Raw genomic sequence first — 72,089 nt, forward strand, 5'->3', positions numbered from 1 at the left:
TCACTTGCAATAGACAAAGAGTGCGATGCATACTGAAAAGCCCTTCCGTAGGGTGCAATGAGCGAGAGCAGACAAATGGAAAGGGCATTTTTCTAGGTGGAAACCCAGAGAATCTTCTAGAAACTACTCATATGACACTTGCCTCTCTGAATTCACCCAAGGAAGAGTAAGAGATCATGAAATCTCCAAGTGGAACCAATAACTATCAGTGAAACGACACTAATCAAAATCCTAGAAGCTAACTCACCCCCCCTACAAATATCTATATATGGATCCCTCATCCTAGAGATCCGAAGGTTGGAATTTTGTATTTTGTAAGGAAGTGCAGTTGGCTTCTCTGTGAAGCATTATATTGTTGGGTGATCTATCTTTTCATGAGGTGAAGAGGGCTTTCATGCTAGGAGGATGGCACTGGATCAGACAGCTAGGTTGTAATCCTCTCTTCTACTACTTCTATCAATAAATCTATTTGAGTTTTCCTCCATATACTTGTATATTTTTGAATCTTGTATTTGTGTATGCATTTGTATGGTTAATGCACATATAATCCTATATTTTTTATGGTTATAGATCTCTATGCTTTGATGGTATTTTTCTGCTTTAACTCTACATGTGTTCTTTGAAGCGGGACAAGTGAGAAAGGAGTGGCGAAAGCTCTATTAAAGGAGAGAGGAAACATGCAAGGAGCCAAGTGAAAGACTGAGGTTGGTACTCTCTGCTTCTCTCTCATCTATCTCTCATGAAGGAAAACACAAGTAACTTTGGTTTGTTTGTTTCTAAGATAGCTACCTGTCTTAGTGGGACTAGCAGCTCTGAGTGGACACTAGTTTTCCCATAAACAATAATTGTAACACATTTATTCTCACATGATATCTCTGTAAAACTTAAACATGTGTAGAATAAAAATAATGAATGAAACACATGAAAATGTATAGAAGAAAATGAGACTGTATGATACCAAATTCAGAATCCTTTATTTTATTATCAGTGATTTAGAAACAGTGTGTACATCAATGCTTTACAAAATTTCTTATGGAAAGGTACCACCTTTAATAACACATAGAAGAGAGTTATTTATACAAGTTTAGATAGTAAAAAAAATCTCCTAAACTGATTACAAAATAGCTTGAAAGAAGATAGGAAAAGAAAAACTGATACATGATGTCTCCCTATTAAATAGGAAGTTGTTGATGACTATTCTTTCAGAATTTGTTGTTGTTGTCTTCTTGTTGAGATGGAAAGTTAATCAATTGTTTCACACAATTGTTCCCACCTATTCTCACTTGGTATCTCGAGATTTACCATTCTTCTAAATATCTCATCAACTTTGGTATACCTCTCAAAATTGGGTTTAGTGAGAAAAAGGTGTCCAACTTCATATTTTATTGTGAGGTCAAAGCTCAAGGCTTCCAAAAACTCTTTACCAGTAATATTTCTTTTTATCCCTACAAATTGGTTGTTGTCTGTTACAATAGTATATAGTCTTTCACATTGATACTCTGATCTTACTATCTGATCATTCAATGACACTATCTCTGGTAACCCTTTCTTATGCAACATACTAAATTTAGAGTGAAACCTTCTAACTGTAGTGTTCAAAGCTTCACATTTTGTTTTCAGCTAAGTTAATAGATTCTTCTTCATCAGGACTTTCTTAATTTCCAAAATAATAGTTGTCCTATACGAAATGTTCATCTCTTGTAACTGATGCCTCATTTTAGAGTTTAGTACTCTGATCATCCTTGATGCTTCTTTGGGTTTTGTGCCTAGTGCTACTTTTGGATCTCTATCTCTACCCTACATCTGTTGATCAATTCTTGCTGTTTAAAAATGATTTGTATGGATAGCCATACTTTTGTTATGGAGCGGCTAATATCTAAATAGATGTCTTCTTTGGCTTGGGCCAAAGTTTCTACCATTAGAATATTACTTTCTAACTATTTAACCTTGAGCTCTAACCTGTGTGACGTTTGCATTTCTTCTACATACAAGGTATCATTATTTACCTTATGTGACTCCAGGGTTTGAAACTTCTAGAGTAACTTCTCATTTTGTTGTTTATGTGCTTGTAGCTCCTGTGATAACCTTGTTGTTTCACTTGTCACTGAAGATGAAGCAATGTTAGTAGGAGATGAGCTTAGATATGCACCTATGATTGGAATTGCTATCACTGAGGTCACAGCAAGTTGTGCTCCTTCTTTTTCCTTGAGCAGTTGTTCTATATGCTCCTCCATTTTCTTGATCTGTATGTTTTGCTCAATGATGAGCTTCAACATTTCCTCCATGTGTTGTTCATTTTTTTCCATTTCTTTGGTCTGTGGATCCTTACTTGAAAGCAGTTTCAACTATTTCTTCAAGTTGTAATCTCTACATTCTTCATTTGCAGTATTTCTTTAATTTCTTTACAGTCCTGGGGATCATATCCAATCATGATAATATATTCTAGAGACTTTAATTTGTTATCTTTAGACAAGGATGACAGTTTTTCGATCTTAAGCTGTGATTACACATTTGGAAAGGAAAATTTGAGCTTGTAAATAGACATGGAAGTTGTAGTCATTGTTGAAAATAACATCTCACCTGATTGTCTATGAAAATCCATTTGATCAATAGGATGTATCTGATTTACATCAAATGAAAATATGGTCCTCTTGTAGTCTACTATGGATATGGGAAATGGAATTTGAGCCTGCAAAAGTTCAATTTCATCCTTCCTCTTTCACTATCAAAGGCAAAGAGAAGTCTATGCTAAGAAGTGGATGTTTGTTTCCAAAATTGACTTTATACTTGTGATTTAAGAATTTCATTATTTTACTTGGTTTCCAAAAATGTTAAGAAGATAGTAGTATCTCCTGCTGAGCTAGTCTCAGTTGACTGAATAATCTCCATAGGTTCAGTTGAAGAAGTAGAAGGAGGCTTGGGATCAGTGGTCCCTGCTAATGAAACATCTTCCAATTCTCTAAGATCAATTATTTCTAGTGGCTTGCTTCCTAATGACATTAATAGTCTAGTTTTCAACTTCTTTTGTAAGATATAGTACTCTTTACCTGATTCTATAGTTGAATCAGTTTCATGTCTGGCTCTTTTATGGTTTTGAGCCTTGGGGTTCCGAAACACTATGGGTGCGCCACGTCACAAAAAGGGGCAGCCATTAAAACTACTTTTCAGACCCCCTCCCCCTCACGTTAACGAGAAACGATTATAGGGGGACCAGAAAGCTTCCTCTGTCACTGATCTAGGTGGAGCGAATGATCTCTGTTGAAAAGTGTCCGATGATTATCAGTGCCCAATATGATGTTTTTTCATTTCTGCTGATACGAAAAAAGTATATGATATGACTTATTTTGGAATGTCATCAAATTGTATTACAATAATTAAATCCATTAATCTAAACAACATTTTTAAAGGCACATTTTGAGCTAGCAACCTTAATTTTATTTTCTAAAGAAAATAATTTTCTTTTATTGCTTATTTAACATTTTCATTTTGCCTTCCTTTTTAGATCAACTACCCTATCATTTTATTTGATATGGACCTGAAATAATAATCACTCCTAACATTTCTATTTTCTATTTTGTTTTTGGTCCATATCCTAACTCATCATTTTTTTTTGTGGCATTTTGATTTTTTCATCTAATAACTAACTTATCAAAAAAAAGAATGTTACAACGTCGGCTCCAACTAGGGATTTATTTCTCCTATAGAATGCAGAGAACTTGCAAATCTATGTGCCTTCTCCTCGAGCTATGGAGTCTTAGCTATAAAAATCACACTGACAGTTGAAAAAGTAAAATAAACCAGACTTTTTACAATGATGGTAGTAAAATCTACTTCAACTTCTCAATACTGAATGTAATGCTTCAGAAATCTTCCATTAACAAGATATGTGGAATATTTTCCTTCTAGATTTTGTAACACAAAAGTGTTGTTTCCTTTTACTTCAGCAATAGCTAGAGGTCCAAACCATAGGTTGTCAAACTTCCCATGTTTTCCTTTGTCTTCTCTTCTGGAGTCCCATCTTAGAACTAGATCTCCCTCCTTGAAGTTCCTTTCCTTGGCTCTTTTGTCAAATAGGCTCTTCATTTTATTTTGATATTTTTTCAATTTGTATTGAACTTCATCTCTGTTCTCATTTAGTTCAATGATTTGATTTATCCTCCTTAAAAAATCATCAGGTTCATCAGTTGAATCCTGCAGAAACTTTAAAACAGGGAGGGCCAAATTGGTAGGGAAAATTGCATCTTTCCCATAAACTATCTAGAAAGGAGACTTTTAGTAGATCTCATTGGAGTAATCCTATTTGCCCAGACTGCATAAATTAAATGAGTGTCCCAACTCTTTTTATGATCTACTAAAGTTTTTCTGATAACCTTTACTAGACTTTTATTAGATGATTCTGCAAGACCATTGCCTTGAGGATAATATGGAGTTGAATGGTGTAATAAAATATGATATTTCTGGCAAAACTCAATCATTTTAACACTGGAAAATGTTGTGGCATTGTTAGTAACAATCTCGGTTTGCAACCAAACCTAGATAAAATGTTCTCTTCAATGAATTTGATTACTACTGAATCAGTAGCATTTCTTACTAGAATTGATTCCACCCATTTAGTAAAGTAATATGTTGCAGTGAGGATCCATCTATGTTGATTTCTTGAATTAGGATGAATCTCTCCACTAAAATCTAATCCCCATTAGAGAAAAGCTATTGAGACTATTGTTGGGATAAGTGGAAGGGCTGCTAGTTTTTTCTTACCAGCAAAAATCTGACAAGAGACACAACTTCTAACCTTTTCCCCTACTTGTAAGAACAATGTGGGCCAATAAAATCCTGCCCTTAATATATTATATGTTGTTTCTCTCCAAGCATAATGTCCTCCACAAAATCCTCCATGAAATTGATCAATGATCTCTTCAGTCCCTGATTCTGTTAAACCTAATAACAAGATATTGAGTGAGTCTTTCAAGTACAGATTTGCATTTATGATGCAGTATTTGAGTGCTTTCAATTTGAGAGTTTTACATTGGCTTTTGGAGAATGATGAAGGACATTCAAAATGGATCAAGAAATTTATGATATCTTGATACCAATTTGATAAAAGAAATTTCTCATCAATGTGTATACAGAAAGTTTTGAATTTGAAGGTAAATGTTCTTGTGGATTCTTTTCTTTAGGATGCTGGGAAGGTTCTTGTGGATTCTTCTCATTTGAATTTTGGGAAGGTTCTTGTGGATTCTCCCTTGGTATTCCGAAAATAGATTTGATGCCTAGCACTTTACAGTTGGATTAAGCTAGAACCTTCGCTAATCCTTGACCCTTTACTAGCTTTGTGGTTTTGATAGTTAGATAATACTCCAAAATTTGGGTGATCCATCTACCTCTACTCCCATCAATATCTGGTTAAGTGAGAACAATTTTAACAACATTGTTGGGAACATAGGCTATAATGGTTGAATGTAAAACATACATCCTAAAAGATTTCAAGGATTGGACTAGAGCATAAGCCTACTTCTTAGTTATTTCATATTTGAGCTTAGCATCTCTCATAACTTTGCTAAAAAATTCTATAGGTTGGTCATGGGAATCTTCATTCTTTTGTAGTAAAACGTCAACAAGGGTTGTTTCAAAGGCAAAAGAAAAGATACTTAATGGTTTGGTATAATCAGTACTGGCCAAGGTTGGAGCTTCAGAGATAGATTTCTTAATTTGATCAAATGCATGTCTAGAAGAGACAGTCCATTTAACGTCATGACCCTTCTTAAGAATATCATTTATATCTTTGATAATTTCAGCATAATTAGGTATGAATCTTCTTAAAAAGTTGATTTTAACAAGAAAAGAATAAAATTCCTTTTTATTTCTTGGTAATGACAATATTTGAATGGCTAATACTCTGTTTGGATCAATAACCACTCCATCTTCAGAAATTATATGGCCAAGCAATTTCCCTTTTGTGATAGAAAATAGAGACTTCTTTGGATTCAATGATATTCCAAATTTCGTGAATCTTTCAAAAACCTTCATCAAGTGATTTAAATGTTTTTTATCAGAATTAGAAAAGATTGTAAGGTCATCAAGATAAATAAAAAAAAAATTATTTACCTGGCCTACAAAATCTATATCCATAGCTCTTTGTAATTTAGCTCATGCATTTTCCAAACCAAAAAGCATCCTTGCATACACGAAAGTACCCCAAGGTGTTGTGAAGGTAGTCTTTTCCCTATCCTCTTTGTCAACCATAATCTTATTATAACTAGAAAAACCATCTAACATAGAAATCATGTTAGCTCCAGAAACTTGTTGAAGTAACTGATCCATTTTAGGTAATGGATAGTTATCCTTTAATGATGCTTTATTTAAGTTTCTAAAATTAGACTAGAGTCTAATTTCACCATTCTTTTTCCTGACAGGTACCAGGTTGGAAATCCAATTAGAATATCTTAGTGGAAGAATAATCTATGGATCTAACATTTTCTTAAGCTCTTTCTAAATAGTTGGTAGAAGAACTAGATTAATTCTCCCGAGTTTTTGTTGGTAGGGTTTAGCTTTAGTTTTCAGTGGGATCTTATGTTCAATGAGGGATGTATCATAAGCTTTAAGATCAGCATAAGACCAAGCAAAAACATCTTTGTATTTTTTAAGTAACTTAAGATATTCATTTTCAACTTTTGGGCATAAATTTTGAGATTTGCAACAAGAAATGCTAAAAATAGCACTACTATAAATAGCCGGGCTATAAATAGCAGTTCAACCATTGTGGATCTTAGCAATAATAGGTGAAAAGTGAAAGTGCTAAAAATAGCTTTTCTAAAAATAGCATTTCAGAATCCCTTCTTATTTTAGTCAATCCATGGACTAAATATAGGAAGTAAAATTTGAATTTGATGTTAACAACTATTTGTAAATTGATTAATTAATTCATCTTGAGTTAATTAGTTAAGGAATTATGAACATGAAGTCTATGTGAGGACATGCAACAATTTCTCCTTTGATTGAGGGATTTATCCATCAGTTAAAGAGATAAGGATGAGTTGTAATATCGAGTTGTAATTAGTTGGCTTAGTTAACTGAGTCAAGTCCAGTTAGATTAATTTAACAATTTGTTAAATTAATGAGAGTTCAGTTAGTTAATGCTTTCTTGCATGTAACTATTGTATTTCAGATAACTAAAGATTCACTCATGGATAACTCATGCATGTCAGTTCAGACAGAGATTCAGTTGAGATCAAATGGAGGTACTGTGTACTATCAATTGCAAGAATATTCTATTGTTAATATTCCTTGAATGCAGAAAGAATAGTATTCCTTAAGGATTGCGCAGTTGGATCAGAGGTTACAATGAGTGTTATGAGGCCAATTCACACATGTGATATCATTGGACCCCAATCAAAACTATGCAAGGAAATAGGAGGTTTGAAGGGCTTGAGGAAGATATATTCTATGTCTATTGAGTTTGTGAGTAGTATTGTTTGATTGTAGAGAAAGCATGATAGCTTGAGAGCTGATTTTTTTTGTAACTGGAACAAGATTTCCACTTGTATGATAATACAGAGTTGGGGTTTTAGGTTGGTTCTTTCCCCAGTGATATATCTTCTGTGTTATGGTTGATTACTTCTCATTCTCAGTTTGAGTTGTTCTTGGTTGATGTTACTCATGTTTGATTAAGCTTCCGCTAAATTGGCTGTAGAAGTAGATCAAGTGTTTTGCTTTAGTACATTGCATTACCAGGTGATCTACAATGGGAATTTCTACATGGTATCAGAGCAAAGGTGATCAAGGAAGAACAATATACAAGTAAGAGAAGTTCGAAGTTTGGTTTCTGAATATTGGATTGAGTTCTTATCACATCTATTTCACCGATGGAATTTAGTGGTTTGAGACTCGAATATGTCCTTGATGGCAGTTCAAATTATATAGCCTTGAAGGATTGCATGGAAGCAGTATTAGAAGATAATGTCTAAAGGACTTCATTGATCAATAAGTCCAGAAGCCAATTGATGCCTCTCAACTGGTGGAATGGAAAAAGTGTGTGGCTAGAGAAAGGAGAATCATCCTAGAGGGAGTTCGAGATCACATTTTCTTGAGCCTCCATGGGAAGGAGACATCATTTTCGATGTGGAAAACATTGAAAGATATTTATTAGAATAGCAACGATCAGAGGAAGCTGGAGCTGAAAGATAAACTTCGAAAGATCAAGTGAGAAAAGGGTGACACAATCTCTACATTCCTGAACAATCTCACCACCTACGGGGATGAGCTTGGAAGCATAGGGATCGTGACAGCTAATGATGACATGGTGAGTCTTGCACTCCTTGGTCTTCCTAAGAGCTAGCATAGCTACTAGGACTCTGTTAATGGAAGAGAGAAACTACCAGATTGGGAATGACTTTGGTCAGAACTGATGTAGGAGGAGATAAGGTGTAACACCAGGGATGGATCTTCATCAAAACAAGATGATGAAGAAAATCTAGCTTCAGCAAGTAAAGCTAAGAAAGGGAAAGGGAAGGTGTCCCAATCCAAATCTTCTCAGGGTGGGAACAAGGTTGACATGTCGAAAGTGTGATTCTTTCACTGTCATGAAGTGGACCATTATGCAATGAATTGTCCACAAAAGAAGTCCAAGAAGGGTTCCTCCAAGGGATATGATGGTGATGCATTAGCCTCACAATTTGAGCTAGATTTCTTACCTATCACATGCATGGTTTCATCCATGGTGGGATGTTTGGTACCTCGACAGTGGAGCTTCTTTCCACATGTCGGGTGACAAGAATCTTTTCACTACATTGGAGGAGAAGGATCTCTAGATGCAGATCGAGATGGGCGATGATGGAAAGTATTGTGTCTCAAATGAAGGTAAAGTTGTGTTTTAGAGGGAGCGTGGTGCTCCTCTCACCCTATCTACTATTAAGTATGTACCAGGTTTGAAAAAGAATCTTGTGTTTGTAGCTATGCTAGAAGATAAAGGCTATGATGTAGTCTTTAGTAAAGGAAAAGTTTTCCTCAAGCATATCGGCACTGGACAGACCAAGTGAATTTGGATTTCACTAAAGAATCTCTACAAGCTGGAGGTAGATGACTATGCTGCACTGAGTTCTAAAGCAGAGGTGGTGCAAAGCCAAGATGTTGGCAAGCTGTGGCATGGAAGACTGGGCCACTTGCATCACGGGGCCTTGAATATCATGCAACAAATTTCTACCAGCTTACCCAAGGGAAAACTAGAGGAAACAGATACATGCAAAGGATGCACCCTGGGTAAGTATGCAAAAGCTTCCTTTTGGGATCAGGATAGTATAGTTGGAGCAATCTTGGAGCGATTTCACATCCACAATGATTTTTCTCATAGATGTTGGATCTACTTTATGCAAAAGAAGGATAAAACCTTCTTAAGGTTTTGTGATTTTAAAGCCTTGGAAGAGAAAGAATCTGGAAAGAAAGTAAAAGCCTTGCATAACGACAATGGTAGAGAGTATGCTTCCCAGTAGTTCAATGCGGCAGAAGGAATTAAACGGGAACTGACGGCACTTCATAACCCACAACAGAATGGGGTGGCTGAAAGGAAGAACAGATCTATTGTGGGAGCAACTCGAGCGATGTTGCATGAACAAAGGCTAACACTTCATCTGTGGGCTGAGGCATGCAATATAGTAGTGTACCTTCAGATTAGAAGTCCTCATCGTATTTTGGGGATGAACACACCTATGGAGGCTTTTTTGGGGAAGCGACCAGATGTGAGTCACTTCTGCATCTTTGGATCACCAGTTTTCTGTCATGTGACCAAAGATGCTCCGAAGAAGCTAGACACAACAACTGTGTTGGGGATGCTTGTGGGGTACACAGATACATCCCACAACTATCATGTGTTTCTGCCTACAAGTTAGAGGACCGTAGTGTGCAGGGATCTAAAGTTTGACGATCAAAGAGCCATGCGAGTGTCACTCGATAGGGAGCTCAAGTGGCATGGTGTGAGGAACTTTTAGTTCCAAAGGAGGAGGAGCCTCTTGATGATGTGGATTAGCCACATGTAGAGGATCCAGTAGTGGAGACCACCACTCCTAGAGAGTCTTCCAAATACGAGCGGAAACACTCACGAGAAGCTAACAGATTGATGCTAGATGCAAGAGAGAATGTGGGGTAGCCATCCTCTCATCGCAAATAGAGGAGATCTCCTGAGAGATACACTGGCTACATGGCCCTGGTTGGGGAGTGTGTAGTGACCGAACCTTCCTCTTTTTAGGAGGTAGTGCAGCAACCAGTCTGGGTTGATGCAATGGTAGAAGAGTACGATTCTATCATATGGAATAGTGTGTGGGATGTTGTCCCTAGACCTAGGGACAATTCAATGGTTAGTTCCCAATGGCTTTACAAGGTAAAGTAGGCAGCTGATGGCAGTGTTGAGAAACACAAGGCAAGGTTTGTTGCCCAAGGTTTCTCATAGGTTGAGGGGATCGACTATGATGAGACCTTTGCTCCCATAGCAAGGTACTCATCTATCAAATTGATGCTAGGTCTATCAGCTCAGATGGGTTGGAAGATCCATCAGATGGATGTGAAGATGATGTTCCTCAATGGAAAGATTGAGGAAGAGGTATACATTGAGCAGCCCGAAAGATTTGAGACCTTCAATCGCAAGTCGCATGTTTGTCGACTCAATCGAGCATTATATGGGCTAAAGCAAGGACCCTGTGCTTGGTATACCAGGATCAACAGCCATTTCACTGGGTTGGGCTTCACCAAGAGTGAAGCAGATGCAAAACTTTACCACATCATGGTAGAAGGTAAGCCATTGATTATTTTACTTTATTTCGATGATCTGATTTTGATAGGTGATGATTAGTTGATCAAATCTTGCAAGGAGGACCTTGAAAGAGAGTTTGAGATGAAGGACATGGACCTCATGCACTACTTTCTAGGCATGGAAGTGTGGCAGAAAGATGGGGAAGTATCTATGTCTCAAGGCAAGTATGCCAATGAGATACTCAGGCGCTTTCACATGGAGAAGTGCAAACCCATGCAGACTCCTCTAGCTAGGAACTAGAGGAAGGAGGATACTACTTCAAGTGAGGTAGTAGCTGCTATTGTTTATTGACAGCTGGTGGATTCACTCATGTATCTGGTGAACACATGACCCAACTTATGCTTTACGGTGAACCAACTGAGTCAAGCTATGGTTCAGCCTACCAAGCTATTTTGGAAGGCAGCGAAGCATGTGTTGAGATATCTCAGAGGCACTACATAGTATGGATTATGGTATAGATGGATAGAGGGAGTGAAGCTACAAGGCTTCACGGATGCGGATTGGGCTGGTAATCCATCAAACCGGAAGAGAACTTCTGGAGGAATCTTCAACCTTTGTTCAGCTATAGTTTCTTGGTATAGCAGGAAATAAAGACCAGTTGCACTTAGCTCAGTAGAGGCTGAATACATGGCTGCCAGTCAGGCAGCATGCGAGGCCATTTGGATGTGGAAGATTCTAGTGGGATTGTTTGCTCAGATGATGGATCCTATAGTGATATACTGTGATAATCAGAGTTGCATAAAATCTCTGAGAATCCAGTGTTTCATGGCAAGTCCAAGCATATAGATATCCGTTACCATCATCTACGAGATTGTGTGGTCAAGAGGATCATGATGTTGTAGTATGTTTCGACCGAGAAGCAAGATGTAGATATTTTGACTAAGGCATTGTCAAAATGCAGGTTCAAGTTCCATAGAGACAGGATTAGGGTTACTGATAATCCCTTTCTTGTTGAGAGGGAGTTTTGATATTTGCAAAAAGAAATGATAAAAATAAAAAATGCTAAAAATAGCACAGCTATAAATAGCTGGGCTATAAATATCAATTCAGCCATTATGGATCTTAGCAACAATGGGTGAAAAGTGAAAGTGCTAAAAATAGCTTTTCTAAAAATAGCATTTCGGGATCCCTTCTTATTTTAGTCAGTCCCCGGACTAAACATAGAAAGTAAAATTTGAATTTCATGTTAACAACTGTTTTTAAATTGATTAATTAATTTGTCTTGAGTTAATTAGTTAAGGAATTATGAACATGAAGTCTATGTGAGGACATGAAATAGTTTCTCATTTGATTGAGGGATTTATCCATCAGTTAAAGAGATAAGGATGAATTGTAATATTGAGTTGTAATTAGTTGGCTCAGTTAATTGAGTCAAGTCAAATTATATTAATTTAACAGTTTGTTAAATTAATGAGAGTTCAATTAGTAATGCTTGCATGTATGTAACTACTGTATTTTAGATAAATGAAGATTCACTCATGGATAACTCATGCATGTTAGTTCAGTCAGAGACCCAGTTGAGATCAGATGAAGGGACAATGTACTATCAATTGTAATAATATTCTATTATGAATATTCATTGCATGCAGAAGGAATAATATTCCTTAAATATTGCGTAGTTGGATCAGAGGTTACAATGAGTGTGATGAGGCCAATTCACACATGTGATATCATTAGACCCCAATCAAAACTACGCAAGGAAATAGGAGGCTTGGAGGGCTTGAGGAATATGTATTCTATGTCTATTGAGTCTCTGAGCAATGTTGTTTGATTACAGAGAGAGCAGGATAGTTTGAGAGCTGATTCTTTTTGTAACTTGAACAAGATTTCCACTTGTATGATAATACAAAGTTGGGTTTTTAGGCTGGCGCTTTCCCCAATGATATATCTTCTGTGTTATGGTTGATTACTTCTCATTCTTAGTTATATTTGTTCTTGGTTGATGTTTCTCATGTTTGATTAAGCATCCGCTAAATTGGTTGTAGAAGTAGATCAAGTGTTTTGCTTTAGTACATTGCATTACCAGGTGATCTACAGTGGGAATTTCTACACTAAAGGTGTAGAGATTTTTATATTTTTCACTTGTTCTTGGGTTCCAATATTTATTTCTTCTATGTCATCTTCAGGAGAAATGGATGGAGGGTTTCGAGGGACATCATTATAATCTAATAATTTTTATAAAGGAATTAACCCTTTAGGAATGAAGTTGTTAGATAATTTTATGATGTCATGATCTGCAATCTTGGAGTTTAATTTTGGATCATCAACAACTTGAGGATTGAGCATCTCAAGAGTGTCTTCATCAATTTGTAGAAGAGAAAATTCACCTACAAGTTGAATGAAAGATTTTAGTTGTTCATCATTCTAAAAAACGTACCAATGCTTTTGGTTATCTGGTATAGATGGCCTGTATTTGACCTAGATTTGGTATAACACTTGTGTCTGATCACTAATCTTAAATGATCTTGCAGAGACAACTAAAGAATTTGCGTGTATGTTTTCATTTCTAGGGACATAATTTATGTTCAAGGCATCAAATAAATTTTCAATGAAATCCCAAACCTCATTTCGATAAGACCTAAGCCTAGGGTGATTTGTTCGGAAAATATTTCTAACTTTACATACAATGAGTTCAAAGTCAATGGAAACACTTAGGTTGTGTACCTTTAAACTCTTGGCTAACTATAGTCCTAAAAGGAAAGCCTCATATTCTGCTACATTGTTGGTAAATTTAAAATCAAGTTTACATGATTGTGTAATGTTTTCCTTTCTTGGTGAGATTAGTACTACCCCACGAGTGCTTCACTCAATGAACCTCTGACATATCATGTGAATTTGTGGTATATTAAAAAATACCCTTAATTTGACTACATATTGGAAAATACCTCTAACAATCACAATATTTAACCCCCTACTCATACAAAAACAATACACCTTCCCAATTTCAGTACCCCTACTTTCACTAGATATTATAGGTATCCATTTTTTCATTAACATTTTTTATACCCCTTTATATTTTTTCATTAACTTTGGCCTCCAATTTTTATACCTACCAATATTAAAACCCTCTACCCCCTATATATCCCCCAATATATTCTGCCATTTTTTCCTCAATAAATATCCCCGAATATGAACCCACGTGGTATGATATTGCCCCCCTAGCAAAGCCCCTGGTTACTATCCCAACCCTTACTCCATCCTTTATACAAGAACCATCAAAGAACATCTTCCATACATTTGTCTGATTTGATATAGGGTTTTCAATTACATCTTCAATTTTTACTTGAGATTCATGTATTTTATTTGAAGAGAGTTGAAAACAACCAAAATCTTGATCAATAGCATAGATGGTGTGGTTATTTGGTTGATCTATTTTTCATACAGTGTGCACAAATCTAACCTCTCTATACAACCTAAGTTGTTCTTCCCCATAAACTGGAATAGTGGCATAAGACATGTCCATCTAAAGAGTTCCCCCTAATTTTGCACAACAAGACCTTGAAAGGAGCATTCCAAATTTGGGAGGGATGTCAATGACAACAATATCTAAAACCATGCTCTTTAATGGGATTTGGGAAAGAGTGACTACTAAATGCTTAATCAATCCTAGACAAGGTACCCTTTTGGAATCAAAGGTATACAAATCATGATAGGATCTAGTTATGTCAAGATTTAAATGAACCATGACGCTTTTTGGCATGAGATTATGTGATGCTCCAAAACCAAGCATATAGTTTTATATCATGGAGTCATTTGTATTTGGTGTCACATAGAAAGGGGGTACTATTTCATCTATCATATCTAAGCTAGGACCAAAGACAATTGCTGGTTTTCCATATTCAAGGCTAATAACATGACTTTCAGCATCAACAGAAGTGTTTTGTATTTATTTGGAAACTTGATTTTTATACCGAGGGTTTTTCAAAAGTTCTAAAAGTGGTATAGGTATCTTAAATCTTTCTAACTCATTGTCAACATTAAATGTAGTTAAGATAGACTTTTCAACTTGAGATGTATCATTTGCTGATTTAATGGTCGAATAGTAGTTGTCTGGGTTTCAATAGCTTTGGTATGAAGTTCAATTGTTGGAGGTTCCTTAGGAGGTCTTCCAGGGCCAGGTCTAGGTCTAAGATCATATCTTTTGTTCAGCTCTGCAATTATGTATTAAGAGAAGGCATGGTATTTGGAAACCTATGAGGATTCTTGAGCTTCTTGAACTTGCTTATTTTGTGAAAGAGGAATAATAGCGGTCTGACTAGAAGAGGTATCCATATTGTTAATGTCTTTAGTGATAGTCATGGTATTATCATCAAGATGTTGATCATCAATAAAGGAGTTGGAACCTGATAATCATTACTGGGCCTTTGAAGAATGTGTAATTGTGGATTTCTTTTGTATTGACCTTGGTTTTGACTTTGAGGTCGAGTGACCATTTGTTGAACTGTTTTGGGTTGAGTCTCAATCTTGGAAATTCTATTGGATATATTTCTAAGAAGTGAAGTGATCTCATCTATTTTAGATTCAATTTTAGTCTTTGAATAAGTAGATGCCTCTTGACTAGATTTAAGCTTTTTTTGGTCCTTTTCCTCTTTAGCTTTTAAAATGGTTGAGGCAGCCCTGTTTGCTTCCACTTCTATAGCATTATTTTGCATGTATTCAAGAGTCCTAGAAGTTATTTCTCTTAACAGCACAACAAAATAATCTTCAAAGGCTTTCGAAAACCTAGATTTGGCTGCTGCTACAGGGGGTTTGCAATTAGGGGGCATCTTATGATAAAGTTTGTTGAACCTTTTAATAAAATCAGATACATGTTCACCAAGGTTTCTTTTAAGTTCTTCAAATTCAGTCAAAAATTAAAGAGCATTTCTCTTCACACTCCATTGGTTTTTGAATATATTTGTTAACTCCTCCCAAGACCTAATGGAATTTCAAGTAACCACCTAAACTAGGTTCTCACATTTCCCTCAAGAGATTGGAAAAAAAACCTCATATAAACAATTTTTTTTTCTATGTTCATATTGTCTGCAAAATCTAGAAATTCTTGAAGATGGTCTTCAACTGAGGAACCAGTTTCTCCATTATACCTAGGAAGATGTTTTAAATATCTAGGAAGGAATGCATTGAGGTTTTGAGGTAAAACTAAAGCTACATATCTAGCCTGTACAATAGTTTGGAATTCCATAGTAGAAGATGGTGTATGATATGTTTGTGTAGATGTTGAAGAAGAAGAAGAGGAAGATGGTGATAAATAAGGTGTATATCTATGTGGAGGTGAGAAAGGAGGATATGAAGAAGGAGGATATCTCCTATATGACTTTAAGGGAGACTTAATAACTAACTTCTGGTCCTATGACTGAGTACCCTATTTAGTTTCAAAGAGTAGATTTGAGTATATAAAGAAGGTCCCTTCAGGTTGTCCAGAAGCAGAAGGAAATGAATATGTAGTGGGGGATATGAAGTCTGTAGGTTTGTATTCAGGTAAATGAACACCCAAGTCAGACTCAGATCTAAGTGATACTATTGGTAGTGGGGATTCTTGACATGTTTCAAGTGAGTGAATGAGGAAATATTATTTGAAATAAACTCCCCTATGTAAAGTTCAGAAACCCTAGGTGATAATTGTATCCAATTTGGATTGGATGGAATGTTGCTATAGGGATCAAATGATAATATATATTCAAACTGCAAGCCTAAAGAATAAGAAAATGGTTGAAGTCTTCTTTTGGAATTGGCCCTTCTCACAAGTTTTTCTGGATCTGACAGAGGACTAACTGTGTCAAATTCAGAATGAGATATAGTGTGCTTAAAAGGTGCCAGTTTGGCACAATGGAGTCGCCAAGTGAAGAATTTTGACCTATCTGTACCTTTAGTCACCTTTAAAGGAATAGGATCTATATCGTTGTCCCAAGAAAACTAATAAAATTCGAGTCCCCGACAACGATGCTAGATTGATGTTGTTCCTCTGATATGATAATGGTCAACTGATCATGTGAGAGCATCTAAGATATTTGTTTTGGGGAATTTGGTTTTGGTTTTTATGGAGGATCAATACATAGAAAAAACTATAAGAATGATGTATTAACTCTTTTAGATATTGCTAATAAATAACCGAAGGGATGCTATTTAACTTCGCACGATGATTTGAATTTATAAGGTGTGCAGAAGGAATAGTAAGGAGATATGATTAATTTAGATTTCAGACAGAAAGATATATCATCATAAGTGGGAAAACCTTTGTCCAATTTTCAAAAGTTAAATAAAATATGCTTAAAATTACATATGATGCTGGAAATTTTATGATTTAGAGGGAGCCTTTCAGATAGACAATCTAATATCTCAATCTCTTTATGATAATAACTTCAGAAGGAATTTTAAGTATAACTGTAACACATTTATTCTCCCTTGATATCTCTGTAAAACTTAAACGTATGCAGAATAAACATAATGAATGAAACACATGAAAACTTACAGAAGAAAACGACACTATATGATACCAAATTCAAAATCCTTTGTTTTATTATCAGTGATTTAGAAGCAGATTGTACATCAATGCTTTACAAAATTTCTTATGGAAAGATACCACGTTTAATAAATCATAGAAGAGAGTTATTTATACAAGTTTAGATAGTAAACAAAATATCCTAAACTGATTACAAAATAGCTTGAAAGAATATAGGAAAAGAAAAAATGTTGCATGATGTGTCCCTATTAGATAGGAAGTTGTTGATGACCATTCCTTCAAAATCTGTTGTTGTTGTCTTCTTGTTGGGTTGGAAAGTTAATCAATTGTTTCACAAAATTGATCCCACCTCTTCTCACTTGGTATCTCGAGATTTACCATTCTTCTAAATATCTCATCATTTTCGGCATATCTCTCAAAATTTGGTTTAGTGAGAAAAAGGTGTCCAACGTCATATTTTATTGTGAGGTGAGAGATCAAGGCTTCCAAAAACTCTTTTCCAGTAATCTATCTTTTTATCCCTGCAAATTGACTATTGTTTGTTGTAATAGTATATAGTCTTTCACTGTAATCCTCCAATTTTACTAGCTGGTCATTTGATGACACTATCTTTGGTAACCCTTTCTTATGCAACATACTGAATGTAGAATGAAACCTTATAATTGTAGTGTTCAAAGCTTCACATTCTGTTTTCAATTGAGTTAATATATTCTTCTTCATTAGGACTTTCTTAATTTCCAAAATAATAGTAGTCCTATTTGGAATGTTCATCTCTTGTAACTATTGCCTAGTTTTAGAGTTTAGTACTCTGATCATCATTGATGCTTCTTTAGGTTTTGTGCCTAATGCTGCTTTCTGGGTCTCTATCTCTACCCTACATCTGGCAATCAATTCTTGTTGTTAAAAAATGATTTGTATGGATGGCCATACTTCTGTTATGGAGTGGCTAATATCTAACCATATGTCTTCTTTGGCTTGGGCCAAAGTGTTTTCCATTAGAGTCTTACTTTCTACCTGTTTAACCTCGAGCTCTAACCTATGTGACTTTTGCATTTCCTCTACATACAAGGTATCATTATTTACCTTATGTGACTCTAGGGTTTGGAACTTCTGGAGTAACTTCTCATTTTGTTGTTTATGTGCTTATAGGTAGCTCCTGTGATAACCTTGTTGTTTCACCTGTCACTGAAGATGAAGCAATGTCAGTAGGAGATGAGCTTAGATCTACACCTGTCATTGGAATCATTGTCACTAAGGTCACATCAAGTTGTGCTGCCTCCTTTTCCTTGAGCATTTGTTCTATCTGCTCCATTTTCTTGATCTGAATGTTTTTCTCAATGATGAGCTTCAACATCTCCTCTCTATGCTGTTCATTTTCTGCCATTTCTTTGGTCTATGGATCTTTAGTTGAAGGTAGTTTCAACTGTTTCTTCAACCTTGTAATCTCTATATTCTTTTGTTGTAGTATTTATTTAATTGCTTTACAATCCTAGGGATCATATCCAATCTTGATAATAATATCTTCTAGAGACTTTAATTTGTTATCTTTAGACAAGGATGACATTTTTTTGATCTTAAGCTGTGATCGCACATTTAACAAGGCAGTTTTGAGCTTGGAAAGAGACATGGCAGTTGTAGTCATTATTGAAAATAACATCTCACCTAATTACCTATGAAAATCCATTTGATCAATAAGATGTATCTGATTTACATCAAATGAAAATATGGTATTCTTGTAGTCTAGTGTGGATTTGGGAAATGGAATTTGAGCCTACAAAAATTCAATTTGCATCCTTCCTCTTTCACTATCAAAGGAAAAGAGAAGTATATGCTGAGAAGTGGATGTCTGTTTCCAAAATTGAATGTATACTTGTGATTTAAGACTTTCATTATATTGCTTAATTTCCAAAAATGTTGAGAAGATATTAGTATCTCCTATTGAGTTGGTCTCATTTGAGTGGATAATCTCCATAGGTTCAATTGAAGGAGTTGAAGAAGTAGAAGGAGGCTTGGTCTCAGTGGTCCCTGCTAATGAAACATCTTCCAATTCTCCAAGATCAATTATTTCTATTGGCTTGCTTCCTGATGACATTGATAGTCCAATTTTCAACTTATTTTGTAAGATATAGTACTCTTTACTTGATTATGTAGCTGACTAAGTTTCCTCTGACTCTTTTATGCTAAGTACTCTGAGTAGCTGGAGTATTTACCTGCAAAGTATAAGTAATATGTTCATCTGCTTCTGTGGGAGTTCCTTCGGACCACTGCTCCTGGTTCATGAACTTCTCCAATTCTGGCCTGGGAGTATGGTTGTAAGGTGTTGCGCTCAACTGCACTCTTAGAGCTGAAATGATCCGAAAAGGATCATAAGGTCAAGTGAAGCTTGGATGGAGGTTCATGTTCTTTAATAATATGTCTGCCTTTGTACCTGCAGACCTAGTGTTACAAATGAAGGTCCCTACCTTGGCCTTGAGTTTGAACTATGACTTCTTCTTGCTCGAGAGAAAATGGAGTTCATCCATATTTATCATCTCCCTAAGGTATTCCAGTGAGAAAATCTTCATTGGCACATACTTAGGCAATTTGTATGGATCCAACTCACTGCCATATATCATAATCTTAGTGTAGTTTTGGTAGAGGTACCAGTCACTAGTCTTGGTCTGTTCTAATAGGTGTATTTTTTTCTTAATCTCTTCTCCAATTTTGGGCTCTGCCTGGTTGTTGATTAATTGGAGAATTGGATGTACAAAAGAATCAATAAACTAAGAGAATGTAAATTTGGATGATCCTAATCTTAATAACTCTGTCCAATGAATCACTTATTGATTCATTCCCTACTCATCTTGTCTGTTAATTTGAATGGGCAATAGATCTCCCTGTTGAAACAAAAATAAATGGATTACGACTAAACTATACCTGAAAACTCCTTGAGTGGTCAAATTCATAAACTGTTCATGTATATTATCAGTCAGAAAGCGGCTATAATTATACATGAAATCAGGTTACTAAAAATGGAAAATAATCCAAGGATGGATTCATCAACATTGGTCATTTTCATAGACTAGGAGGTATCATAACAAAGAGATAACATGTCTAGTGGCTTTAGGGAACATGGAAGAATAATATGGTGGATTGCTCCTCAGTAGGAATGGATGTTCTCAGATGGAGATATGAGGAGAAAGGCATTTTCACCACCAGGGAAGCATACAAAGTAATTATCAAGGACGGGATAATCAAAGATAATTTATGGGATAAGATCTGGAATTCATCTAATTGGCCAAAGGTGTCTACTTTTCTGTGGCTTTTGTCTCATAACAAGATTCTCACGTGGGACAACCTCAGAAAAAGAAATTTCTCTGGGCCCTCCATGTGTCCTAACTGCAAACAGGCAGAGGAATCAGCATTACATCTAATTTAAACCTGTCAGCTAGGAAGGAAATTGTGGGAAAAGGTTACATTCTGGTGTCAAAAAGAAGGCAGAGTGCATGGGGACATTAAAGGCACTCTTCGCACTTGGAGCCAAGAGCCATATCAAAGAAAACTCTTAAATACACTGTGGCAGCTTATCCCTGGTATACTAATGTGGAATATCTGGAAAGAGAGAAATAGAAGAATCTTCAAAAATCAATCACTGTCTATTGAGTAGATATGGATTGGATTATACCAAAATATTAAAGAAACCATATCTATCAAAGCCTGGTCCCAAGAATATTTTCCATCAATCCCGCAGGAGCAAACTATCTGGGCCAACTGGAAGATTCACTTAGATCATCAGCTCTCTTCTAATGACAATTCCACCAGGTATCACAATCCTCCAATAAGTTGGACTCCGCTACCAATAAACATGTTTCAACTTGACTTTGACGGAGTTTCGAGGGGTAATCCAGGGAAAGCAGGATTTGGCGGAGCCTTCAGAAACCACCAGGGCATTCCCCTATTAACATTTTTTGGCTCAAAAGGCTGGAACACCAATAATGCAGTGGAATTGAAAGGATTATGGAGAGGGCTTAATCTTGCTCAAGACAAAGGTTTTTTTCCTCTGATTGTTGAAGGGGACTCGCAAATTATCATAAACATGGCCACAAAGCTTATGCAAGGATCCCCCATTCATAAAGTTAGTAGCAGCTGGAGAATGGCTTAAAGACTTGAGCTTCTAAACCAATGGCTCTCTCGTCACCAAGCAATTTCCTTCAAACATATCAAACGGGAAGGGAACAAGTTGGCTAACTTTCTTGCTAACCTAGGAGTGGACAACAAAATGGATTTCTTCGATGGCCCTCTCTCTAGCATAGCCTCAGAGAACCAAATCTCAGACTTTCATACCATTGTAAAAAATGACTGTATCAGAAGGAGGCTACACCCACGGATGCGGGTGTAATTACTACATGTTAATCGAACCGCATGCAACCGCGACAGCTGTCCGAGCACCTGGACGGATCCAGCAGTCCACACACTTCTGCATCAGTTGATATGAAAGGTGAAGAATGCGGAATTAAGGCTCTGGTTATAGCATTCAATGTGCATCCAGTTCGAGATCCTCAGCAAAGCGATTTAACCATGGCGCGCTCTCCGGTGTTTGCAGATGATATTCGCAACCCCGTCCTCCTCTGCTCGCTGTTTTTTCCGCACCCATGCTCTGTTCAGGGTGTATGGAAGCCCCTCTGGTTTCTTAATTTGGTTTATTCCGCTTGTGTCTGGTCGCCTTCCCTCCAGTTCCGGTCATCCTATCTGCCTAAGCTCCCTGTGCACCCTGCTATGGCTCGACGTCGCGGCATCCCCTGTCGTGGAAGCAATTCTGGTACTTGTGGCATTTCTCGGCGTCGTGGTGGTTCTGCTCCTCAGAACATCACTCCTTTAGCCTCTGCTTCTCCATCCTCTCTGCCTTCTTATCATTCTCGGCCCTCTCTGAATAGTTCCTTTCAAACTACCCAGTTCAGGTTCAGGAGTAGGCTCAATAAGCCTTTAATCTCTGCCACTATCACTGTAATTTTTTCGGAGGAGGAAGATGAGCTTACGAGCTCGGATGACATCTCCAGGGCTCAGTCTCAGTCTCAGAATACGAGCGAATTTCAGGGTGAGATGGCTGGAGTAGTACTCAATGACAACTTCAAGCAGACTGAGGATGGACTCCAGGAAGCCCCTCAACCCCAGCCAGCATCTTCACAAGATCAAATTCTTGCTTGTGAACCAGTGCGCTTTTCTGGAAGCATTCTGAATCTAGTTATTCCCCCAGATGGCAGTATGATGGGCGCTGAAGAAAATGAAATGGTGACCTGGATTGGCTCCCCCAACCAGGCAAACGTGGACGCGACAGACTCTCCTCCGCATGATTAAAGACTTCTGGTTTATATGCCATGACAACAGTCTCCATTTTGATATATGGTACTCAAGTTATGCTTCCATGGTTCTCTTTTGTCCTATCTGTGCATGTCTCAGGCTTCTTTTTGATATCAGCATGAATTGTTATAGTCTTCAGGTCAGAAGCACTTACAGCCTCGATAGCCTGGTTTTGGACTTTTTTGTAATAGAAGCTTTAAAAGATAGTATTTCTGCAAGTGAACAGCTACCTCTGAAGCATAGATCAACTATAGGACAGTTTAGTTTTTTGTCTCTCAAGCTTACTTCAATTCTTTCTTCAGAAACTATCAATTATGTAAAAGGACTGAAGTTTACTATATGAACAAGTTTCTTTGGTGAGGGGCAGGCTACGGCCCCCTCAGAGGTTTAAGCCTCTCTGTAAATATTTTTATATTTTTTAATAGAATAGTCTTTATCCAGAAAAAAAATAAAAATAAAAATAAAAAAAAATAAAAAAAATTAAAAATAAAAAAATCAACATATTCTGGTAGGAAAAGTTAAAAGATAAGGGCTCTCTATGGGACAGTGAGTTTATTGTAAAGGTCCATGAGAGCTGCTAGTGAAAAATGGCTAAGGGAGTCAGATGGAGGTATCATTAACATTTGATTTATGCTTTGAGTAGTAATGGTGATCAAGATCTTTCCATCCTGAGTCATCACTATTCTTTGCACATGATCATACCTGGCTTGACACCAAGTAAAAAAATCAAGGAAGTGATGATTTTTGGCAAAATAATATAATGGAAAAAGTGTCTCCCAGAAGCAAATGGGGTCCTATTTATCAACATATTTCAGTTTTAACCATGAATGCAATTCATAAAAATCAAATTTGCATTCACAGTCATTGATCTTGAAAAGGGAGTCTATAAGGGGCATATGATCCAAATCAAGCGAGATTATGGAGGGATTCCCTTCTTTAGAAGTCTTCTGTATTTTTTCTTTAGGAGCCATCTTGCTGTAGGGGAAATTCAGAAACTGTTTTAATCAAAAGATGGATGATAGTGGTGAAATTAAACACAGAGTGACAAATAACACTTTTGGTATATGAATGGAAGTGGAAAGTGGCAAAGATTGGAGCCATGGGATATTTATAGGTTCAATCGGGCATAATTGAATGTTTAAATCTAGCCATAGGCAATTAATTTGCAGAGGGATGCGAATTAATGTTTAACGGGTGATTAAATGGTTAATTAGGCATAGAACAGCTTTGGAGCATATGGGAAGCGACATTATAACGTGGTAGGTGGTGAATGGATGAGCGAAAATAGATTAGTAATGTGGAGGTTCGTGAATGGATGGAAGATAACGGATTTATATGGCGCGGGAAGAAGTCAACGGTTGGATGGAGGAAAACTGCCAGCAGATTTTGGGGGGGGGGTGGCGGGCATGATGGTTTATGGTTTCAAGCCTTGGGGGTCTGAAACACTGTGGGGGCACCATGTTGCAAAAAGGGGCAGCCATTAAAACTACTTTTCAAGAACTCCCCCCCCCCCCCTTTGTGTTAATGGGAAATGACCAAAGGGGGGCCAAAAGGCTTCCACTGTTGTTGATGTGGGCGGAGTGAATGATTTCGGTTGAAAAGTGTCTGGTGATTATCGGTGCCCAATGTGACATTTTTTCGTTTCTGCCGATACGAAAAAAGTATATGATATGACTTATTTTTCAAGGTCATCAAATCTTATTACAATAATTAAATCCTTATTAAAAAATTTAAGCGCTGATTAATATAAACAAAAATTTTAAAGGCAAATTTTGAGCTAGCAACCTTAATTTTATTTTCAAATCAAATATTTTTCTTTTATTTCTTACCTTACATTTTCATTTTGCCTTCCTTTTTAGAGAAACTACCCTATCATTTTATTTGATATGGACCTAAAATAATAATCACTCCTAACATTTTTATTTTCTATTTTGTTTTTGGACCATATCCTAACTTATCATTTTTTCTGTGGCATTTTTATTTTTTCATATAATAACTAACTTATCAAAAACAAGAATGTTACAACATAACCAACATCACTTTGAAAGGTATTTTCAAGTGGGTGACCTAGTTTTTCTTCAACTCTAGCCTTATAAGCAAACATCTCTCAAAGAAAAAGGATTTTTGAAATTAGCTCCAAAATTTTATGGGCCTTATTCAGTGATTCGGTGTGTTGGCTAAGTCACCTACAAATTAGCCTTGCCAGTCGTTATTGATTCTACAACACCTAAAGTTTCTCTTATATCTAAACTATGGAGCTTACTTTAACCAGGTGAGCTATCATTTCTAGTGGAAAAATGCATTCCATGCATACTCTCTAAGTTTTCTACTCGCTTTGTGAAGAAAACCTAAGTGTCATCTTTGGTAAGGGAAGTGTTTCACATTGTAAAAGGGAGTGATGATTCACTTTTAAGATGTCGATTTGATACTAATTTGTCCTATCTATTATAGAGACACGTTCTAGACACATTCCCAAATTCTTATGCATTGTTTTGTTGGTGTCATCACATGTGTCTCAAAGTGTATCTTAAGTGTTACACTTTTGGGTAAGTGTTGTTTAGTTATCATATTAATGGTTTCATGTTGATTTTTGGTATTAACTGTTCATTGTTGTTTCGTCAATCATTTTGAGTGAGTTATCATGTTCAAGTCTTATCCTTGTTCCACCTTAGTCTCAATAACCCCACGCTTAGTCAAATTTTGGAGAGTCCTCGAGAAACCTTGCTTCACTTAGCCTCCTTGAATTGCACATGGTGTAGTTGCAAGCCTTATTCAACATCCTTGCCTCTTAGAACTGGTCAATGCATAGTCATTGTCTCTAAGGACTGTGCACTCTGCAATCAAATTGCTCAGGAAGTACCTCCTAGTCCCCAGAACTACACAATATTACCTCCCAAAAATCCTCTTTCTACGCACTGTGCAGTTTCAGTCAGCGGTTTCTCTTTGTATCTCTCTGAGCTTAAGAATTTCATAACCTAGTGGCTCAATCTCTCCCTTGAACTACACATTGTGCAGGTTCCGTGGGAAAGCCTACCTCGCTATCTCATTGTCTCCCCCAATTGTGCAATCTTTCTTCTCAGGCCTCCAAAAACTGTGCCTTGCATAGTCACAATCATTATCTCTCACTCTTGCCTCCTATAACTACACACTACTCAATCCTTGAGCCCTCTCCTTTGTCCAATACTTAATCTCATGCTTTATTAGTGATTTACAAGAAGACAACTAGGCTAGGATATTTTTGGACTGATGTAGTCTTCTCATGAGTGAATTTCATCGGTAGGTATTGTATCTTGGCATGACAGGATGATGCTAAATAATAATTACAAGGATGCATTGTAATAATACACTTATGAAGATGCAAAAACAAGATAATCAATAGGAAAGAAGATGAAGGGACTCTAGATTGCAACAGAATGTGGACAATCAAGATTAGATAACAAACTCGATATCTTCAAGCCTTTTGGAAGAGAAAAATCCAAAGGTCACCCAAAGAATGTGAAAAGTCATGTACAAGTATAAGGATCTTAGGAGCTTGAAAAGTCATATGAAAGATCAAGAGTCATGAGGGGACCTCAAGGGTCACAAGGGAGGTGAAGGGTCAACTCATGTTTTATATATAGACCCTCATAGCTCAAGCAAAGGAATTTTCACCTTGGCTTCTCAACCTAGGCATAGGAGAGAAAAAAAATATTTTCATAAGAAAGTAGTGACTTGATGTTCCACTATTGGAACAAGTGTTGCATCGTTGTAATGATGTATCCTGAAACTTTAACTTCATAATTCGAAGCTCTCAGATTCAACACAGTTCATGCATATATTTTGAATGTTGTAAGACTACTCTTCATATATTTTCAATGTATGTCATTTCATTTATGCTAATGTTAATCAACTATTTCATTTACCTTAGTATGTATCTTTATAATATCCGCAAGTTCAAGTTTCATATAATAATGGATAATAATGACAAAAAGAATAAGACTAAGGTCATGGGACACGTATTCCAAACTGAATATTGGGAAAGAACTATAGTGGACATCACTTCTAGTTTTTTATGGCTAAGGAATTTTCCAAAAACATTGGCAAAGGTATTGGAAAATATAGAGAGGAATTAACTAGCATTTAATTATGAAAATAAAGAAAAATAGGAGAAAAGGGAGATGAAGAGACACAATTTTCATGTTGAGGAAATTAGAGGAAAATTAAAGGAAAATCAATGATAAAAAGGCATCAAAGAAACAATTCATATCTTTTTGTCAGTTTTGGTTTGGATCAGAGAGAGAAGAAATAAAGCAAGCAAATGAAAGCCAAGCGAGTAAAATGACAAGCAGAGGTCAAGGGAAAGAAAGGAAGGTTAGATCAACAACTTCAACAAGAAGATTTTGTAGGTATCAGGTTGCATTTGTGATTTCTGAACTGAGGTGTGAATTCATGGTACATGTATTTGTTCATTTGTTGTCATTGGCATGGGTTTTACCTGGTTTGACAGTGGTTTCAACCTTTCCTTGACATTTCATGGATAGCCATGGTGTGATGTGATTCATTACTTTTAATATTTGTATTATTAGAAGGTTTTAGATCTCAGTGAGGTGGCCTCAAGAAAATTACCAAGGGTTGGGGTGGAGATGGTTTTTTCAGGAACCCCTCAACAGGTAGCTGGAGACAAGAAAATTCCTCAAGGGATGGTGAAGTAATTCTGAGGCATCAAACCTTGGTTTGGTTTTGTGATCTCGGGATTGGCTTAGGTGAGGTCAGGCTAGCATTATGGTGGAGGTGGTTTAACGTCCGGAGATCATGGTTGTTTATGTCTTTTTAATCTCATGAGATCCCACATTCATGCTTGGAATATGACACGAGGGTGATTCGCTGAAAGAAATATTTGGTTCAAGCCAATCTATGGTTAGCTGGTACATGGAAGCCCCTCACTTGGTTGGATTTTTCATATGTATCTAAGATATATTTTCATAGTGTGATTAATCAACATATGTACTTGATATTATGTTGATTATATGATATATTTTTCATGTTTCCTATTCTACTTATATGTTTGTTACAGGCATGATTTTAGGATATGTTCTAGCTACAACCCTTGTTCATGACTTGATATGTTAATGATTGGTTGATGAATGCATGGGCTAAAAAGTGTTGTTGCAACTACTATGAGAGGGAATTAGGCCTTCTTGGTGATTATTAGATGAAGTTCAAACTGGTATGATCATATATGCATTCATGACCTGTAGTTCATATGTTTACCATATGTTGGACGAAATGTTTGTCATGGGTAGGCTTGGTTAGGTCGATTTCTTGTTCAAGTTCAGAATGATTAGAATTATCAGTGTTTTAATTATTCTTCTAGAAAGTTACAAGAATTTGTGGGCAGTGGTCTGGAGATCCCATAACCTATTGGGTTGTGTTATATTCTTTCCACGACTAGCCCACGTAGTTACCTGGGGGTTAGAGGGGGGGAGGTCATAGGGGGTTTGAGGGGTACACGTAACACCACTCTATGGGGATCGAGGCAGTGCCCCGGAAAATTTTGGTTTTGGACACTATGTTAGGTTGGGCGGACCCACCTATGGTTTTGTGCATTGTTATAGCTCCAAATCTCACTCTTATGGTTTGTGATGCTGCACTCATGGCCTAGGGCAACCCCTCCTTCCAGACCTGGTCCTAAAATTTAAAAACAGTGTTTTATTCCCTATACGCGACATTGCCCTGAGTTAAACGCGTGTACACGCGGGTCTGTGTATACCCAACCCGCGTGTATGTATTAAAACACTTAAAAAAATAAATAATTCCTTATTTTCGGGCGGAGATCGCGGGTTTTACCTGCTGATCACCTGTTAATGCCCGTGGCCCAACTGTTCCCAACCAACTCCTAACTAAAAAAGTACTTTGGAGATGGTATAAAAAGACATCAAAGGGAAGGCCAAAAAGGAGAGAAAAGAGAGCAAGATTATTATGCTGAGATTTTTCCCTTAGACCAGGTCTGAAGTCCTTGGTGCTTTCTGCACTTCCCCCATATTGCATAGGAAACCCTTGTTTCCATGTGTATTGGTGATCATTCATCCTTTATATCACCATTGAGTAAGACTTGGACAGAGCTCTTGTTGGAGGCTTGAGGCTGGAACGCATCCGGGAGGAAGCTTTGCTTGGAGCCTGTTGAAGGTGTTTTACGTGAAATCTTTCCGTTATATGTACTTTACTTGCCTTTATATAAAGAAACACGTCTTGGTTCCCGAAACAATCTTTCTTTATGCTTATGAGATTCTTGTCTTGAATTATTATGCAAGTAGTTACTTAAAGATTTTTATAACTAACTTTATAGCATGAAGATGGTTTGTGTATAAGTATTTGTCCATGTACTGTTGTGTTCTTTGATTTGTTTGTTTTATAGGTCAAAGGAGAAGAAGGGAACTCCAAGAAGGGTTTGGACCCTAAAGGCCTTATCGAACATAGGACCTTAGATACGTACCCTAAACATTAGAATTTGCTTACAGTAAAGATAATGGCTGTGCGTGTGTTTCTTTGAATAAGCAATTTTCAATCTGGTAGAGTCTTAACCCAAAGGACACTCGGGGTACTTTCCCCTCAACCAGAATTGGTGACTCCGCTGGGGACAACACTCTTGTTGTTCCTAGTTTGGGTAGTCTTCATGTAGGTTTTAACTCTATACAGAAATTACTTGCATACGAATTCTTAAACAAAGAAAATAAACAATGCGAGAGCATAACCCATAAAACACATATGCATAGAGATTTTTTCCCTGGATCCCAAAACTGGGACTACCAGCTTGATTTTTCATTATATTCCTTTCAATGTTACAATACATATTTATACATGTCGAAGCATCCAATACCATGGACCGAAAAACCATCGCGTCCAATACCATGTGCGAAAATCATGCATAAAACCATAGGTAGGTTCGTCCAACCTAATATAGGGTCCAAAAAAAAATTTCCCGGGGCGCTGCCCCGGACCCCGTAGAGGGGGGCTACCCGCCCCCCTCAAACCCCTTGAACAGGGGGGGCTACCGCCCCCCCTGTGACCCCTCCACTGCGCAATCGGCGCAACAAAGGGGGGCTTCCGCCCCCCTCTAACCCCTCGTTTAACTATGTAGGTTAGTCGTGGAAAGAATATAACACAACCCAACAATCTCCCACTTGTTGTTTTCTTTCCACAAGGGGCCACAGGAGAGCTTAGTCATTTTTCCAACCCTGAAACACCCATTGTTTCTCTACACCAAGAGAACTTCTCAGAGCTCATAGATTTTGTCAATGCATCTGCAATATTCTTCAAAGTGTCCACCTTTACCAGCAACACCTTTTTGTCTTCTATCATATCCCTCACAAAGTGATACTGAACATCAATGTGCTTTGTCTTTGAATGATAAGCAGGGTTCTTTGCCAAGAAAATTTCACTTTGGCTGTCACAGTCTATTCTTATAGCTCCCTGTACTAACCCCATACTTGAACACAATCTCTACAACCAAACTGCTTCCTTGCCTGCATGAGTGGCTGCCATGTATTCTGCCTCTGTAGTTGATAGTGCCACTACAGATTGTTTCTTACTCATCCAACTGACTGCACCTCTAAAAAGGTTAAACACATACCCACTTGTAGATCTTCTCTGATCCAGATCTCCAGCCCAGTCTGCATCAACAAAACCATGAATATCCAACACTCTGTCCAATCCTGGTCTTCCTTGGTATCACAAACCATAATCACTAGTGCCACGCAAATACCTGAAAACCTGCTTCACTGCTGTCCAGTGCTCCTTCCCAGGTTTTGAAATAAACCTGCTCAATACTCCCACTGCATGTGCAATGTCTGGTCTAGTACAGACCATTGCATACATCAGGCTACCGACTGCACTTGCATATGGAACACGAGACATGTCCTCTTCCTCTTCTTGTGTCTTGGGACACTGTTCAGCAGATAACCTCACACCTACAGGAATAGGAACCTTCACCGGTTTACTATCCTGCATATTAAATCTCTGCAGTATTGTCTCGACATACTTCCTCTGGTTTAACCAGAGCTTCCTCTTTGCCCGATCTCTTTTAATTTCCATGCCCAAAATATAGTTTGCAGCACCAAGATCTTTCATGTCAAATTTGGAGGACAATTGGGTCTTCAAATCCTGGATAATTTCTTTGTCATTTCCAACCAGCAACATATCATCCACATACAGGACCAGATAAATAACACGATCACCAATTAATTTAAAATACACACAATGATCTGCTTTACTTCTGGTGAAGCCAAGTCCCCATATAAATGTATCAAATTTCTGATACCACATCCTTGGTGACTGTTTTAACCCATACAGAGACTTCTTTAACTTGCATACCAGTTCTTTCTTACCCTTCACCACAAAGCCTTCAGGTTGCTTCATGTAGATTTCCTCTTCCAAATCCCCGTGAAGAAATGTTGTCTTCACATCCATCCGTTCTACCTCAAAATCAAAAGCAACAGCAACAGATAAAAGTAATCTAATAGAAGCTACCTTGGCAACAGGAGAAAAAATATCACCAAAATCAATTCCCGGCACCTGGGAATAACCTTTTGCTACCAATCGAGCTTTGTATTTCTCCACCTTTCCTTCTGCATTAGTCTTCTTCTTGAACACCCATTTGCTGCCAATGGGTTTCCTTCCAGCCGTAAACTCTACCAGATCCCAAGCCTCATTTTTGTGCAAAGATGCCATTTCATCAACCATGGCCTCTTTCCAGAGTTTTCCATCCTCTGAATCCACTGCTTCCTTCACAGTTCTGGGATCATCATCAGTAACAGACAAAGCAAAATTTGAACTGAAAGCAGATGGACTATACCTTTCTGGCTGCCTTCTTTCTCGACCTGATCTTCTCACAGCCAGAGTTAGTGGCTCTTCATCTTCTGATTCCTCCTCTACTGCAGAGTCTGATTCTTCCTCCTTTGGCTCAAACTCTATCTTCTCAGGTTCCTTTGGTTGGACTTCATGTTGAATAACATCTTTTACCTCTCTGAACACCACATCTCGGCTGTACACAACCTTCCGTGTGACTGGGTTCCAAAGCTTATAACACTTTAAACCATCCTTATACCCAATAAAGATGCACTTTTCAGATTTACTATCCAACTTGGTTCGTTTCTCCTTTGGAACATGTACATATGCAACACATCCAAATACCCTCAGATGTGAAAGAGAGGGTTTCTTACCAGTCCATACTTCTTGTGGAGTCTTATCCTCCAATGTTGATGAAGGTGATCTGTTGATCAGGTAACATGCAGTATCCACCGCCTCTGCCCAGAATTCCTGTCCTAACCCGGCACCACTGAGCATGCTTCTTGCCCTTTCTATCAACGTCTTGTTCATTCTTTCTGCGACTCCATTTTGCTGAGGTGTATATGGAGTAGTCTTCTGCCGTGCTATACCACACTTCTTACAAAATTCTTCAAATTCCTTGCTGCAAAATTCTCCACCATTATCTGTCCTCAGCACCTTTATCTTCTTCTCTGTCTGATTTTCCACCAGAGCCTTAAATTATTTAAACCTGTCAAAGACTTCAGATTTCTTCTTAAGGAAATATATCCATGTATTCCTTGAGAAGTCATCTATGAATGATACATAGTACACAGACTTACCCAGTGATGGAACCTTCACAGGTCCAAACACATCACTATGCACAAGCTCTAATATCTGTTTCGTCCTCTTACCACCAGAGGGGAAACTCACTCGATTCTGCTTCCCATACACACAATTTTCACAGAAATCAAAATCTAGAGAGCTATCATCCATACCTTTACTATGAAGTATTCGAAGGCCCTTCTCTCCAATATGTCCAAGCCTTTGATGCCACAACATGGTCTTCTCTCTAGAGACCACTAGATTTTCTACTCCATTTTCAGGAACCATAGAACTATTGCACCCATCAACAACAGTGCTACCTTGCAGTTTGTACAGAGTTCCAGTCTGAAATCCCCGCATCAATATCAGTGCTCCTCGAACCATCTTGCAGGTATCTTTCTCGAACACCGTCTTTACACCTGCATCATCCAACTTGTTTACAGAAATCAGATTTCTGGCCAATGCAGGAATATGTAGAACACCCGGAAGTGTTCTAACCCTTCCACCTTGCAACTTCAACTTTACTTTTCCCCGACCAATGATTCTAGCATTCCTATCATCTCCTAAGAAGACATCACCACCATCGTATTTCTCATACTCGCAGAACCACTCTCTATGGGGAGTGAAGTGAAAGGATGCTCCTGAGTCAATCAACCATGCCTCATGATCTACATGTGTACTTGAAGAAGCCAAGTACACATCCCCACCTTCATCTGAGGTGGTTTTCGCCTCTGCAGAAGGAGCATCATCAGATCCCTTTCCTTTATCAGGAGCTTTAGATTTACAATCCCTTCTGAAGTGTCCTTCCTTTCCGCATTTCCAGCACACCACCTTTGTAGGTTTTCCTGGAGATTTAGATCTCCCACTCGATGACTTATTTTTGTTTCTGTTCTAGGACCGTCCTCGTACAGACAAGGCATCACCATTCTGGTTGTCCATATTCTTCCGTCTCATCTCCTTTGTCAGCAAGGCTGAGACTATTTCATCAAACTGCAAAGCAGTTGCATTGCTACCTATTGCAATAACCAGACTATCCCACGAATCTGGTAGAGAACACAATAGACTGATGCACTTATCTTCATCTGAAATTTTAATATCAACAGATAATAACTGACTTACCACAGTATTAAACGCATTCAAATGCTCTGTCACCGAGTCTCCATCTTTCATCCTCAGGTTATACAGCTTTTTCCGCAGGAACAATTTATTCACCAGAGACTTAGATTGGTACAAAGTCCCTAACTTGACCCACAAAGCCTTCGCCGTAGCTTCCCCTGATACATTCAACAATACTGAATCTGAGACACACAATCGTATTGTGCTCTTTGCCTTCCAATCCAACTTCTTCCATTCTTCATCGGTCACTCCCGATGGTTTAGTACCCGGATCTACCGCGATCCACTGATCTTTATCCACCAACAGATCCTCCATCTTGAGTTTCCACAACTCAAAATTCTGACCATTGAACTTCTCAATCTCGATCTTTCCACTGCTCTCCATCTTCTTTCACCACCAAAATCGATCTCGCAGATCTCCCACTGAACAGGGTCTACCATAGGCCCAAGCGAAACCCCTCAGCAACAAAGGCGTACCCTTGAAACCAAAACAGCTCTGATACCAAATTTAGGTTTTAACCCTATACAGAAATTACCTGCATACGAATTCTTAAACAAAGAAAATAAACAATGCGAGAGCATAACCCATAAAACACATATGCACAGAGATTTTTTCCCTGGATCCCAAAACCGAGACTACCAGCTTTATTTTTCATTATATTCCTTTCAATGTTACAATACATATTTATACATGCCGAAGCATCCAATACCATGGATCGAAAAACCATCGCGTCCAATACCATGTATGAAAATCATGCACAAAACCATAGGTAGGTTTGCCCAACCTAATATAGGGTCCAAAAAAAAAATTTCCCGGGGCGCTGCCCCGGACCCCGTAAAGGGGGGCTACCTACCCCCCTTAAACCCCCCCGATAGGGGGGGCTGCCGCCCCCCCTGTGACCCCCCCGCTGCGCAATCGGCGCAACGAAGGGGGGCTACCGCCCCCCCTCTAACCCCCCGTTTAACTACGTCGGTTAGTCGTGGAAAGAATATAACACAACCCAACACTTCAAACCAATCAAGGCTCAGCCCCTCTGTTTGTTGGCTTTGACTGTCTCATCTGTTCTTGAACTCTAAGCTTTTCCAGTTTTTTCAGTCTGTATTTTTTATTTTTCTTGAAAATCTTCAGATACGCTGTTTTTCTGGATTACAGAAGCGTATATACGCAAGTTGTACTAAGTGAACCCGCGTATACGCGAGTTTCCTCAGTTACAGTCGCGTGTACACGCATTCTGCACACCACTGCAGGCGCGTATATTATATAATTTTCAAGATTTATAAATTTTCTTTTTGCTGAATGTTTGTCTGGTGGTTTGGGTCAGTTTGAAGCAGTCATTTTCCAGTAACAGTCCTCTGTTTAATAGGGGGCATCTTGTTTTGAACTCTCTCTAGTTATAAGGAGTATCAGTCGTGTTTTCGTTGATTGCAAGCGTCATTGTTTTTGACACACAAGATTTCTGGTTAAGAGTCTTGACTGCTCTGTTTTGGCAGAGTAGGAAGATTGGATTCAATATTTGTGTTCATTTTGTTTCGGTGACCCTTTTGTTTGCTTAACGAAATCATTTTGGTGACCATTTGCTCCTTCATTTCGGTCCCTGGTATTGGATGCTTCAACATGTATAAATATGTATTGTAACATTGAAAGGAATATAATGAAAAATCAACTTGGTAGTCCCGGTTTTTGGATCCAGGGTAAAATCTCTGTGTATATGTGTTTTATGTGTTATGCTCTTGTATTGTTTATTTTATGTGTTTTAGAATTCATATGCATGTAATTTATGTACGGGGTTAAAACCTACATTTGGTATCGAAGCTGTTTTGGCTTCAAGGGGATGCCTTTGTTGCTAAGGGGTTTCGCTCGGCCCTGTGGTAGACCCTATTCAGTGGGAGATCTGCGAGATCGATTCTATTGGTGAAAGAAGATGGTGAGCAGTGGAAATATAGAGATTGATAAATTTAATGGTCAGAGTTTTGAGTTGTGGAAACTCAAGATGGAGGATCAGTTGGTGGATAAAGATCAATGGATCGTGGTAGGTCCAGGTACTAAACCAACGGGAGTGTCCGATGAAGAATGGAAGAAGTTGGATCGAAAGACAAAGAGCACAATACGATTGTGTGTCTTAGATTCAATATTGCTGAATGTATTAGGGGAAGCTACGATGAAGGCTTTGTGGGACAAGTTAGGGACTTTGTACCAATCTAATTCTCTGGTGAATAAACTGTTTCTACAGAAAAAGCTGTATAACCTGAGGATGAAAGATGGAGACTCAGTGATAGAGAATCTCAATACATTTAATACTGTGGTAAGTCAGTTAGCATCTATTGATATTAAAATTTTAGATGAATATAATTGCATCAGTTTGTTGTGTTCTCTACCAGATTCGTGGGATAGTCTGGTTATTGCAATAGGTAGCAATGCAATTTCCTTACAGTTTGATGAAATAGTCTCATCCTTGTTGACGGAGGAGATGAGATGGAAAAATATGGAGAGCCAAAATGGTGATGCCTTGTCTGTATGAGGACGGTCCGAGAATAGAAACAAAAATAAGTCATCGAGTGGGAGATCTAAATCTAGAGGGAGATCTAAATCTCTAGGAAAACTTGTAAAAGTGGTGTGCTGGAAATGCGAAAAGGAAGGGCACTACAAAAGGGACTATAAATCTGAAGCTCCTAATAAAGGAAAGGGATCTGATGATGCTCCTTCTGTAGAGGCGAAAACCACCTCTAATGAAGGTGGGGATGTGTACTTGGCTTCTTCAAATACACATGTAGATCATGAGGCATGGTTGATTGACTCAAGTGCATCCTTTCAGTTCACTCCCCATAGAGAGTGGTTTTGTGAGTATGAGAAATACGATGGTGGTGATGTCTTCTTAGGGGATGATAGGAAGGCTAGAATCATTGGTCGTAGAAAAGTAAAGTTGAAGTTGCAATATGGAAGGGTTAGAACACTTCCGAGTCTTTTGCATATTCCTGCATTGGCCAGAAATTTGATTTCTTTAAGCAAGTTGGATGATGCAGGTGTAAAAAACAGTGTTCAAGAAGGATACCTACAAGATGGTTCGGGGAGCACTGGTATTGATAAGGGGCGTTCGGATTGGAACTCTGTACAAGCTACAAGGTAGCACGGTTGTTTATGGGTGCAACAACTCTGTGGTTCCTGAAAGTGGAGTAGAAAATCTAGTGGTATCTAGAGAGAAGACCATGTTGTGGCATCAAAGGCTTGGACATATTGGAGAGAAGGACCTTCAAAAACTTCATGGTAAAGGTATGGTAGAAGGTATGAGTAATAGCTCTTTGGATTTTGATTTCTATGAAAATTGTGTATATGAGAAGCAGAATTGGGTGAGTTTTCTCTCTGGTGGTAAGAGGGCAAAACATATATTAGAGATTGTGCATAATGATGTGTCTAGACCTGTGAAGGTTCCATCACTGGGTAAGTTTGTGTACTATGTATCATTTATAGATGACTTCTCAAGGAATACATGGATATATTTCCTTAAGAAGAAATCTGAGGTCTTTGACAGGTTTAAAGAATTCAAGGCTCTAGTGGAAAACTAGACAGAGAAGAAGATAAAGGTGCTGAGGACAGATAACGTGGAGAGTTTTGCAGTAAGGAATTTGAAGAATTCTGTAAGAAGTGTGGTATAGCACGGTAGAAGACTAATCCATATACACCTCAACAAAATGGAGTTGCAGAAAGAATGAACAAGATGTTGATGGAAAGGGAAAGAAGCATGCTTAGTGGTGTCAGGTTAGGATAGGAATTCTGGGTAGAGGCGGTGGATACTACATGTTACCTGGCCAACAGGTCACCTTCATCAGTGTTGGAGGATAAGACTCCAAAGAGGTATGGACTGGTAAGAAACCCTCTCTTTCACATCTAAGAGTATTTGGATGTGATGCATATGATGTGATGCATATGTACATGTTCCAAAGGAGAAAAGAACCAAGTTGGATAATAAATCTGAAAAGTGCATCTTTATTGGGTATAAGGATGGTTTAAAGGGTTATAAGCTTTGGAACCTAGTAACAAGGAAGGTTGTGTACAACTGAGATGTGGTGTTCAGAGAGGTGAAAGATGTTATTAAGCATGACATCCAACCAAACGAACCTGAGAAGATAGAGTTTGAGCTAAAGGAGGAAGAATTAGACTCTACAATAGAGGAGGAATCAGAAAATGAAGAGCCATGAACTCCGGGTGTGAGAAGATCAGTTCGAGAAAGAGGGCAGCTAGAAAGGTATAGTCCATCTGCTTTCTGTTCAAATTTTGCTTTGTTTGTTACTGATGATGATCCCATAACTGTGAAGGAAGCAGTGGATTCAGAGGATGGAAAACTCTTGAAAGAGGCCATGGTTGATGAAACGTTATATTTGCACAAAAATGAAGCTTGGGATTTGGTGGAGTTGCCAGTTGGAAGGAAACCCATTGGAGAAATACAAAGCTCGCTTGGTAGCAAAAGGTTATTCCCAGGTGCCAAGAATTGATTTTGGTGATATTTTTTCTCCTGTTGTCAAGGTAACTTCTATTAGATTACTTTTATCTGTTGCTGCTGCTTTTGATTTTGAGGTAGAACAAATGGATATGAAGACAACATTTCTTCACAGGGATCTAGAAGAGGAGATCTACATGAAGCAACTTGAAGGCCTTGGGGTGAAGGGTAAGAAATAATTGGTATGGAAGTTAAAGAAGTCTTTGTATGCGTTAAAATAGTCACCAAGGATGTGGTATCAAAAATTTGATACATTTATACGGAGACTTGGCGTTATTTATCTAGTCTTTTATGTGGATGATATGTTGCTGGTTGGAAATGACAAAAAAATTATCCAGGATGTGAAGACCCATTTGTCCTCCGAATTCGACATGAAAGATCTTGGTGCTGCAAACTATATTTTGGGCATGGAAATTAAAAGATATCAAACAAAGAGGAAGCTCTAGTTAAACTAGAGGAAGTATATCAAGACAATATTGCAGAGGTTTAATATGCAGGTTAGTAAACCAGTGAAGGTTGTTATTCCTGTAGGTGTGACGTTATCTGCTGAACAGTGTCCCAATACACAAGAAGAGGAAGAGGACATGTCCCGTGTTCCATATGCAAGTGCAGTGGGTAGCTTGATGTATGCAATGGTGTGTACTATACTAAACATTGCACATGCAGTGGGAGTATTGAGCAGGTTTATGCCTGAAGAATCTACTGCATAAAATATCAAAGCTCTTATGGAGTGGCCTACTCATTAGAATGTGCCAATAGTTAGATCCTTTTTGGAATTAGATAATTATTACAAGAGGTTTATCTAGAATTTTTTGAAGACTAGGAATCCAATCAAAACATTACAAAATAAAGGAATTAAATTCCAATGGATGGTCAAATGTGTGGCTAACTTTGAGTAGTTAAAACATCTACTCATGCATGCATCAATATTGAGAATATCAAAACTGAAAAGAGATTGTGTAGTTTGTATTGATTCTTACAATGAAGGTCTTAGGGTTTGGTGGAGTCATCATGCAAGAGGAGCTAGTAATTTTTAATGAGTTAAGGAAGGTACATGATAATGAGAAATATTATGCCATCCATGAATTGGAAATAGCAACTATAGTGCATGCATTAAAAATGTGGATACATTATTTACTAGGAAGAAATTTTATCTTGATGTCAGATCTTGGATGGTTGAGGTAGCTATTTGATCATCCAAACATGAATGCCAAACAAAAAAGTTGGATAGCCTTTATTAGTGAATTTGATGATGAAATCAAGTACATCAAAGGAAATGAAAACAAATTAATTGATGCACTAGCAAAGGGATACATGTGGCTCATGTGACAACCATTAGTGCTTGTGAGAACTTTGTGGGATACAAGATGAACATTAACATCAAATGAGAAAATTTTTTCAACATTATCCAAAAGGGGAATTGGGTAATAATTATTCCCTCATAGGGGATGGTGTTGGCTTGAGGGGGTTTAGACCCAAGTTCAGAGTTAGCTACACAAACCAATGAAACCCTACACGCCGACCCTTTCGGCAACAACCCGTGTAGTGCAGGTTGCAATCTCACTCGAGGCAGTATTAGGGAATGACAGAACTAGGTTTCTACATCAAGAGGTCTGTGTGATAGGTTTATGTCACTTCTAGGCCTTTATTATAACCTTCGTGGACCCTAACCCTTTAAAATGCAGAATTTACAATAACTTATAGAAAACATATTCTAACTCTGTGTTGATTGCTTTAAGTATTCATAACATCATTTAAACTATCAGATCTACCACTTTATTGCACATATTAATTGTTTCTTATGATAATTGTAATAAACAAAGTGAATACACAGAAAATGTAAAAGTAAATATAAACACGCAAAAAAGGAGATATGGCTTCAAAATAGTCTTTATTATGTTCAATCCTTATGTTAAAAACTCTTTATTCCCTGCTCACATAGCTGCAGGGGCCCACGCACTGAGTTGTGGACTTACCAAGGTCTCTGCACACACAACTACAAGAGCCTTCCCATTCACCAAAGTACAAAAGAGGACTATTCTGGCTTAGATCACCTGCCCATACATAGATCTTCAATGATTAACTTACTTCCTATGACTCACTAATATTTCTTTAAATAGCTTCTTTCATTACAATACCATGGTTCTGGAACCATGGGTGGCCACAAAAGATCTTACTTCTAACATACTAATGGGATTGGACCTTTCTAAATCCCCTTTTACTTCTACGATCTTTGTTCTCCGCTTCCTCAAAATGTGGAGACTTTACAAAGATAACAAAAATGATTACAAAATTGACCCAAGGGGACCCTATCCCAAGAAGCCCCTAACACAAAGTCATGACTCGTCCTCAAGTCACTCTATTGGTGGTGCCTTGATCTTCACCTGTAGCTCACTGAATTCAATATTTAAAACTTACAGGTCTATTGTCCCCTATGCAGCGGCTTGCTGGACTTCTTCAACCAATTTCTTAGTGGTTGGGCCTTCGATTACAAGGCCCATTATTTTCTGTGTTTATTGCATGGCCTTCATCTTTCCCTGCACTAATAACGTCAACTGAATTGGCTCATTCACTGAAGGTTACATCCTTGAAGATATGATTTCTTCTTTGCGACGCAACTCATCAATTTCGCTCTAGATGATCTTTCCCTCCTGTAGTTGGGTGACCTGTTAGAGTCAATATTTGCATATAGCCACTAGTGATCAAAATCTCTGGCTTATATCATATTAAAGTCTCATATGAAATTTTTTATCATTCCACTAGGTCATCATGCAAAAATTTGGTCACTAAAGGTTGAATTAGGGTTTCCTTTACTCCTTTTAGAAATTTACCCCTTGCTGGCTCATTTCACCTTTTGCTGAAGTATACCATTAGTCATGACTTGTGACAATCATTTTCATCATGGTCACAAACATTAAAAGTCTATATTAGGTCTTAGGGTTTCCAAGGCCCACTAAAACACCATCTCCTGCATAAAAGACCAGCAAGTGAAGGAGTAAGATTAAAAAAGATTTCATCAGCAAAATAGTTGGTAATTTGAATATTCAAGCAAAAATGTAATTTTATGGTTTTAATATGTAATAATTCTCATGGTTCCAAGTGTTGTAAGTTTAAATTTCCATCATCCAAAAGGAATAATTTAAAAGGCATTATGTTTCCAAATCCACCAAGAAGATGAAATCAGAAGATCAAGTTCAAAGGTAAATTGTAAAAGACAAGTCAAGTTTGAGAAAGAAAAAGTGGGTCCCAAGACTAATTTTGAAAATATAAACAAGGCATAAAGGCCATAAAATACCAAGGGAAGACTCATTTTCACTCTTATCCATTGATATCTCACTCACCTACACTCCATCTACCTCCCTTGACCTTTTCCCATGCCCATTCCTCTCGTTTCCCTCTGCTAGCGTTTTGAAGGCATTTTTCTTAGTTTCATGACCTCCATGGTTAAATCATCAAGAAAACTTATATCATGATTCTCTTACAGCTTCCCCTATCCTTAACATACCTTTCTCAACAGTTCCCATCACTCATATCCCTCAAAATCATCATTTTTCTACAAACCCTAGCCTATTGCTACGCTTTTGACACTTTTCTAGACTAGGCCTGTGTTTTTCCATTTTGGACCCCTTCCCCTCACTCAATCCTTGAAATTATAGTTTCCCCTACTTCCTAACATCCCTCCCTACCTCCCAAAATTTTCCTAAGAATTTAGAATCCCCCTATCCCCTTTATTTCTCTTCATTCCTATAAATTTCCCAAATCCCCTGTTTTGCCTACACTAAACCCTAATTTCCTCTCCCACTGAGCTATGGTTGGCTATGGAATCAGAGATGTCTGAGTAGAGGAGGCATACAGGAAGTCATTTCAAAAATTATGAGGACATTACAACCCATAAACATCATTTCTGCATCATTTTTCAAGAATTCATTCCAAGGGACAAATCATTTGCCACACATAGGGTCGGTTTTTCTTCAAACTATGTTTTAGACCAAAAAGGGATGAATTTGGAAAAAGGGAGAGAGTTTTTTGTCCATCATAGGAAAATAATGAAAAACCGCCTTCAATTTTACACAGGTATCATTTTTTTAGAGAAATTTTAAAAATACAGTTGCTACAAGAAAGTTGCTGCACTTCTGGAGTGACTTTGGAAAAATCACTTTTTCTTCTCTCTAGAGTGTCCAAAGTGTTATAGACAATTTTGTGCCTTACAGCAACAAGCATGAATTGTCAATAATCCAAGGGATCCAAAGTTCCCTAAACATGATGTTCCTACCCCTAGAGGAACAAGGTCAGCAAACCAACAGCTCTTAGATCAGTTCTCCACCTGAAAACACTAAAAAACAAGCAATCTTGAAATCAAAGCAGGTGCTCCACTAGGCTTCTGCGCTGAAACACAACTGCTCCATGGTGTACCTGCGTTGCAAAGCAGGTAGAACAAAGCCCACCTGCGTTGAGTGAGTTTGGACATGTGGCACACTGAGTCATTGCTCTGGAATCTTCCAAAAATGACACTTGGATCAGGGATTTCGACTTGTGATGAGTCAGAGGCTTTGTTTCTCCAAGTGGAAGCAAGGTTCACCAAGTGGACTCAAGAACTGAAGATCAACTAAAGATTAACTGAAGAGAGAGAGGACACAAGGCAGCTACACATCAGTTGCAAGCTGACTCATCCTTTCTCAATTCATCTATATATTGAGCTCTCTCCTATGAGCTTAGGGGGCTGGAATGTTGTGCAAAGTAATGATATGCTGTTGGTTTCACTATAGAACTATTGGGTGATTGTTTGAGAGAGGTGAAGAAGAGCAATTCTTTCTGCTGGGAGGTGTTGCTGGGTTGGAGCCTTCAATGGTTGTAATACTCTCAGAACCTTTATTTCTTCATTAATAAAAGCTATTGAGGTTCTTCTATGTGCTCTTGTTTCATTGATATATTGTGATGATTGCATGTTTGGTTTACACTAATCCATGAACCAGTTATGATTGCATGCCTCTTGTAGTTTCCTTCTTTGTTATTTTGCAGGATCTCATTGTAGCTGGGAGAGCAAAAGAACAAGGAGCTAGGAGCAAGCGGCCAAAGAGAAGAGTTTGGATTCGACATTAAGCGCAAGGCAACGGTTAGTGCATTTCTCCATTCTCTTTTGCTTTCATAAAGAAGTAAACCTTAAGTAGTTTGTTTTACAGTTGTTGCTAAGGAACTGTCACCCTTAGAGTGGGATAGGGTCATCCGAGTCGGATACTTTTCCCTACAACAAAATGGCGACTCCACTGGGGATCGTATCCGTTTGATTGTGTTTGTAGTATTTTGCTATTCATTTCCTGAACAAAAGAGTACCAAATCGAAAAGCTTTTGACTATATCAAAAGCGAAGTAGAGGGCAGCTACTCTGGCTCATTTCTGAGCAAGTTCATGATTTGAAAAGCTGATCTACAAGGATCCTTGTAAGCTCTTAGTGATAGCTTTGCACCTTCTTAATCATCCCTTTGAGTGTGCTTGACTGATTGCTTCTGATTTGAGCAAAAACTGAGCATTTTTGAGAAAATTATGACCCGGAAACTGTGAAAACGCAATTCTCATTTTCCAAAGCAGGTAGTACACAGGCTACCTGCTTTGCAACGCAGGTCCCGAAGGGGCTACCTACGCTGAGAGCCAGTTTGGCTGTGCAGCACCTGCGTTGGCCCAATTTTGCCTAGTGCATTTGGGGTTTCCTCCTTTCTCTTGCCTGTTTTCACTTAGTTTTGCTGCTAGGTGTCAGTCTTGTACCTGTTTTGAAACCAATATTACTTGCCATCATTCTGCCTCTGTTATATAACGAAATTGTGCTTGTTCTTTTGTATTACTTATTCATTTACAATTTCCCATAACGAAGAGTAAACTAGTCATGCTTTTGGCCTCTTAGATCTGAACCTGTGTTAGGCATTTTGCTGGTCTAAAGAGTTAGCTTGTTTGCTGTCCATAGCTGATTAGCCATTTTACTTTCGTCATTATGGTTTGATTTCATGCATTTCCAGTGATTAAGCAAGTGAATCTTAAGGTGTCTTTTGATTTTGGACAAGCTTGTTTACTTTCGCTTTAAATCGAAATCAAAGTTATATAACAACTTTCTTTTTGTAACCCATCCACATTAAGAAAGGGAAAAGAAAATACATGCATTGTGCATTTTGCATTTGACTGTTTGCTTGACGATTTAGGAAAAATTTGCATTTAGTGTGTGCTCTATGATCTGTGTGAAAAGATTTTCCTTTCTTTTCCCTCAGTAGTTAAGGTTTTCAAAGTTGAAAGATTGAAAAGTTTGCTTCTCATCTTAGACTGCATTCAGGAATTTGTTACATACATCTCGTGGTGATCCTTAAAGGCAAACTGCTAAGCAAGATCAACATTAAAATAAATTCAATTTACATAACAACGCTTTGTAACATAACGCAAACAAATAGAGGTCTAGGTAGAGACGTGTTCCGGCGTCGTTAAACATAGCGACTGTCGATCTCTACGAAGGTGGGTGATTCCTCCTGAGAGTCGGTAGCACTAATACGGACTTGTGCTCCCACGTACCGTCGCGTATATATTGGGAGACCCCTATAGGCAATTATCCTTTATCCATAGGAAGCCGTGTCGGCCGCCCTACTGATCGCGATGCAGTGAACACAGCATTCACGAAGATCGACCACCCGTACCGTAAAACGTATTCTGTGGTTTCGCGAAAAGTTTGGCACACCCTCTGCCTAGAACTCCAGAGCAGTTTCTTTTGGCCTTTTTCAAACTCTATAACTGAAAAATTCCATCCGAGCATTTGTCACTTCGGGCTCGTTAAAACATCGAAGGGGACTAGAGTCATCTTTAGCTTTTTCTCGACTCTTAAAACATGAAAAAGCAAGTTTGTGTCTAAAAGCGTCGTTAATAAAATTTATTTTAAACGGAACATAATCACCTCTTATTCCCGCGTTGATCTTTCAGTTGAAAAAGTATGGAGCCCACCAACCAAGGAAGTAACCTTGGCGGAAGTCCAAATCCCTTCTCCTCTTGGGGAGATGTTGGTGCGCCTCATATGGCCACATTGTCACTTCCAGGATTGACAATTGGCCTACCTGTATGGCTCTTTTCAACTAAGGTAGTTCAAATCGCCACTAATCCTGAGCAGTCGAATCAACAGTCAGACCAGTCTAGAACTACCCACCAGCCTTCCACTTCTTACATTTCTTCCTCTGATCCTTCATCTTCACAAGGTAGAGCCGGCAAAAGTCAGCCTCCCATGGAGAAGAAGGAAAAGAAGAAGAAAGAAAAGAAGCAGAAGGGGCCTATGGCGAAGGCGACTGGGGGCAAGCAAAAGACATCTGACAAAAATCCACACACTGCACCGACCGGGCCTAAATCGCCATGTGTCATTTGCAAAGGGACCCACTTCCATTGTGATTGTCCTTGTATTCCCCGGATACTAAGGGATTGGTCCCCCAGGTTGCACAATCCGGTAGCATCAACCTCTGGTAGTCATGTTGATTGCAGTCCGTCAACTAGCGAGAGAGAAGGACGAAAAGGGAGACCAAGATCACCCTGTATGTTGTGTGAAGGCGATCACGCCATCCACCGATGTCCATTCTTAGATGAGGCGAAAAGAGTTTTGGAAGATCGTCCGGTATCACCGTTACGACTTCCTCCTGGATACCAAAAACTCGTGCCTAATCCCTCGATAGTTGAAAATCCGGCTGGCCCGCTCAAGTGGTCAGCTGAAGTGTCGGTCATTGAGAATGAACCAACTGAATCCAGACCAGACGAAAGTCTAAAGGTCGAAACGGCAGTTGACCCGGTTCTTCCTTCGGAGGTTTCATCCTCAAATGACACTGTCGTTGAAGATTCATCTTCAAATGACACCCCCACTGAAGAGAATAAGGATGACACCGTTCAGATTCTTTTCATCAACACAGACTCTGATGAGCATCAGGGCAATGTGCCCATTCCTTTATCGTAGGAAGGAACATCGTCAGGGTCGTATCCGGCCGTGTATTCGGTCCCACCACCAAGCAACCTGGTTGTATCCTTTGATTGGAACCAACTAGGCAGACCCCGGTTACCAGCCAGTATACCATTCAGAATCATTGTCCAAATCTATAGAATGGTAATGGCTGGAACCATCATTGATGAAGGGGCATCTGTGAGTATCCTTTCCTCTATTGCTTGGAAAGCACTGGGTTCCCCGGCGCTTTTACCTGAGATGAGAAATCTATCAGGTTTTGATAAAGGAACCAGTCGCCCTTTAGGGATCCTCCCCAATGTTCCCATTACATTGAGGAAGAAGACAGTTCATATGAATGTCATGGTCGTCCAAGGACCCTTGGATTATAACCTACTCCTTGGACGGGACTATATATATTGCATGGAAGCTATAGTCTCATCGCTCTTTAGAGTAATGTGTTTTCCACACGAAGGAAAGATGGTCAAGCTCGTAGACCAACTTTCATTTCCGGGATCTCGCATCGCAAATAGTCAAATACCAACCCTAAACGGCTTATTCACTCAAGAAATGCCTCCACCCCCGGTTCTACTTCCCGATGACTGCGAGTAATTCAGAAAGAAAGAACTGGGACCCATGGGGCATGCACCCTGGCCTGCCTTGGGCAGAGAAAACCTTGGGTATAAAGTTAATTTCCGCAGAAGAATAGACTAGTCCGTACCCCGTCCGAAAAAGGAAGAGAGGGTTGTTCTAGGAAAAAATTCTTTTGTCAAAGTTATGTGAGTGAAAAGATCGTCTCCCTTTGTCTAAAAAAGTAGGCTCTCCTAAGGAGGAGATCCATTTGTGGCAGCAAGTAGCCACCATCTTTGAATGTCAAGCCTCACCCATTAAAACAATATGTTTTGAAGGATAAGTAGGGGCAGTCTTCAAAGAAAGAGATGAAATTGCTGCAACAAGTAGTCACCATCCTTAGCAACCTAATGATAGACACCACCGAAAAGAGAGTTTAGTTTACGGCAGCAAACAAAACCATTTTTCAGATAATAAGTAAGAGGAAGAGCCTAGAAATTATACTTTATACCTGGGGGCATGCAAACCTTTTGGAGTGCAAGCATGGGACGACTATTTATTTTTTTAAATTTTTAGGTCCTCCCTTTAAACCTGTAGGTCTAACCCGTTAAACTCGTAGGATTAGCCGTTTCCAGCTTGCATAAAGAAAGGATGTGGGGCAAAAGTCAAAACTTGCCAAATAGGAGCATAGCTTTGTGAGATAAAGCTCCTTAAAAAATAGCTATCTCACCTGAGGCGTTTCTTGTATTATGACTGGTATGTTCGAGCAGTTTTAGCACATAGTTCATGCTCGTTAAAAAATAAACGCAAGATCCGAGCAGTTTTAGCGCATAGTTCATGCTCGTTAAAAAATAAACATAAGTTGTGAGCAATCTTCCCCTAGAGTTCAAGCTCACCCAGAAAAAATGAACCGGTAAATAACCTTGGTGAATGTAACCTTTGACAGCCATATTAAAGCCCTTGGTCGTGTTCTTGCAGTCTCACCTCCATCCGTTCATTTGGCCAATCGTTCATCTCCATATGTTTGTTTACCCATTTTGAGGAACAGCTGCGAAGAGTGATCTCACTAAGCCATCCTTGTGACACTGCCGTGATTGGAATATTCCAACCTGTACCTGGAATCTGCTGCTGCCCTGTTAATCACTCGTTCCTCAAAAGACGAGTCTTCTTTGAGCTCTTTTCACTGACTCGTAAAATATGAAAAGTTTGCCGAGTTTTGGCCTTCCAGCTCGTTAAAGCGACCGGAAGAGCTATCCCTCCTCTAGATTTTAATCTTTTTGGACTTGAGGGATTATTGCACAAAAAGATCGAGCGCTTGTTTTGTTCGGCTCGTTAAAGCAATCGAAAATTCATCCCTTCTGTATTGTTTTATACTTTTTCGGACTTAAGGGATTAGATGACGAAAAAGGAATTTTGGAGTTGACTTTATGTACCTTTTCAGACTCTCTAAAAATGAAAAGGACCGAGTTTTCCTTGTCGTTAGACTCGTTAAAATGATTAAATAGCGACAAACTTGTCTTTAGACGAGAACGAGTTTCCCTATCGCTAGGCTCGTTAAAACATAGCGATGGGCTTGCCCGAAGGGCAAGTTATAGAACAAGCATATGTTATCCTCCTCAAGCTTGACAAAAATAAAGAGGTACTGGTCAGCAATGACTGGGGAAAAATTGGGAGAACCTCACAGCATTAATGGTAGCAAGTCGCTCTTGAACATGACACTTTGTCCTCCGTATCACATCGGGTTGGGTTGTTTCATTCACCGGTCTCATAACCATGGTCCTCGCCACACCATCCACAATTGGGGTAATGCTACCAATCCATCACACCAGTGTCGTTATATGTTCAAGAGATGTGGTTCTGCAAAGAGTCAACCGTGTCCCACCCACTGCCATACATTATCCTTCATCCGCTTCATGACCGCCACCCTGAATCATACATCACAGTTTGTTTTCACCTCATCACAATCACTAGCTCCGTTCCATGTCACTGATGTGGGATTCATTAAGGCCCTCCTTTGACGGATCGCTCCTTGTCGACATCAGCTCATTATCCAAGGAGTTGATCTAGGAACAACCCCTTCAGTTCTTTGAAGCTTGCTTGCCTCAATGGCAAGTTTCTCACTTCCGGTGACAGGTATACATCAATGACCTTCGACCAGAGGATTTTGCATGGTGGTCGACGCCAAGAAATTTATTCCCACCATGTGAATTGTACTGCTGTACCTTGAGGGTCATCATCCTTATCGGTGATTCCTCTCGCGCTTGTTAACGGTTTACATCATTGGCCGGTAATCAAGCGATGTCTTTCCATGTTCGACTTCAAGAAATTCTCACATGGATCGACTTGTACATCGAGTGAAGATCGGAAGAGATTGAAGACCCCGGATCTAGTTTCATCCATCCGGGCTGCGATATATATTCAGGATATAAAGACATTTGATATGTACATCATTGCAGCAGATGATCATCCTTCTCAAAGGATGATAATTTCAGCAGAGAATTATCAGTCTACAATCAGACGATCGTCTGTTCTATGTACCAAAATGTATTTATAAAGCTGAGCATGGGAATGCCCGCCTCAGCTAGATCATGAAAATGTATGAAAAATAATGTATCGTATTGTATCTTATTACAGCACACCTCTCAGCAGATTGAATGAACTTCGGATCCTCTCAATAAAGCATTTCACCCGATAAACGACCTCATACTTTAGGGGGCATCTATTATAGACAATTTTGTGCCTTACAGCAACAAGCATGAATTGTCAATAATCCAAGGGATCCAAAGTTCCCTAAACATGATGTTCCTACCCCTAGAGGAACAAGGTCAGCAAACCAACAGCTCTCAGATCAGTTCTCCACCTGAAAGCACTCAAAAACAAGCAATCCTGAAATCAAAGCAGGTGCTCCACTAGGCTTCTGCGCTGAAACACAACTGCTCCATGGTGTACCTGCGTTGCAAAGCAGGTAGAACAAAGCCCACCTGCGTTGAGCGAGTTTGGACATGTGGCACACTGAGTCATTGCTCTGGAATCTTCCAAAAATGACACTTGGATCAGGGATTTCGACTTGTGATGAGTCAGAGGCTTTGTTTCTCCAAGTGGAAGCAAGGTTCACCAAGTGGACTCAAGAACTGAAGATCAACTAAAGATTAACTGAAGAGAGAGAGGACACAAGGCAGCTACACATCAGTTGCAAGCTGACTCATCCTTTCTCAATTCATCTATATATTGAGCTCTCTCCTATGAGCTTAGGGGGCTGGAATGTTGTGCAAAGTAATGATATGCTGTTGGTTTCACTATAGAACTATTGGGTGATTGTTTGAGAGAGGTGAAGAAGAGCAATTCTTTCTGCTGGGAGGTGTTGCTGGGTTGGAGCCTTCAATGGTTGTAATACTCTCAGAACCTTTATTTCTTCATTAATAAAAGCTATTGAGGTTCTTCTATGTGCTCTTGTTTCAATGATATATTGTGATGATTGCATGTTTGGTTTACACTAATCCATGAACCAGTTATGATTGCATGCCTCTTGTAGTTTCCTTCTTTGTTATTTTGCAGGATCTCATTGTAGCTGGGAGAGCAAAAGAACAAGGAGCTAGGAGCAAGCGGCCAAAGAGAAGAGTTTGGATTCGACATTAAGCGCAAGGCAACGGTTAGTGCATTTCTCCATTCTCTTTTGCTTTCATAAAGAAGTAAACCTTAAGTAGTTTGTTTTACAGTTGTTGCTAAGGAACTGTCACCCTTAGAGTGGGATAGGGTCATCCGAGTCGGATACTTTTCCCTACAACACAAAGGACTTGCGTGATGAGTCAAGTGATAAATACACAGGAATATATTTGCAATGAGCTATCATGGATGCAATTTGGAGTTGAGTAAGACCTCCAAAAGTTTCCTGCAAAAGAACACTTCATTTTTGCACCGAGGTCGCTACGCGTTTACTAGTCTTGGGAGATTGCAAGTTTGGAGGGATAAATGAAGCGAATTTTAAATCCCAAAGGAATTTTTGGAAACTATACCAGATAATATTTCCAATGAGATATACTGGGCTAGATTTGGACATCATGAAGGCAGTCAAAAAGCATATTGAAGAGGACGTTGCTTGTTTGACTAGGGTTGCTGCGCGTTTGACAATTTTCCAAAATTTTCACTGTTTCATTCCAGGTTGACTTTTATCTTTGGGAAATTAAAGTTTTACCTATGTAATTAATCTATAAGATGGAATTATCATGTTTTTACTTTTACCTAGGGTAGATACATCTGTTAGATGGCCTATGTAACATGTAATGAATCAGTGTGCTAGAGTGAGGGATGAGTCCCTTTGACCACCCTACACTCCAGATATCAGTTCAGCCTTTCTTGCAACTGCTCCTCCACTCATGGATTCAACCCCTGATGCCTAGGATGAGTTGGTTTTTTGCCTGTATGATACTTTTCCTCAGTCATTGTAATAGTTGGACTCAACTGGATGCTTATGCTTTGAGTAGACATCATTTTGTATCAGTTTTAGCAGGAGATTAATGAAAATTTGTAGCTATTTCTTTGGGATCCATGTGGTACGATGTTCAATTCATTTTTCTCTATTGTGATCATATGTTAAAAAAAAAATTGTACTTAATCAATCATTTCATTTCTTTTAAGTCGATGTTTTCAAGTTGATATGCAGAACCCATAATATTTATGCTCTATTTTTAGGAAAATATTCACAGTTTATGTTTTCTTCAGTTTAGGAAGGATCCATGTTGCTCACATGCTCTTTCTAGCTTCTCACCTATCTTGAATCACCTCACCCATCAAAACCCTAGAGTGATGAACCTTTTGCCTACCTTGGCCCATCGAACACCCTGCAATTTTGACCTATTTTCCTTGCCCTAACTGTTTGGCTCCTCCTAATCCATCAAAACCATTCAAAATCAAATCAAACCTTGTGCTACTATACCTAGCCTAATATCATTTTCTTGATCCAGTCATCTTGGTTGAGATCCTTACAAAGAGAGCCCTCTCCTGGCCTAGTAGGGCTAAATACTTGGCTAAGCGTGGTTTTTGGTTACCCTGGCATTGCCTTCCTTCAGCCTGAGGTTCAATCCAGGTGCTAACATAGTGGATACCATACTGGGGAACGAGCGAAAGGTTTCGTATTACCTGGGAAATATCATCAAAGTTTAGATCTAGATCTGATTATTGATAGTGGACAATGATCAAACACAAGAAGGCTAAAAGCATTCACCTGGTGACTCCAGTGTCGAAAAATCACAAGGCTCAGAATTTTTATGGGAACTCCATTGTTCCATAACCAGTAGCCTGAAGAATCTCTTGGTGAATTCATTGTTATCAAAATGGATTCGTTTTCTTGAAGGTATGCTCCCATGAGATGAGATCACATTCCAGGTTTCCCAAATAAAACTCCTAAGGTAGATTGGAAAAGGAATTTGCCTATGTTTAAAGATGATGATAGGAATGATGTTTTTTTACATTTGGTTAGATTTCACATGCATACTCGCAAGTTGAAGGTTGACTTTCCTGAAGACTGCTTGATGAAGATATTCATGGCCACTCTAGAGGGTGAAGCCCGATCTTGGTATGAAAGTTTTCCGCCTGCTTGTATTTACTGTTTAAAGGATTTTCATACCATGTTCTTTGAAAGGTATAAAGAATCTTGTCCATCCTTAAAATTAGTTCAGAACTATTGTAAACATGCTTATAGTTTTATTGAAAGTATTAAGAAAGTTTATGAAGATGATGACTTCATGGATGATGATATCATGGAAGCCTTGTATGAAAATCCATTTCAGCAGCATAAAGAGAGCTTAGAGGATACTTATCAAGATGCTCAGAAAAATTTGCAACGGGTTCAAGATCTTAGTACAATTGAAAATGATGGAAGACAAGGTCTTATTTCCTATCTACTCATAACAAAAGACAGAAAGCAGGAAAATCAAGTTCCAGTTTCAGATTGCGATAAAGTGAAGTTGGCTATTTCAAATCAAGATTCAGATCGTGATGATGAAGAAATCACTGAAGCCTTCTCTGATTTTTCCCTTCAACAACGGTCTCAAAAAGCCAGTGACTTTGATACACAAGATCATAGTCAACATACAATAGCTTCCTCTTTGCTTGAAGATGAAGGAATTTTACATCTTGATAGTCAATAGGAATCACATGAAATGAATCAGCAGTCTGAAGAAAATTTATATACTCCTTTGCTTGAAATTAATGAAGATATTCAACATCCTTGTCAAACTTTAGGAGGGAAAGAAGACAACTAGCAAAAGAAAACAAAAATTACTATCTCCTATGTCTGAAGATGAGATAGATCAACTCCTGAAAATTCATGTTACACTCCAAGCTAATGTAGGTTTGCAGTCTTCACATCGTCAAGAAGGTGTTAGCGAAGCTTCTTCCACTTTTGAAAATGTGGACAGTCTTGAAATTAGATTTCTAGATCAGCAAACAGATATTGTTTTCTTTCATGAAGATGATAGGGTTTTCATGTTTGATAATCTTGAAGAATGTTTTCTGTTTAAAAGTGACTTAGACTATGAAATTGAGGAGTATGAGCCTGAGAGAGACAGTATGCCAGAAATCGAATCAGAATTTCTCATGCTAGAGGAATTTACAGCCAACACTCAGATAGTAGAAGCTTATACTTCTCTATGCCTTCCTATAAATTAGCAACCAATTGTTCTTTCATATCAGAATGAAGGGAGTACTTGTATTTTTACTGTTGGATCTCAAGACAAGCTAGTGCTTCAATATTTTCAAGATTCCTTCGGCATTCTTTTGCAAGCAATGGAGAAGATGAATGTTGTCTGGTTTGTTAGCATAAGCTTTGGTTTCAGTTTTTATTGTGAGTTGCCGACATGTAAAGCATTATGCCTGCTCAGGGAAAGTGAGAGAAAAATTTCATTGAGTAGCCATCTACTAGATTGGTTGCATTGGAAGGTTCACTTCACATGATTGTACATATTTCTTCAGTAGGAAGGTGGTTGTCATCAGTATTTGAATCCCTCAAATCTCGATGGTCTGCTGCCATTAATAAGTTTTCTAAGTACTTGTTTCAGTTAAGTGAGTTTTAAGTCATTTTCAAGTCAGTTTTCAATTTTTTGACCGTATTGGCCCATATGGTAACGCTACTTGGTCTACGGTGTTCTTGGCTCCTCCAAGGAGTGGCCATCCCCAAATAAGGCCAATCTTAGAGTCAGTATTTGCATACTGCCACCAGTGATCAAACTCTCTCTTTTATATCATATTAGAGTCTCGCCTAAAATCTTTATCATTCCACTAGGTCATCATGCAAAAATTTGGTCACTGAAGGTTGAATTAGGGTTTCCTTTACTCCTTCTAGAAATTTACCCCTTGCTGGCTCATTTCACCTTTTGCTGAAGTATACCATTAGTCATTACTTGTCTTCATCATGACAGTTATTTTCATCATGGTCACAACCATTCAAAGTGTTAGAGAATTATATATTACAGAGCAATGGAACATATAAAATATTGCAAAAATATAAACACAGAAAATGCATAAAACAAGAGAGACACAAATATACGTGGTTCACCCAGTTTGGGCTACGTCCACGAAGAAACAACCAGTCCTTCCTTTTTATATTTTCCAACAAATTAAAGAGATACAAGCTACAAGAGATCCGTTGTAATCCCTCTTCGCTCTCAATCTCCTCTCTCTTCCTCACTCAAAATACAGATGTACATAGACACAATAAAACTCCCTCATATATAGCGAAGGATTGCCTTCTAGGGAAAAAAACCCTAAATTAAACATAACTTCTACCGTCAGATCTCTGCCTAATGAATGGCCCAGATTGACTACGAAATTACAACATTTTACAAGGAAATTTTATATCTATTCTTAGCTTCGGGGGTGCCCCCCCTGGATGCCCCTGCAGTGAATATTTTACGGGCACCGTTGCCGCCCCATTACGAACTGGGGTCCAATGTGGTGATACCTTTGAATATAGAAGATAATCAAGCTCCACACCCAACAATCTCCCACTTAGAGACTGATTATAGAAACTCCATCGCTATTTCATTTGCTGGACAATGACTCCACTTTCGACCTGGTTGTTTCTCATCTTCTTCATCATACTTGAAGACCAATTGAAACTGAGAAAAGTCACAGTTTCTCTCTGGTTACAACTTTTGTTAACATATCTAGAGGATTCTAGCTAGTGTGTATCTTTTCCAGCTTCAATTTTCCATCTTCCAGCGCTGACCGTATGAAATGGTACTTGAGATGTATATGTTTAGTCTTGGAATGAAATGTAGAGTTTTCTGCAAGATGTATGGCACTCTAGCTGTCACTGTATAACTTTCCCAACTCCTGCTTCTTATCCAATTCATCCAGAAACCTTTGTAACCAAATCAATTCTTTAGTAGCCTCTGTAGCAGCAACATACTCTACTTCTGTTGTTCAGAGTGCAACAACACTTTGCAATTTTTAGACCCAACTAACAGTTGTTCCACCTACAGTAAACACATACCATGTTGTGCTTCTCCTGTTATCTCTATCACTTGCCATATCTGCATCAACATATCCCTGTAGAACAATGCTTGAACCACGAAAGCATAATTCTTGATTTGTGGTACCTCTTAAATACCTGAGAATCCAATTCACCACCATTCGATGTTCTTTTCCTAGATTGTTCATGTACCTGCTTACAACTCCCGCTACATGTGCAATATCAGGTCTTGTGCAGACGATTGCTTACATTAAGCTTCCAACTACTAATGCATATGGAACTTTAGACATATGATCCATTTCTTCTTGAACCTTGGGACACTCCTCCTTACTTAATTTGAAATGGCTAGCCAAAGGTATACTAACTAGTTTTTCATTCTGCATAGTAAACCTTTTCAACACCTTTTCTATGTACTCACTTTGAGACAATGTTAATTTGTGATTATTCTTGTCTAATTATTCTCATACCAAGGATTTGTTTTGCAACACCCAAATCCTTCATTGCAAATGAGTTTCCCAATTTTCTTTTGAGCATATTTATTTCCTGCATGTTAGAACCTGCAACAAGCATGTCATCTACATACAATAACAATAGAATATAGCTTCCAATGTTTTGCCTTTTGAGATAAATACAATGATCAAAGTGACATCTAGTTCAGACATAAACCTGTCAAATTTTAGATAACATTACCTTGGAGCTTGTTTTAAGCCATACAAGCTCTTCTTCAACCTGCACACTAGTTTCTCCTTCCCTTTTACCTCATATCCTTGTGGCTGCTGCATATATATCTCTTCCTCAAAATCCCCATGGAAAAAGGTTGTCTTTACATCTAACTGCCCAAGATGCAAATATTCAACTGCTACTAGACTTAAAATAGTTCTAATTGAATTCATTTTAACAACAGGAGACAATATCTCATCAAAGTCTATACCCTTTTTCTATGCAAACCCTTTCACCACAAGTCTAGATTTATACCTTTTTCTACCTCCATATTCTTCCTTCAACTTGTAAACCCATTTATTCTACAATGTTGTTTTACCTGTAAGAAACCTGACTAAGTCCCAAGTCTGGTTATGTGCTAAGGAGTCCATCTCTTCTTTCATGGCTTGCTCCCACTTCTTCCTGGCTTCTAACTGTACTGCTTCTTCATAACATTCTATTTCACTGGAATCAGTCAACAATACATAATATAATGAAGGAGAATATTGTTCAGGGGGTCTACTTATCCTGGTAAATATTCTAACACCACTTTCAAGTGTTTGAGGTGCTTTTTGCTGTTTTGGTTGTTGTTCTAGTTGTTGATCATTATGATTTTCAGGCACCATCACTTTTCCTGTGATCTCGTCAAGCACTGTGTATTCTCTATTTTCTTTTTCCTATTTCTTTTCCTGCAGTTGATTCTTATACATAACCTTTTCATTTAATATGATATCTCTGCTCCTAATGATTTTGTGTTTTTCATAATCATAAAAGCAATAACCAAAATCATTAACACCATATCCAGTAAAGGTACATTTCTTTGATTTTGCCTCAAGCTTTGTTCTATTTTATTTATTAATGTGGACAAAGGCTTCACAACCAAAAGTCTTTAAAAAAGAATAGTTTACCTTTTTACCTGTCCATTCCTCCTCTGGAATACCACCATCCAAGGAACTTGAAGGCCCCCTATTTATTAGATAAACAACAGTATCTACAACATCTGCCCAAAATTGTAAAGGCAATCCTGCATGCAATCTCATGCACCTTGCACGCTCCATGATTGTCCTATTCATCCTTTCTGACACACCATTTTCTTGTGGTGTTCCTGGAACTGTCTTCTCTCTACGAATTCCATTCTCTGAATAGTACCTATCAAACTCTTTACTAAAATATTCACCTCCATTATCTGATCTGGGACACTTCAACCTTTTTCCTATCTCATTTTAAACCAAAGCTTTCCATTCCTTGAAAGTATAAAATACATCAGATTTATTTCGAATACAATAAATCTAGGCTTTTCTAGTTGCATCATCAATAAAAGTAACATAATAATGAGAGCCACCAATAAATGATACCTGAGAAGGTCCCCATACATCTATATGCACAAGCTCTAATTTTTCACTCTTCTTTTCTTTCCCAACTCTAAGGAATATAACTCTCTTTTGTTTTCCATAAACACAATTCTCACAGAATTTTAAATCAACATGCTTCAAACTTGGCAACAAATTTCTTGAATGAAGAATCTGCATCCCCTTCTCACTCATGTGCCCGAGCATATGATGCCACAATGTCATATCTTCTCCTGTAGAGGTTAAAGCATTAGCAGAATTAGAAATACCATTGCGTAAATACAATGTACCAACCTTTCCTCCTTTAGCTATTACCAGGGATCCTTTAGTGACCTTCTAGGTTTTATCTATGAAAGTAGTTATGCAACCTTCACCTCCCAACTGCCCTGTTGAAATCACATTTTTCTTTAGATCTAGAACATGCCTTACCTCCTTCAATAGCCACTGATTTCAATTTTGTTGTTTTATGAACAATTGTACCCATTCTAATGATTTTACAGGGTTTATCATCACCCAATCGAACCTGTCCAAAATCTCCTTGAACATAATAAAAAATGTTTCCTATCAGGTGTGGCATGGAATGAGGCCCCTGAATCTACCACTCAAGCATCAATAATATTTTATAATGAAAGAATCAAAGAATCTTGCAACACATCACTTGTTACATTCGCTTCATGATTAGTTTCTTGATGCACGTCTCCTTTTCCCTTTCGAGACATGTAGTCTTTCTTCACGTGTCCTTTCTTCCTGCATTTCCAGCACATTATCCCGGATTTGGACTTGGATCTACCTTTTCTTGACTTACTGCGATATCCAGGGCTCTTTCCTCTTTCTATTTTTCTTCCCCTAGTCTCTATAGTTAAAGCATTACCTGATGTCTCACCGGAGCTTTTCTGTCACATTTCCTCGCTAAGGATTGCACCGAAAACACCATCAAACTTTAAAGTACTAGATCCACAGACAGAGTTACTAATGCCCATAACTAAACCATTCCAACTTTCTGGCAATGAGAACAAGAATAACATAGCCTTAACTTCATCATCAAAAGTTACCCCTACAAAACATAACTGATTGGTAACTGTATTAAACTCATTTAAATGATCAGCAACAGATCCACCTTCTGACATCTTCATATTAAATAAACACTTCAGAAGAAATACCTTATTTGAGGTTGAGGGTTTTTCATATAGTTTGGCCAATGTCAACATTAAACCCTCTGTTGTCGTTTCCTTTGAAATATTAAATGCTACTGATGCCGCTAGGCATAGCCATATTGTTTCAAGTGCTTTTCTGTCGAGAATATCACATTCTGTGTCTATCATACTCATCGGCTTCTTTGTATTTCCACTCAATGGTTGATATAGATATCTCTGGTACAAATAATCTTCCATTTTCATCTTCCACAACTGGTAGTTTTGATCGTTAAATTTTTCAACCCTAAACCTACCATCTTCCGTCATTGCTCCCACTCGAACCAGGAACCCTTCTCTACTACGAGTTTATTAGCCAAATAGACCTTCGCCTCTGATACCAGTTTTTAGATAATTATATATTACAGAGCAATGGAACACATAAAATATTGCAAAAATATAAATACAGAAAATGCATAAAACAAGAGAGACACAAATATATGTGGTTCACCCAGTTTGGGCTACGTCCACGGAGATACAACCAGTCCTTCCTTTTTATATTATCCAGCATACTAAAGAGATACAACCTACAACAGATCCGTTGTAATTCCCTCTCCGTTGTCAATCTCCTCTCTCTTCTTCACTCAAAATACAGATGTACATATACGTACTACAATTCCATCATATATAGTGAGGGGTTGCCTTCTAGGGCAAGAAACTCTAAATTAAACATAACTTCTACTGTGAGATCTCCACCTAATGAATGACCCAGATTGACTATGAAATTCCAACATTTTACAAGGAAATTTTACATCTATTCTTAGCTTCGGGGGCACTGCCCCCAATCCCCCCACCCAGGGGGGGGGGGCTCCCAATGGTTGCAGCCACCCCCCAGACCCCCCATGCAACAAATATTTTACGGGCAGTGTTGCCACACCATTATGAACTAGGGTCCAATGCGGTGACACCTTTGAATACAGAAAATAATTTTCATGGTTCCAAGTGTTGTAAGTTCAAATTTACATCATCCAAAAGGAAGAGATTCAAAGTCATTATGTTTCCAAATCCACCAAGAAGATGAAATCAGAAGATCAAGTTCAAAGGTAAATTGTAAAAGACAAGTCAAGTTTGAGAAACAAAATGTGGGTCCCAAGACTAATTTTGAAAACCTAAACAAGGTATAGAGGCCATCAAAGACCAAGGGAAGGCTCATTTTCACTCTTATCCATTGATATATCACTCACCTACACTCCATCTACCTCCGTTGACCTTTTCCCATGCCCATTCCTCTCATTTCCCTCTCCCAGGGTTTTGAAGGCATTTTTCTTAATTTCATGACCTCCATGGTTAAATCATCAAGAAAACTTATATCCTGATTCTCTTACACCTTCCCCTATACTTAATATACCTTCCTCAACACTTCCCATAACTCATATCCCTTAAAATCATCATTTTTCTACAGACCCTAGCCTATTGCTACACTTTTGAAACTTTTCTAGACTAGGAATGTGATTTTCCCTTTTGGACCCCTTCCCCTCACTCAATCCTTGAAATTCCAGTTTCCCCTACTTCCTGACATCCCTCCCTACCTCCCAAAAATTTCCAAAGAATTTATAATCCCCCTATCCCCTTTATTTCTCTTCATTCCTATAAATTTCCGAAATCCCCTATTTTGCCTACACTAAACCCTAATCTCCCCTCCCACTGAGCTAGGGTTGGCTATGGAATCAAAGGCATCTGAGTAGAGGAGGAATATGGGAAGTCATTTTAACAAGTATGAGTACATTTCAACTCATAAACATCATGTATCCATCATTTTTCAAGAAGTCATTCCAAGGGAAAAAAAATTTGCCACACATAGGGCCAGTTTTTCTTCAAACTATGTTTTAGACCAAACAGGGATGAATTTGGAAAAAGGGAGAGAGGTTTCTTTCCACAATAGGACAAAGATGAAAAACATCCTTCATTTTTTACATAGGTGCCATGGTTTTAGAGAAATGTCAAAAATACAGTTGTTACAAGAGAGTTGTTGCACGTCTGGAGTGGCTTTGGAAAAATCACTTTTTCTTCTATCTAGAGTGTCCAAATGACTTTCTTGATGCATCAAATGATAACTAGACAAAATATATTTCCAATGAGCTATCATGTACTCAATTTGGAGTTGAGTTAGACCTCCAAAACTTTCCTTCAAGAGAACACTTCATTTTTGCACCCAGGTCGCTACACGTTTACTAGTCTTGGGAGATTGCAATTTTGGATGGGTAAACAAAGCTCATTTTGAAAACCAAGGGCAATTTTGGAAACTAGATAGGATAAGATTTCCAATGAGCTATCTTCGGCTAGATTGGGATATCGTGAAGGTAGTCAAAAGTCTTCCTGAAGAGGAAATTGCACGTTTGACCAAGGTCGCTGCGCGTTTACCAGGGTTGCTACACGTGTACCAGGGTTGCTGTGCATTTGACAGTTTTCCACAATTTTCACTGTTTCATTCCAGGTTGACTTTTATCTATGGGAAATTCAAGTTTTACCTATGTAATTGATCTAGAGGATGTAATTATCATGTTTTTACTTTTACCTGGGGTAGATACATTAGTTAGATGGCATATGTGGCATGTAATGAATCAGTTTTCTAGAGTGAGGGATGAGTCACTTTGACCACCCTACACTCTAAATATCAGTTCAGCCTTTCTTGCAACTGCTCCTCCACTCATGGATTCAACCCTTGATACCTAGGATGATTTGGTTGTTGGCCTATATGATTCTTTTCCTTAGTCATTGTAATAGTTGGACTCAGCAAGATGCTTATGCTTTGAGTAGACATCATTTTGTATCAGTTTTAGCAGGAGATTAATGAAATATTGCAGCTATTTCTTTGGGATCCATGTGGTATGATGTTCAGTTCAGTTTTCTATATTGTGATCATATGTTAAAATGTTTTTTTTTACTTCATCAATCATTTCCTTGCTTTTAAGTGGATGTTTTCAAGTTGATATGCGGAACCCATAATATTTATGCTCTTTTTTTGGGAAAATATTCACAGTTTATGTTTTCTTTAGTTTAGGAAGGATCCATGTTGCTCACATGCTCTTTCTAGCTTCTCACCTATCTTGAATCACCTCACCCATCAAAACTCTTGAGTGTTGAACCTTGTGCCTACCTTGCCCCATCAAACACCCTGCAATATTGACCTAATTTCCTTGCCCTAATTGTCTGGCTCCTCCTGATCCAGCAAAACCATTAAAAATCAAATCAAACCTTGTGCTACTATACCTAGCCTAATATCATTTTCTTGATCCAGTCAACTTATATGAGATCCTTACGAAGATAGCCCTCTCCTGGCCTAGTAGGGCTAGCTACTTGGCTAAGCGTAGTTTGTGGTTACCCTGGCATTGCCTTCCTTCAGCCTGAGCTTCAATCCAGGTGCTAACAAAACCTTTGCACTAGTGCTAACATTCGTGTGGTCAACCTGATTTCATTGAATTGTCTCTGCTTCTCTCTGATGTCCACTTCAATCTTCTGCAGATTTGGATCCTCCTACAATGAGGTCCATAATTCCATGGCCTATTCAAATAACTGAGTGCAACCCTTGATTGCAACGTCCAAAGTGGCCATCTATTCTTTAATAGCATCTTCTGTATGGTCGCAAACTTCTGGAGGGGTAGTGGGATAAATCTTAAGTTGTAGCTCAGAGATTTGCAGCTACAACTCAAACCTAACTTTGTAGATTTTTGCCTGTGACTCCCTTACTGTAGTAGCTAGCTTCTGAATCTTCACTGCAGGGGCCATTTCTGCCTCAATCTAGAGCTTGGGGAGCTCACTATAGGCCTCTACAATAATAGCCTCCAGATACTGACTTAACGTCATGACCTCCTCCTTTTCCTTTAGGGCCTGTGCCTTTTCCTCAAAGATCTGTTGATTGTTTGTTTTTACCTCATTGATGATCAATAGTGTTCATTGTTCCTAGATTCAGATCCCATCTGATACCCCTTGGTGTAGCTCATGTAGATTCTAAATGGGAAGCGTGTCCAAATTCAAAATCATATCCTTCATGTATAGCAGGTGTGACCTATCTTCTACTGAATCGACACACAGGAATCCTTCTAGCAACTACACTATTTGGAGATCTAGTGTGATTTTTGCTTCTAGGGCTGACCCACTCACTTATTTCAGGCTCACCTATCCCACGCTCACTTAAAGGAGACCTATTTGGATTTTCAATTCCCACAAGACCTGCTCTACCTTACCTAGTGTTTGTTGGTACTGCTCTTCAAAGTGGCCCCAAAGGTCAGTAGTTGCATCATGAACCACATCCCCAATTTCATTTAGGTCCCCCCTGTGAGGACTAAAGGAGTCACGCTCGCTGATTTATCTAATTTTTTCTTCTTGCACAACCCTGTGAACTCCTTTTCTTCCTCTTCTTAACGACGAAGGGGAACACCAAGATTGTGTCCCCTTCCTCTTCTTCCTTTATCTCTTCCTCCACATCTATGCACTTGGTGTCTATCTCACTGAGTACCTAGTTTTTGTTGGTACTGCTCTTCAAAGTGGCCCCAAAGGTCAGTAGTTGCATCATGAACCACATCCCCAATTTCATTTAGGTCCCCCCTGTGAGGACTAAAGGAGTCGCGCTCGCTGATTTATCTAATTTTTTCTTCTTGCACAGCCCTGCGGAACTCCTTTTCTTCCTCTTCTTGACGACGAAGGGGAACTCCAAGATTGTGCCCCCTTCCTCTTCTTCCTTTATCTCTTCCTCCACATCTATGCACTTGTTGTCTGTCTCATTGAGTTCATTGGTGGCCTACCATGTAGTCGTTTCCTTAGCTACCTCTTTTTCCTTAGCAGTTGCTTCCTTCTACTTTTCAACAACGTCTTTCTCCTCTGCAACAGCTTCTTTCTACTACGTGGCATTTTCCCTTCCCGCAACCTTTTCTTTAGCGAAAGCCTTCTATGCTTCCTTCTTATTTTCTATTGTTGTCGTTGTTGTTGTCTGCACTACTTCACCTTCAACAGGCTTACTCGTTCTTGCATCAGCATCAGAGGGGGTCAAACAGTCACTTGACCACTTACTAACAACCCCTATAATATCATCTTTTGCAACTAAATATGGAAACTTGTACCATATTCCCTTAGCATCTTCTTCATGCGGATGTGTAGATTATGGAAATCTACCTTGAAGTCTGTGACATTAGCATATTTCTCGTGCAAACTTGGTGATAACCTTGGCCGATGGTTAATCACCATCCTTAGTTCTAACTCAAACAAGGCCAAAAATATCTTTGTCTCCATCACTCGTGGGGTCTTTGGTAGCCCATAACGAGGCGAAATTCATAGCCTCAGGTAGGTCTAAGTCTTATTGATGGAATTGGATTTCCTCAGGTGTCCTTTGTTAGTTTCAATCAGTTCTACCTATCACGAGTGATCAAATATGCTTTTACCAAGTTTTTTAGGAGTCTCAAGTCAAATTTTATCATGTCACTAGGTTTTCAGAAAAAAAATAAAAAAAAATAAATAAATAAATAAATAAATAAATAAATTGGCCACTTGATAGTGTGTCTAGGTCTACTACTACTCCTTCAAGATTTCCATGTCTGGTAACTTCCATCACTTAGTTGGATGTGCCATCATTCAACAAATTATCATCATCATTTCAGTCATGTCACCATGGTCTTCATTCAGCTCAGTGTCTCCACTAGGTCATTAGGGTTAGAGTCATCAAGGTTGTTATTTCATTCAATAAATTGAGAAATGAAGGAGTAGTAGTAGGGTTTGATCTAAAATTTATGTTTCTAAGTGTAATTCACTTCATAATGATGTAATAAGTTATGTTTCAAATATGCATTAACAAGTTCCAAGCTACGTAGTTTAGATAAAAAAGAAAAATGAAAATTATGGTGGACCACCTTGTCGTTACAAAGTTGAGTTCTACGGCCTATAAATACCATTTTTCTCTCATTCCTCTCAGTTATCACATTTTCAAGGAAGCTCTCATCCATCATAACTAATTTCCTCACTCATTTCATTGCTAAAGAGGTCTCATTCATCATCAACCACTTCCTCAACATTTTAATGGCCAAAGACATTCCAAAACATTGGTCTCAAGCTGCCTCACTGAGTTTTCTGTGGGAAGCCCTCCTTTTCATGTTTGCAATCCCAAAAACCCTATTCATATACATTTTATCGTCCTAACACTCAAACACACTCCTAAAACCCTCACACCCCCTCACTCTCAATCCTAAAACCTAGCCCTACGTTGCATTTTTGGCAGCCTTCATCGTTGGGACTAAGTATAAATTCTCTAGCTCTATTCCCTCACTCTTTTCACTTCCCGCCACTTCCCTAAGTTCCCTAATGTCCCTCCCCATATAATAAATTTTTCCTACACCCATTCCTACTCCCTAAACCCTTCATCCTATTCCCTCATTCTCTTCCCCATTTTTGTCATCTAGTGTTTACACTCGCAAGTTTACTATGGTGAAGGAAAGGAGGCCTTACAAGAAGGGTGAGAAAATGGAAAGGTATGAAGTCCTCAATACACAAGATTTGATTTCCTCACCACTCTCGAAGAAATGTTTTCAACATGTAGGGTGTCTTGAGTTTTTTGAATAACTTGAAAAAAGTCAAATGTCATGCTAAGTTGACTAGTTTGTTTTCCACACATCTTAAGAAGGACCAAGTCACAATTGCAGGGGTGAAATTCACTATATCAATTGAAATCATAGTAGCAACCATAGTGATATCGAATATTGGTGAGAAATGGTTCAAAACTCAAGAGTTGTATGCCCAATTCTACCAACCCTACATCAAATCTCATTCACAAAGAAATCAAGGAAGACAAGGAATATTGGCTAGGAAAAGTCAATGATCATTTGGAGAAGCTTCTCAAGAAGGCTAACAGAGGCAATAGGCTGCAAAGACACATGGCTACCCATTATTACACAAGGAATCAGGTTGCCAAGGTCTAAATCAAGCAGTTGAAGGAAAAACTCAAGGAAACCTTAATCAGACAAAAATTGAATGTTAAGTTGGATTTTCTTTCTTATTATCCCCTCATATCATATCATACCACTTCAGAACTTCATGGAGCAACTCTAGACCCATTTTCAAGAAAGTTGGGGAAATTTTGGTTTTGGTGAATTTTTGGAAATATTTGAAACAGTTCTACTTCAAAATTGGTTTTTGAAGTAAGGAAGGTGAATTTGACAAATGTGAAAGCAGTTTTTGTCAATAATAGACCATATAATGAAAACTGTATAAATTCCCACTGTAGATCACCTGATAATGCAATATACTAAAGCAAAATACTTGATCTACTTCTACAAACAATTATGTGGAAGCTTAATCAAATGTGAGCAAGATCAATAGAACACATATAACTGATGAGGAGAAATCAATCACACATAACACAGAATAGATAACCCATGGAAAGCCCCAGCCTAAAACCCCAACTTTGTATCATCATACAAGTGGAAATAGAGTCTGGATTACAAAAAGAATCGGCTCACAAGCTATCTGCTCTCTTTGCAATCCCACTGCTACTCATAGATAGTCAAAGGCCTCTCACAATCTTTCTCCTTTGTCCTCCAAGCCTCCTATTTCCTTGTGAAGTGTTTCCTGGGGTCCAGTGCTTCCACAAGTGTGAATTCCCACCTCACACTTCTCACTTGGCTCAGAAATAATTGCACAAAATTGAAGGAGATGAATCCTTCTCCATGGATGAGTTTCCTTTGTAGGAAAAGTCCATCCAACTGATAATACATTGTCCCTCCTCTAATCTCAACTGGGTCTTTCTCTGAACTGACATGGATGAGATATTTATGAGAGAATATTCAGTTATCTGAAGTGCAGCAATTACATGCATGCAAGCATTAACTAATTGAACTGACAATTAATTCAACAAACAGTTTGAATTAATCTAACTAGACTTGACTCAGTTAACTAAGCCAACTAATTACAACTCATCCTTATCTATTTAACTGATGGATAAATTCCTCAATCAATGGAGAAACTGTTGCATGTCTTCACATTGACTTCATTTTTTATTTTCTCCAACTAATTAACTCATGGTGAATTAATTAATTATTTTTCAAACAACTGGTAAGATCAAATTCGAATTTTTACTTCTCAATTTTAGTCCAGGGACTGACTAAAATTGTAATCTATCCAAAACTTCTAAAGATAGAAATGCTACTTTTAGCACTTCCATTTTCCATTCCTTGTTGCTCAATCCATCACTGGTACCTGAACTACTATTTATAGCAGTGCTATTTTTAGCACTTGTATTTTTAGCATTTCTTGTTGCCATTTTCAACACTCCCTCTCAACAAGAAAGGCTTCAACTTGAACCTGATCCTGAACCTTTGGAATGTTCTGCATGCAACACTGCTTCCAAACATGGATGCTCCAACAACTCTAGAAACAAAAAAAACTCCCAACTGACCTCTCTATTGGGCTAGAAACATACTCTGATGCTGAATTTCCCTCTGTTGCTGAAAAGTGCTCCCTCTCTAACCTCTGATCTTCTGCAACACTCCATGCATCTCGCACCATTGCACACCTCTATGTGATATCTTGTACTCGTGCAACACTCCTGTGCCTCTCGCATTGTTGCAGCTTGCTAGCTCTACACAGTCTTGGGAAGCCTACACTGTAGATCTCTCTGGCACTCCATCTGCATCTGTCTCTACCCAATCAGCCAGTCTTGCTACTCCTTTTCGGGGCTCCCATAGCAATGTCGAATCAAAGAGGTTGGGTACCTCAAGGATCCTGCCCCTATTCCAGCCTTCTTGGGATGATCACTCCACATCGCCCCACCTCCTACCTAGAGGTATGGATGCATGTGATCCCTCTGCTCAATTGGCTTGAAATTTCCCCCTATTGGAGGTCTCTACATGAGTAGATGTCTCTACGTGATCTCCTCTCAACTTCTCTAATTGTGGCTGCTTCACAACCTCCTGAAGCTGCTTCACCAATTGTGGCTCCTCCATAATCATCTGAGACTTCTTATGGCATTGCATGTTGATAGGTAATGTACTCTCCCTCTCAACCACCAAGTTTCCAACAATTGCCTTCCTCCTCAAGGCTTTGCATGCATCTTGAACCTCAAGAGCATATAGGTTCTTGACTCATGAACCGATCGGCTTCACCTGTCTCATGATGATTTGTCTAAGGAAAACCTTTCCCTTACTAAAGACTACATCATAGCCTCTGTCTTCCAGCATCGCAATCGACACCAAATTTCTCTTTAGTCCTGGTACGTACTTAACATCGATCAAGATAATGCGAGCTCCATGCTCCCTCTGAAAAACAACAGTGCCTACACTTAAGACACTATATTTTTCATCATTACCCATCGCTATGAGTATCTGAAGATCTTTCTCCTCCAAGGTATTGAACAAAACTTATCGTTGGTCATGTGGAAATAAGCTCCACTATCAAGAAACCAACCACTTCCCACCATGGATGAAACAATGCATGTGAACAATGTGAAATACAACTCAAACTGTGAGGCCAATGCCTCACCTTTTGATCCTTCCACGAATCCCTTCTTGGATTTCCTCAGTGGACAATTTGTAGCAAAATGGCCCACCTCATGACAATGAAAGCATCACACTTTCGATTTGTCAAACTTATTCCCACCATGGTAAGAACTAGATTTGGAATGAGAATCCTTCTCCTTCCCCTTCTTCACCTTACTCGCTAAGGCACAATTTTCTTCATCCTCCTTGGATGAAAAACCATCTATGGTGCTTCTTCTTATCTCCTCCTACATCAGATCTGACCAAAGTCATTCCCAATCTGACAGTTTCTCTCTTCCATTAACCAAGTCTTGGTAGCTATGCCAATTCTTAGGAAGATTGAGGAGTGCAAGAATCACCATGTCGTCATTGGCGGTCGTGATCCCTACACTTCCAAGCTCATATCTGTAGGCGGTAAGCTTGTTTAGATACGTAGAGATCATGTCACCCTTTTCACACTTGATTTTTCGAAGCTTGTCTTTTAGCGCCAGCTTCTTCTGATCGCTACTATTCTAATATAGATCTTTCAATGTTTTCCACATCGAAAGAAGTGTCTCCTTCCCATGGAGACTCGATGTAGGTTTTAACCCCATACAGAAATTACCTACATATGAATTCTAAAACACAGAAAATAAAAAATGTGAAAGCATAACACATAAAACACATATACACAGAGAATTTTCCCTGGATCCCAAAATCAGGACTACCAGCTTGATTTTTCATTATATTCCTTTCAATTTTGAAATGCATATTTATACATTCCAAAGCATCCAATACCATGGACCGAAAACCATCGCGTCCAAAACCATGGACCGAGAACCATAGGTAGGTTCGCCCAACCTAATATAGGGTCCAAACAAAAATTTCCCAGGGTGCTACCCTGGACCCCATAAAGGGGGGGTACCCGGCCCCCTGTGACCCCCCGCAGCACAATTGGTGCAATGAAAGGGGGGCTCTGCCCCCCTCTAAACCCCCGGTTCACTACGTATGTTAGTCATGGAAAGAATATAACACAACCCAACATTCTCCCACTTGTTGTTTTCTTTCCATAGGGGGCCATAGGAGAGATTAGTCATTTTTCTACCCCTGAAATGCCCATTGTTTATCTACACCAAGAGAAATTCTAAGAGCTCACAGATTTTGTCAATGCATCTGCAGTATTCTTCAAAGCATCCAACTTTACCAGCAACAACTTTTTATCTTCCATCATATCCCTCATAAAGTGATGTTGAACATCAATGTGCTTTGTCTTTGAATGATAAGGAAGGTTCTTTGCCAAGAAAATTGCACTTTGGCTGTAACAATCTATCCTTATAGCTCCCTGTATTAACCCCATACTTGAACACAATCTCTGCAACCAAACTGATTCCTTGCTTGCATGAGTGGTTGCCATGTATTCTGCCTCTGTAGTTGATAGTGCCACTACAGATTGTTTCTTACCCATCCAACTAACTGCACCTCTAAATAGGTTAAACACATACCCACTTGTAGATCTTCTCTTATCTAGATCTCCAACCCTGTCTACATCAACAAAGCCATGAATACCCAACACTCTGTCCAAGCCTGGTCTTCCTTAGTAGCACAAACCATAATCACTAGTGCCACACAAATACTTGAAAACCTGCTTCACTATTGTCTAATGCTCCTTCCCTCGTTTTGACATAAACCTGCTCAATACTCCCACTGCATGTGCAATGTCTGGTTTAGTACAGACCATTTAATACATCAGGCTATCGATGGCACTTGCATATGGAACACAGGACATATCATTTTCCTCTTCTTGTGTCTTGGGACACTGTTCAGCACATAACTTAACACCTACAGGAATAGGAACCTTCACTAGTTTACTATTCTGCATATTAAACCTCTGTAGTATTGTCTCAACATAATTCCTTTGGTTTAACCAGAGCTTCCTCTTTGCGTAATCTATTTTAATTTCCATGCCCAAAATATAGTTTACAGCACCAAGATCTTTCATGTCGAATTTGGAGGACAATTGGGTCTTCAAATCCTGGATAATTTCTTTGTCATTTCCAATCGGCAACATATCATCCACATACAAGACCAGATAAATAACACAGTCACCAATTAATTAAAATAAACACAGTGATTTTCTTTGCTTTTGGTGACGCCAAGTACCCGTATAAATGTATCAAATTTCTGATACCACATCCATGGTGATTGTTTTAACCCATACAAAGACTTCTTTAACTTGCATACTAGTTCTTTATTACCCTTCACCGCAAAGCCTTCAGGTTGCTTCATGTAGATCTCCTCTTCCAGATCCCTGTGAAGAAATGTTGTCTTCAAATCCATCTATTCTACCTCAAAATCAAAAGCAGAAGCAACATATAATAATCTAATAGAATTTACCTTGGCAATAGGAGAAAAATATCACCAAAATCAATTCCCGACACCTGGGAATAACCTTTTTCTACCAACCAAGCTTTGTATTTCTCCACCTATCCTTTTGCATTTGTCTTCTTCTTGAACACCCATTTGCTACCAATGGGTTTCCTTCCAGCTAGCAACTCCACCAGATCCCAACCGTCATTTTTATGCAAACATGCCATTTCATCAACCGTGGCCTCTTTCCAAAGTATTCCATCCTCTGAATCTATTGCTTCCTTCACATTTCTGGGATCATTATTAGTAATAGATAAAGCAAAATTTGAATAAAAAGTAGATCGACTATACCTTTCGGGCTGCCTTCTTTCTCAAACTGATCTTCTTCCACCTGGAGTTTGTGGCTCTTCATCTTCTGATTCTTCCTCTACTGTAGAGTTTGATTCTTCATCCTTTAGCTCAAACTCTATCTTCTCAGGTTACTTTGGTTGGACTTCATGTTTAATAACATCTTTCACCTCTCTGAACACCACATCTCAGCTGTACACAACCTTCCTTGTTGCTGGGTTCCAAAGCTTATAACCCTTTAAGCCATCCTTATACCCAATAAAGATGCAATTTTCAGATTTACTATCCAACTTAGTTCGTTTCTCCTTTGGAACATGTACATATGCATCACATACAAATACCCTCAGATGTGAAAGAGAGGGTTTCTTACCAGTCCATACCTCTTGTGGAGTCTTATCCTCCAACACTGATGAAGGTGATCTATTGACCAGGTAACATGTTGTCCCCACTGCCTCTGCCCAGAATTCGTGTCCTAACCTGGCACCACTGAGCATGCTTCTTGCCCTTTCCATCAACATCTTGTTCATTCTTTCTGAAACTCCATTTTTCTGAGGTGTATATGGAGTAGTCTTCTGCTGTGCTATACCACACTTCATATAAAAATCTTCAAATTCCTTACTGAAAAACTCTCCACCATTATCTGTCATTGACACCTTTATCTTCTTTTCTATCTGGTTTTACATCAGAGCCTTAAATTCTTTAAACCTGTCAAAGACTTCAGATTTCTTATTAAGGAAATATATCCATGTATTCCTTGAGAACTCATCTATAAATGATACATAGTACACAGACTTACCTAGTGATGGAACCTTCACAGGTCCAAACAAATCACTATGCACAAGCTCTAATATCTGTTTCGCCCTCTTACCACTAGAGGGGAAACTCACCCGATTCTGCTTCCCATATACACAATTTTCACAGAAATCAAAATCCAGAGAGCTATTACTCATACCTTCTACCATACCTTTACCATGAAGTATTTGAGGTCCCTTCTCTCCAATATGTCCAAGCCTTTGATGCCACAGCATGGTCTTCTCTCCAGAGACCACTAAATTTTCTGCTCCACTTTCAGGAACCACAAAGCTGTTGCACCCATCAACAATAGTGCTAACTTGCAACTTGTACAGAGTTCCAATCCAAACTCCTCACATCAATACCAGTGCTTCCTGAACCATCTTGCAAGTATCCTTCTTGAACACTATTTTTATACCTACATCATCCAACTTTCTTACAGAAATCAGATTTTTGGCCAATGCAGGAATATGCAGAACACCCGGAAGTGTTCTAACCCTTCCACCTTGCAGATTCAACTTTACTTTTCCATGACCAATGATTCTAGCCTTCATATCATCCCCTAAGAAGACATCACCACCATTGTATTTCTCATACTCACAGAACCACTCTCTATGGGGAGTGAAGTGAAAGTATGCACCTAAGTCAATCAACCATGCCTCATGATCTACATGTGTACTTGAAGAAGCCAAGTACACATCCCCACCTTACTCTGAGGTGGTTTTCACCTCTGCAGAAGGAGCATTATCAGATCATTTTCCTTAATTAGGAGCTTTAGATTTACAGTCCCTTTTGTAGTGCTCTTCCTTTCCACATTTCTAGCACACCACCTTTATAGGTTTTCCTAGAGATTTAGATCTCCCTATAGATTTAGATCTCCCACTTGATGACTTATTTTTGTTTCTGTTCTGGGACCGTCCTTGTACATACAAGGCATCACCATTTTAGCTCTCCATATTTTTCTGTCTCATCTCCTCCATTAGCAAGGATGAGACTATTTCATCAAAATGCAAGGCAGTTGCATTGCTACCTATTGCAATAACCAGACTATCCCACGAATCTGGTAGAGAACACAACAAACTGATGCACTTATCTCCATCTAAAATTTTAATATCAACAG

The sequence above is a fragment of the Pinus tabuliformis genome, chromosome 1_2 (genome assembly GCF_031772625.1).
Source record: "Pinus tabuliformis cultivar Carrire ecotype Pingquan chromosome 1_2, CPIR1, whole genome shotgun sequence".
NCBI lineage: Eukaryota > Viridiplantae > Streptophyta > Pinopsida > Pinales > Pinaceae > Pinus > Pinus tabuliformis.